Source organism: Sminthopsis crassicaudata, chromosome 2 (assembly GCF_048593235.1).
Source record: "Sminthopsis crassicaudata isolate SCR6 chromosome 2, ASM4859323v1, whole genome shotgun sequence".
Taxonomy (NCBI): domain Eukaryota; kingdom Metazoa; phylum Chordata; class Mammalia; order Dasyuromorphia; family Dasyuridae; genus Sminthopsis; species Sminthopsis crassicaudata.
In genome coordinates this window covers 673,261,025-673,331,099 of record NC_133618.1, presented here as the reverse complement: position 1 = coordinate 673,331,099, position 70,075 = coordinate 673,261,025, and the positions used below count along the sequence as shown (strand labels likewise).

The 70,075-nt window shown below is 38.4% G+C and overlaps 1 protein-coding gene across 1 annotated transcript; it reads right to left on the bottom strand.

Annotated features, from left to right (window-relative positions):
• Nucleotides 1-9,839: 9,839 nt before the first annotated feature.
• On the bottom strand, nt 9,840-42,551 carry LOC141559055 (lipase member N-like). The gene is made up of 9 exons (XM_074297096.1): nt 42,441-42,551; nt 41,809-41,926; nt 28,693-28,891; nt 27,108-27,217; nt 25,746-25,882; nt 18,975-19,121; nt 17,751-17,822; nt 16,913-16,984; nt 9,840-16,500 (listed from the first exon to the last, which is right to left on the bottom strand). Exons 1-9 carry the CDS (start codon nt 42,543-42,545, stop codon nt 16,267-16,269), a joined length of 1,194 nt encoding a protein of 397 aa, XP_074153197.1. The 5' UTR covers nt 42,546-42,551; the 3' UTR covers nt 9,840-16,266.
• Nucleotides 42,552-70,075: the final 27,524 nt, after the last annotated feature.

The window sequence follows — 70,075 nt, the reverse complement described above, 5'->3', positions numbered from 1 at the left end:
TCTTGTGATGCTGGAGAAGTCACTTCCCTCCACCCCAGGCCTCAGTTTCCTATTTTGTAAATGAAAGAGTAGCTTATATGATCTCTCAAATCTCTTCCAGTCCTTGCTCCTATGAACCCAATGATTTCACTTACCTCAGAAAAACTGATCTTCAAGGATAGAATTGAGACCATGAAAGGTTAAGTGTTTGTGTCTATCAGTATCATAAAACATGCCAGGTCGTGATTATTCTAGTATCTCTTTGAAGCTGAAAATACAGGAAGCCTGAAAACACTTGTGACTTGCCCAGGATCACACAGCTAGGAAGTGTTAAGTGTCTGAGTTCAGATTTGAACTCAGGTCTTCCTGACTTCAGGGCTGGTGCTCTATCCACTATGTCACTTAGCTACCCCTTGAAACTACATTGAAGGGATAAATGCAGAGGATGCTAATTCTCAAGATCACCAATAGCCATTTATGTTGGTTAAGCTTTCTTTCACCCCAAAGGCATTACAATATTAATTAGGCTTTATAACACTGGCCAGTGAATGAAGGAAGAGCAGGGTTTCCTGTTGCCAACTATTTTGAATTGAATGGTTCCAGGAGAGATCTAGGATGCAGAACCCCAGTCCCCTTCACTGATACAGATTGCAAGTGATCCACACTTCCTCTTCTTGCAATCCGTATCAGTGAAGGGGACTGAGTGAAAATGTTGTGATCCGCCCTCAGTTCCCACAGTTCTCTCTCTGGATAGATGGTTCTCTCCATCCCAAGACCATTGGAACTGGCCTGAATCATCTCATTGTTGAAGGGAGCCACGTCCGTCAGAATTGATCACTGTATAATTTTGCTGTTGCCGTGTATAATGATCTCCTGATTCTGCTCATTTCATCAAGTTCTTTAATAGCTGAGGAAAGAGAAGCTCAGATAAGGGAACTCATTTGTTCATGGGTCTTGCAGCTAGCTGTCAGAAATGGAAGCTGAGCTCAAGGCTTCTGTAAAAAAAAGTTTCCTCCTAGTTGGGGCTCTCCCAAGCTGGAGGGGCTGCCTCATAAGGTTCACCTGCATTGAAATTCTGCAGACTGGCTGACCACTTCTCTGGGCCATGGGGCAATCTTTCTTGGGATGGAGTTGTAGTAGATGGCTTTGAAATTCTACACTTCATTTCCAAATCGATGACCTCTTCTCATGCTTCATTCTTCTTGCTCTGTATACAAAGTCTGACATTCTTGAACACCCTCTCTCGCTCTCTTTTAATTATAGCTTTTAATTTTCAAAATATTTACATGGATACTCCTACAAAACCCTGTGTTCTAATTTTTCCCCTCCCTTCCCCCCACTCTCCCAGTTGGTAAGTGATCCAACATATGTTAAACATGTGCAATTCTTCTATACATATTTCCACAATTATAGTACTGCACATGAAAAATCAGATCAAAAGGGAAAAAATTAAATAGAAAAAAAAATGCAAGGACACAACAAAAAGTGAAAATTCTATGTTCCCACACTCAGTTCCCACAATTCTCTTTCTATCACTGAACAACTGGAACTGGCCTAAATCAGCTCACTGTTGAAAAGAGCCACGTCCATCAGAACTGATTATCTTATAGTCTTCTTGTTGCCGTGTATACATGATCTCCTGGTTCTGCTCATTTCACTCAGCATCAGTTCCTGTAAGTCTCTCCAGGCCTTTCTGAAATCATCCTGTTGATCATTTCTTACAGAACAATAATATTCCATAGCATTCATATACCATATACTACAAGGCCAGCTCTGCCCATTCAGCCACACTGTCCCCCCTAAGAGCCCCCCTCCTGTCTCTCTGTGGCATCCTTCAGTGATTAATCATCCTCGAATGTGGGTCAGCACAGTATTGGAGCTGGCAGGGACCTCAGAGGCACGCCATCCAACCCCAAAAGCATGTCACCTAACCAGTGACTGAACCAAACCTGTCACCCCACCTCCAACCTTCCTCAAGATTCCAGAGAAGTGGACAGCCAGCTTTAATACTTTTACTGAGGGGGGACTCCTTACCTCTCAAGGCAGAACTATTTGGGGCTGCCTTCTGTCATCAAAAGCTTCTCCATGCAACAAGCCTTCCTCTCCTTTTTTTTTTCCTGAGGCAATTTGGGTTAAGTGACTTGCCCAGGGTCACACAGCTAGGAGGTGTTAAGAGTCTGAGACCAGATTTGAACTCGGGTCCTCCTGACTTCTGCCCCCATATCCTTCTTTATCGTGTCTTCCCATTATTCTCAGAAGGAGAAGAAACAAAACTAATCCCTTTCCAGATCACAGTCTTTGGAATATTTGCAGACAGCTACCATTCTGAATGAGCCATTTGAGGTTCCTTTCCTCAGTTTCTGCATTAAGTCTGTGTGTACAGTAGAAAGAGAATTGAATTTGAACTCAGGACTGGGGTTAAAATCCCAGCTCTGAGACTTAGTAGCTGAGGAACTTTTGGCAAGAGAATTTTTGTCCCCACCCCTCTAGTCCATATGAATATCTGCCTAGAGGCAGGAATCATGAAGATCTGAATTCAAATCCTGCCTCAGACACTTAACTGCTGTAAGTCACTTTGTTGTTGTCTCAGTATCTCAACTGTAAAACGGGTGTGAAAATAGTGCATTCTTTCCAGATTTATTGCAAGGATCCAGTGAGCTCATAATTGTAGTTAGCTTAGCAGAGAGCCTGGCACTCGGGTGCTTACTAAATGCTTCTCTTTCCTTCCCCCTTAGTTACAGCTATTTAAGTCACTTAATGCTTAGTGCTGGCCCCGCCCATCTGAGAAGATGTGCTTATTGACAAGGGCACATGGGAGATTGAGAATTAAGAAACAACAATTATTCCAGCACCTAGAAACAAGGGCCAAGTTTTTGAAGCTACTCTACAGACCCATTGCCCAGGTGCCACAGTGGAGGCCTCCCATAGGAATGAATGACAAGGATGGACGTTGAATTCAGCAGAACTTGGATTTTCTGTACAAAATCACAGATCTTGTGTTTAGTTGAGTGAGTCTTCTCTATAATATTCCCAACAGGTGGCAGGTCAGCCTCTGTTTGAAGATCTCCAGGGATGGAGAACTCACTACCACTAAGGTAGACAGCCCATTCTGCATTTGGGTAGCTCAGATCCTATGATGTCTTCTCTCTACGTAATACATGGCACCCAATCGTTTCCAGGATCAAATATAAGAGCATTCAAAGTCATTCATACCTGGCCTCCCTGCCTCCCATTCTGTCTTCTTACATGCAGTGGCTCCCATTACTACAATCCATCACACTGACTTTCTCGCTCTTCTACATCTCTGGATTTCAGCATTTTCACTAGCTGTCTCCCATGCCCAGGATAGTCTCCATCCTCACCTCTGCAAAGATCAAAATCCCACCTTCCACAGGAAGCCTCTTCTTAATCCCTCTTAATGCTGGCAGTGCAGCTTTTATTTCCAATTTATGCTGTTTTATTTATACACAGTTGCCTGCACATTTTCTCCCCTTTAATACCGTGAGCTGCTCAAGTTTCTTTTGCTTGTTTGTGTTTCCAGAACTCAGCACAGCACCTGGCACATAGTAGGTGCTTGATAAATGCTTGTTGACTGGGGTTCTCATCTTTTCTTATTAGGGTTATTGTGGTTACCTTCTCATGGTTTTACTTGCTCTAGACTCTCTTTGTCTTTCCTTTTTTTTTTTTTTTTTTTTTTTAAATGAGTGGCCACCAGAGACATGGGTAGAGTATATTTTTATCCCTAGAAAAATGCACATAAACCTACAATATTCTTAAATAAAATTAAATTAAACTAGGATCATCTAAGGAACTCTTTAGATTAGTCCAAGTCATTGAGTCAGACATAAAAGAATTAAGAATCTCCTTTTTGACAAGCTTTCTGTAAGTTGTCCCTTTTTTGACATTTAAATCCCTTCAGGATCTGGTCCCAGCCTATTTTTTCCAGACTTATCTCACTAACCTGGATCTGTTTATAACTGGATCTGTTCACAACTCCACCAACAATGTATCAGTGTTCCAGTTTTCCCACATCCCCTCCAGCTTTCGTCCTTGTCTTTTCCTGTTATAGCCAATCTGAGAGACGTGTAGTGATATCTCAGAATTGTCTTAATTTTGCAAGAAAACTTTATCACTGTGTTTGAATTTGTGTGTCTGGGAAGATGAACCACTCTCCCTGCTGCTTGGAGACCCTTACCCAAGGACCTGGTTATGCTGTTTGGTCAGATCCAAAGGCTGATGGAAGGGGCTTTCTCACAATTGTACGTCTCAAGTAACCTATGCATCTTCTCTGAAAACCTGTCCATACTGGTAAGTCAGTTATTGTTTCCATATTCTCTTGATTTTTAGATTTCAGAGAATTGCATTTGTTTACTCTCCTCCTCCCAATTTGAAAAATCCCAAATCTTTCCTCCACTTAGAAATCAGATGATCCAATAATACTCATTATTTTCTTTTAATGCACAAAATTTTGTCTGTCCCTGGATTCAGGGTCCAATGGCAAGCCGAGGAGGCCTGGCCCATATTTGTTATACAAATGGCATGGATTGTGTAATAAATCAATATACTTGGAAGTTCAAATCCTTGTTTTTTTCCCCATCAATTTCTTCTTCCATTCATTACAGTTATTGATGATTCCCTCTCAGAAAAACACTCCAGACCAGCGCTTCTTAAACTTTTGCCACTGTGACCCTTTTCTGTCCAAATTTTTTAATGTAATCCCAGATATATCAGATATATATATATATATAAAACATGTATACACAATCCAAATATTTATTGATAACAAATCACAATATTGTGGCCCTAACATTCTGTTACATGACTCCATATGGGGTTGTGATTTTTGTCCTAGAGTACTCCATTAAGGGACTTTTCCCCCAGAAGACTGCCCTAGAGATGAGACTCCTGCTTTTAATCACAAATTTTTTCTCTTTTTATTCCCACCTTGAAGATTGGGAAAGAATAACTCCCTTTAAGGGAATGATGGATTTTAGTGATAGTAAAATACTGAACAATTCCCCTTGGGATAAAATATTCTTTTTGGCATGAGATCAGGGGAAGAGCATGCTGGTAAAATTGATATCCCACTACCTTAGGGAAATTCTTATTGGCCTGGAATTTCCCATGCGGGAGTGAAAGGAGTGACTAATAGAGCTCTCAAATGGTGATAAAATCTATAAGAATTCAAATGAGTCCCAAAATTGGTCCCAAGAAGAAACTTTTTAACTAAAAAAAAAAAAAATCCAATATTCTGCCTGTCTGAAAGGAGGTGTAGCTAAAAATAACAATAGAATGGGGTATATAAGAACTGAAAGTCTCTGAAGCTGCAGGTGCATTATTGATTCCTAATGTGATGTTTTTCTTATAATTCTATTGTTAATAGGCTCAGAACCATAAGGCTTGACCTGATTTTCACTACCCGAATTCGTTATAGAAAGCAATTTACAAGCTTGTCCAAAATTGCATTGTTTTATCGTTGGCAACTTTGAGCAGAATTATCCAGGAATCTCTACAAGTGATTTGGAAGCAGAGAAGCAGAATTCTTTTCAGAACTGTCCTGAAAATAAAACTTATTCCAAACGGTTCAAACGGACATCTTTTCTGGGACCGGATGAATCTATGAGACAGCCAGGATTCAAAATGTCCTGATTTAATGAACATTAGGAGTGGGTTACTAGGATACAAGGAGATTTGCTGTCGTTTAGCTTTGACCTTTTGTTTCATGGTGTTTATACTGTATTTGCTAAGCTTTCTTGGTTACCTTGGTGACATGTGAACCTCCCCTCTCAAAATGAAGCCATTGTGAGCCCTCTGACTAGTTCATTTGATCTGCAGCCTGACTTGCATAATTTGGATTATGAATATATGAAAAAACTGATAAATTGGTTTATAGATAAGTTATCCATAGAGGGAGTGGGCTGGCCCCTCCCTCAGGAGTCCAAAGGAGGAATTGAGTAAACCATGCTGATGTCATTGAGTGATTCAGTTCTGAATCCAGCTTTATTCCTTTTCTATACAATTAGGGATCTAGGCCAATTTCCCCCTTGTGATAAAATGTTATTCAATAATGGAAATTTGTTACTTTATCTTTACTATTATTTTATTGCATTGTTTGAACCTAGACTTGCATGGCTGGGAAACTGTTATGCTAACCAGAAATTACACATTTCAAGCAACCTATACAATTTATTTTTTTTTACTAGCTTTTTTTTTTTTAACAAAATATATGCATGAGTAATTTTTCAACATTGACCCTTGCCAAACCTTCTGTTCCAACTTTCCCCCTCCTTCCCTCCACCCTCTCCATGTTAAAGTATATCTGTTAAATACAATATCTATACAACTTATTTGAAAACTGGCTCCATACTGATCATGCGCTTTTGAAGGAAAGAGGAAAGCCTCTTCTTTCTGATTTCAGGGAATTATACCTATTGACTTTCTCCCTTCCAAATCAAAAAGTCTCTGATTTTTCCCTCAATTAGAAATCAGATTATCTCATTTGTACCATGTTAATCATTTTCTTTTAATTAATTGATCTTGGAGAAGATTCTAGAAAGCTGGTAGAGGGGCTCAGAAAACTTTCCACTCTCCAAATTTCCTCCACAGAAAGACAGAACATTGCTCCAGAGGGAATATAGTGCATTGGAAAAAACAAAAGTCAGGCTAAGCGGTTGTTTTTGTAAGATAACCTAAGAAGACCCTAGGAAAGATTTCCAGGAGCAGGGGGTTAGACTGAGTGAAGTGCAGACACCTTCAGTTCAACTCTGCAGACTCAGCAAACAACAAGCCCTGAGGGAAGGGGAGTTGGGAGGTAACCTCAGTCTCAGAAACTTTCATCTCAGGGACAGTATCAGGGTCTGATAATAGAGCAGAAGATTGAAGGAGCTCCCACTGTCAAGGGACACCAAGCACAGCTGTGCTACCAAACAGGTCCTGGGTTGGGCTGCCAATGTGGGGGAGAAGGAGCTCCTGCTGTACTGTGTCCTATTCAGTACCATTGTGTGTGATTACAGGAGCAGGGGTAGTCTGTGGGCACTTGCAGGTAAGCAGAGTCCCTGGTTTCAATCTAGGGAAGAGAGGACAATTGTAGTTCGCAGCCACATGAGGACCACAGAGAGTAAGATCATCATCTGGACAGTGTGGCTGGGGGTTCTAGCCACAGTTTAGGAATGGAGAGGATTAGCCAAGGTTGAGCCCTGGGACAGAACTCAGAAAATAAAAATAAGAAGGACCTGAGGTTTGAGACATCATTTCCCATCCCTCAGGACTAGAACTTTTTTTCCCCCTATCATTTATTTATTCATTTTTAAAATTTTATAATTATAAAATTTTTTTGACAGTACATATGCATGAGTAATTTTTTTTATAATATTATCCCTTGTATTCATTTTTCCAGATTTTCCCCTCCCTCCCTCTACTCCCTCCCCTAGATGACAGGCAATCCCATACAGTTTACATGTGTAAACCTATAACCTAGTTACAACCTAGTATAATACAATATATGTGTGTAAATCCAATTTTCTTGTTGCACGTTAAGTATTAGATTTCAGGACTAGAACTTGATCACACTAATAGCTGCTACAAATAAAACAAAAAAAATTAAAATGATCTATCAAAGGAAAAAGTAACCATATGTAACTAATATGGAGATAGAGAAGATCAGGGTTCATATTCAGAGGAAGATAATGGAGCTAAAAAGACTGTTCCTTTTTTTCAATGAGAAACATCACATAGTCCCAAATATAAAGAGATTTCTTAGAAGAAATTTAAAAAAACACCTTTAAATATCAAATAAAAGAGATTGAGGAAAAATCAGAAAAAAACCCCAAAAACAATCTAAGTAGATTAAGAAAATTATAAAAAAGAAAGTCAACTTGAATAGAGAACAAAAAACTTAAAGAAGAAAATAATTTCTTGGAAACTAGAATTGGCCAAAGGGAAGTTAATGACATTCTAAGTTACCAAGAAATAAAATAAAATCAAAAGAATGAAAAAATAGGAGAATTGAAACAACTCATCAGAAAAAGCACAATCCAAAGGACAGATCAAGAAGTAACATGGACAATTTAACTGCCTGGAAATTATGATTAAAAAAAGGAATTTTGATACAGTATTAATTAGAATTTAACTTGTTCTAGAACAAGCAGGCAAAGCAGAAATAGAGAAAAAAATCCATCTATCACCACCTGAATGAAATCCCAGGAAGAGCACTTACAGGAATATCATAGCCAGATTTCAGGTTAAGGAGAAAATATTGGAAACATCAAGGAAAAAAAAATTTTAATATTGTGGAGCTACAAGACCTAGCACTTATTATGTTCAAGGACTGTAGGTCTTGGAGTACTATATTCCACAGAACAAAAGAGGTGTTATTATTACCAAGGGTAACTTACCCTGCAAAGTTAAATATAATCCTAAATGGGATAAAAAGGATATTTGACAAACTGAAAAACTGTCAGACATTTCTGACAAAAACAGCAGAACTTAAGGGAAAATTCAATGTATAACATTGAGGAGAAATATAAAATAAACATTAAGAACCAATTATAAGGGATTTCATATCATCAAATCACTTACTTCTTATATATTAATTCATTAACAATTCAGTCAAATAATTACTTCTTGTATATCAATTCTTTTAAGACTATCACTTTTATTTGGGTAGTTTGAAAGAAAGATGAAAGAAAGACTTGGGCTAAATTGAGTACAATGGGGTGATTCTATACCTCTCTGTCTATATCTACATTGATAACTGGGTAGAGAAAGAAATAAAAAAGAACAATCATCTCATACAAATGAGGCAAAAAAGGAAAAGTAGATCAGGTAGTGCTGAAAATTTACTGTCATAGGAAATGGGTCAAAGAGGGAACATATGAATCTAGAAGAACATAAAAGTCTTCTAAAGAAGAACTAAGAGATTAAGGGAATAAGGTGGGAGAGAGGAGAAGGCAGGGATTCTTGGAGGGGTGGGTAGGTTAAGAAATAGGAGGGAATGGTAGCAGGTAAAAATAAAATAAAGGAATGAGAAGAGATAGGAATAGGGTAAGAAAAATAGAGAGAAAAATAGAAAGGAGAAAAATATGTAACAGTTAATTAGAATGTAAATGGGATGAATTTACCCATAAAATACAAACTGATAGATTAAAAATTTAAATGTAAAGATATGCTGCTTTCAGGAAATGCTATAAAAATGAGAGATTCATATGAACATAAATTAAAAGTCAAGAGTAGAATTTATTGTATACAAGCAGGGGTAGTAATCATAATTTCAGACAAAGTTAAAGATAAAACAGATTTAATCAAAAGAGAAAAATAGGAAAACTATACTATATGTCAGGCATATTATTCAATATTGTTTTAGACCATTGAGAATAACTAGATAGTATTAATAAAAATCTGAGTGCATTATTGCCAAAATAGACATAGAAACTATATGAATATAAGCACGTAACACTTTTTATACAAATAAAGTAAGATCTAAATAATTGCAATAATATTTATTGTTTGTGGGTAAATAAAAGCCAATATAATAAAAATGACAATTTTACCAAACTAATATATCTATATAATATTATGTCAATCAATTTACTAAGTTATCTTACTGAATTAGGAAAAATAATAACAAAGTTTATTTAGAAGAATAAAAGGTCAAGAATGTCAAAAAAAAAAAAAAGGAAAAAAGATGTAAATGAAGCAGATTCAGTAGTATCAGATCTTAAACCATATTATAAGGTGAAAACATTGTTGAAGTATAGCATAGATAATTTTGATTATTTTAAATTAAAATTTTTTCTTGTATAAATAAAACCTATGCAGCCAAAAATAGAAGGGATGCAGAAAAATGGAAAAAAGAACTTTCATGGACCATCTCTCAGATAAAATGTGATTGAGTTGGAATATTGCTATTGTCTAAATAATATTGAGCTGGTTGATTTAGAAAGACTTGGACTTATGAAAGAAGGTGCTATCTACCTCCAGAGAAACAGATGACAAGTGGGAATTATCACAGTATGATCTTCCACACATGTATATGTAAATGTATATATGTATGTTTATAGATATATGTGTATATAAGTGTATATATGAACATAAGTATATATACAGATACATACATATGTCTGTGCCTAATTGCAATCTTCTTTGGGGGGTGGAAAAGGAAGGGGAAAATAAAGTTAAAAGAGAATAAAAGAAAACCTATATGAAGCAAAGAAAACTGGACATTTTTGAAAACAATATATAATATTTATTATGTAGGTTTTCTTGAAATGGAAATTTATGACTTTATAGCAAATCCTCTCTTGTATTCTGCTATATTCAGGGCATTTTCCCCCTTTCCTTGTTTTGTACTTAAGTTTAAAATAAATTTAAGAACTTAAACAAAAAAAGAACAGTACAATACTCAAAAACATTAAAAAAGAAACATTCAACGCTTTAGGGAGTGTGGATATCGACCTTTTATAATGATGATTAAATACCATAATAGGTCATCAGAATAATTCCTTGTCCATTCACATTAACCCCAAGGCTCAGAAAGAAACTGAATTCTCCTAGGAAGAACAGACTGCAATAGCCACCAATTTTCTTCATAATATTTTTCTCCCTAGATTCTCTCAAGAGATTAGTATCTTGCTTTTCTGAGTCTCCAGAGGAAATAGCATTTCTATGATATTATTTTGATGGTCTTCAGTAGCAGACAAGCAATGCACTAGAGAACACTTAATTTAACTATATGACAATATCAAACAATCCCAATTTCCCTTCTTTTCACACCTTTCACTTGGCTTTAGATAAGTAATTAATTTCCCCAAACCAAACACTATTGCCACCAATTTTAATGGAATACAGAGATTATTCAAATCTGTCTTAGACTTGAAAAGCTATATCTTCCTGGTATATTTGAAGGTTGGACCAGAATTAAATATACTTTACTCATTAGAGGCAAAAATCTATTTTTGCTTCTTTTTTCTCTTCTATAATTTAACCACAAAGGGAAAAAACAGATAGATTTTTGGGAAATGGATGGAAACAATTGCAGCACTTTTGCTTTCAAAGTCTTTTTTTTTTTTTTTTTTTTTTTTTTTTTTTTTGGTTTTATTGAGTCTTAACTAATGTAATGATGAAAAACTTTGTTTTTATATGAAATTTGGTGCCCAACAATCACTCTTGGATTTATCTAATGTTTGATATAAAAAATAATTTCACTGTACAAAAACTTCTTACTGTAATCACCACTTGGGGGAGAAGGAGGCACAAGAAAACTGCATGTTGTAAATTTTGCTGCTTTATGTTATATTAAAAAAAAACAAACCCAAAATATTTGTCCAAAATCATTGATCTTATTTGATTAATTGTTTTAAGGCATCAAAATCTGTCCCTTCCGTATCCAGAATCCAGTGTCGAGTTAAGGAGGCCTGGTGCCTTGGTTTGGTCTGGCAGTTGGGCATACAATACATTGTTTAATAAATCCCTTTGTTTCCTCAGTCATTTCCGATTCCACGGGCTACATCTGCCGCATGTGGCCTTTCTGGATACCATGAGTGTTTACTGCAATGCTTCAGCAACTTTCAGCTTGGTTTGGATTATTTTGTTTCTATTTTGAATTCTTTTTACGTGTTGGTGTGTTCTCCACAGCACACGGCTCCTGGCACACAGTAATATTGAATTGATTGACTTGATTTATTCCCGTTCCCAGATGAATCATGTGAGGCTCAGAGAAATAATATGAATGCATTGTGTCAGAATTGGGAATCAAAAGGGTCTGACTCCCAGCCCTGGTTTCTTTCAAAAGAGCATGTCATGCACTGATTGCATATAAAATTAAGGAGAAGGGATTTATAACCTTATTGATGAGAATTTTGGAAGTTCACTCTTACCACAAGAGGGCATTGTCTTTCATATTTTGCAATTTTACTGTTCTTTTCTTTTGGCTTGGTTCTAATTATGCATACCAGTGTCCGTATCTTTTGTCTATTCCTTGTTGTATGTACATCCTTAGTCAGTGGGCTCTGAGTGTAGAGCGGGCCAAGAAGCCTGTAGAAATCTTTTTTTTTTTTTTTTTTTTTTTTTTTTTTTTTTGCTTTTTTGCTGAGGTAAGTGACTTACTCAGGGTCACACAGACAGAAAGTGTTAATTGTCTGAGGTTGGATTTGAACTCAGATCCTCCTGACTTCAGGCAGGGCTGGTGCTCTATCCACTGTGTCACCTAACTGCCCCTGTAGAAAAATTAAAGTTAAACCTGAGGGAATAAAGGTTAATATGGCCTAATGAAGAGAATGCTGTTTAATCATTTCAGTCATGTCCCACTTTTTGTGATCCCATTTGGGAGTTTCCTGGGAGAGAGGACTTGCTTGCCAGAACTGGAATAGCAGACCAGAACCAGGCTAATGCAGAGATATCTTCCCAACTTTGGAACTGTCTCTGCTCTCAGCTTGGGGCCCCTCTTGCTCCCCCACTATCTGTCAAGCTTCCTTGACAAGCCCAACAGCATCAGGCTGCAAATCCAAACCTGGACTGCTCTCCCTGGATTCCTCTTCTGCCCTTCAGCTAAATCTCCTTCACCTAAAACAGAAAAGGGCAAATGCAGAGGCCAAGGACTGAAGATTGGTTTTGGGGGACCCGAAGGAAGATTTCTCCTTCCTCAGTATGGCGTCTCACTGGACATAGAGAGCCCAGTTACGAGGAACAAGGAGGCAAAAGAGATAGCCAAGGCCCGTCAAAGCCTTCTGGATAGTCACATAGGCAGCCCTAAAATGTCTCATTTGGCAGATAGGACTGAGCCCCAACTTTTCCAGAAAAATCCCCAGCAAAGGGATGTGGGTTGCAGACCCCCATTACCAAGGACAAAAAGCAAACAGTCCTTGCCTTCCTGGGGATACAATCTATAAAATCATGTGGATGCTCTGGGAGACACAGAGTTGAGATATGAAGAGATCCGGCCTTCATCAAGGTCACCGTCCAATAGGGATCCAAGACATTAGACAGATATTGTGATACATTACCTTGTAAGGAAAATGCATTCTAGAAAAGGCTGACTTGTGAGAGACAAGAGAGAGTTGAGTAGGGACCACAATCCACAAAGGCTTCTGGGAGAAAAAGGACCTTCTTGCTTTCTCTAGGGATTAGTAGAGAAGGGAACCATGCTTTCTTTTCTTGACATTTTTTAGTCCCCTCAAAGGATTGCAATTGCTGGTTACAGCTGAATATATAGGTGGCTGTGGGAAGGTAGGAGGTGAGTCTGTATGGCCCTACCAGTTATTCACAATTTGGATTTTTCTTCATTCCCTCACACAACTATTGTGGAAACTTGTAAAATCTACACAGAGAACATGGGTAAAAAAGCACCAGAGTATCATAGATCTAGAGCTTGAAGGGACCTTGGAAACCACTGAATTCAATCTCTCATTCAACACTTGAGGAAACTGAGACTTCTCCATGTCACACAATAAATAACAAATCGGGGATTTGAACCCAAGTCTTTGGCGCAGTGGATGGAATACTGACCTCAGAGTTAGGAGGATCTGAGTTCAAATCTGGCCTTGGACATTTGTTAGCTGTGTGATCCTGGACAAGTCACGTCACCCTACTTGCCTCCATTTCTTCATCTGTAAAATGAGCTAGAGAAGGGAATGGCAATCCCCTCCAGTGTCTTTGCCAAGAAAATCTCAAATGGAACCACCAAGCATTGGACATGACTGAAATGATTCAATAACAGCCTTTGATTACAAATCTAGCTCTCCTCCCAGGGCCCCATGATAAACAGGGAAGTGAGGTATGGAGCCTATGAATCATCACCCTTCACTGAAAATAGAAATACTGGTTTATTACTGAAGACAAATTATAGGACTTGGAAAGGAAGAGCCATTCCTACCCATGGATGCAGGAGGTAGCTGCCTTGAAAAGAGCCACTTTTATCATGGCATCAGAAAGTGAGAAATGGTTTTACAGATGAGGAAATTGAGGACCGAAGAGAAGTTGCTTGTCACAATTTACACAGACAGTGAATGAATGAGGAAGCAATCTGTCCTGGATTTCCTGGCTCCAGATCTAGTGTTTTCCAGTATTATGATGGAAAGGCCTCCAGTGTCTGGAACATGGATCCTATTGGCTCAGACATTTTTTATTTGTGTGACCTCTTATGTGGTATGAAATGTTCCAAAGAGTCAGCAGAAGTTGGGGTTCGTTTTCTGATCACTATGAAAGAGGAGCAAAAGGGGACGTCTCCTCTGTCTGCTAGAAATTTAGGACAAAATGATCACGTCAGCTAATTATATTGTCTAACAGTTGAAAGTGAAGATTTAAGAAGTCTCTTGATGAAGGTAAAAGAAGAGAATGTGAAAGCTGTCTTGAGGCTTAACATAAAAAAGCTAAGAACTTGTCAAAGCAATCTAAGATCACTTCCTGGAAAATAAATTAAGAAGAAATGGCTACAGAGTTAGATTTCATGTTCTTGGACTCAAAGATCACTGCAAACAGTAATTGCAGCCATGAAATTAAAAGACTCTGTTCCTGGAGAGAAAGCAATGGCAAATCTGGACAGCAGACTAAAAAGCAGAGACATCACCTTGCTGACAAAGGTCCACATAATCAAGGTTATCATTTTTCTTGTATAGGTATAAGAGTCTTATTTTTTGATGAGGCAATTGGGGTTAAGTGACTTGCCCAGGATCACACAGCTAGTGTCAAATGTCCGAGGTCAGATTTCCAATAAAATTCTCATGACTCCAAGGCCAATGCTCTCTCCACTGTGCCATCTAGCTGCCCCAAGAATCTTATTATAAAGAGAGCTGCCACAGAATCGATGCTTCTGAGTTGTGGTGCTGGACAAGACTTTTGAGCATTCCTTGGACAGCAAGGAGATCAAATCAGTTGATAATTAAAGAAATTAATTCAAGTTATTCACTAAAAGGTAAAATACTGAAGCTGAAGCTTAAATACTTTGGTCACATAATGAGAAGACTCATTGGTAAAGACCCTCATATTGGGAAAGATTGAAGGCAAACAGAGAAGGGGATGGCAGAGGATGAAATGGGCAGAGAGTGTCATGCAAAAAAATGAACATAAATGGAAAGGGACTTTGAGAAATAGAGGAGGATAGAAGGGCCTGCTGTGCTATGGTCCACAGAGTTACAGAGAGTTGGACATAACTGAATGATTGGATGACAACAAGAATTAGCACTGGAGAAAAGAGTTTGATAAATTATATGAGGAGGAGAAGGAGGAGGAGGAGGATTCAGTAAAAGACCTGAGTTCAAATCCAGCCTCAGACATTATTTGTGTGACTTCTACTTGCCTCAGTTTCCTCATCTATAAAATGAAGATAATGTTGTTCAGTTGTTTTCAGTCACTCTTGATGCTTTGTAACCCCATTTGGGATTTTCTTCACAAAGATATTGGAGTTGTTTGCCATTATGTTCTCCAGATGTTTTTTCATATGGGAAAACCGACACAAACAAGGTTAAGTGACTCGTTCAGGATCATACAATTAGTACGTGTCTGAGGCCAGATTTGAACTCGGGAAGATGAGTTTTCCTGACTCCAGGCTCAGTGGTCTATCCACTGGGACACTGTGCTATCCAAATATAATAATAGCTCCTACCTTTCAGGGTTGTTGTGAAAATCAGGTGAGATAACACTGGTAAACTTCTTTACAGTTCTCAGCGCATAGTAGGTACTATGTAAATGCTTATTCTCTTCCCTTAGTAATAACTAGTCCTTCCTTCCCATCTTCCTTCTCTTTCCCCACCCCCATGTGTCTCTGTCTTTGTCTCTGTTCTCTGTCTCTGTCTTGTCTGTCTCTGTCTCACTCTCCCCTGTGCTTTCATCAGAGATCTTTTTACCAACGTTAATCTTGCAACTCTATTTAAAATCTTAGAGAGAGGGCCACAGAGAGGTTAGGTTACTTGCCCAGAATCACACAGCCAGGTGTAGAGAGGAGAGGTTGAAACCAGATCTTTCTGTCTCTTGATTCAACCCTGCCACCCAGATACTGTGGAAGTGTTTGTTCCCTTCCTCCCCCCTGCCTTCTTTCCTCCTTCACTGGGGAGACTACACGGTTTCTCTCTGATCACCAATTCCACTATCTCATGGAGCATCTTACATGAGATTCAAGCCAGCAAAAGTTCAGAGGAAGGGGAAGGAGGCTCCGGGGCCTCGAGGAGGTTTGGGCAGCATGGTACCAATGGGTACTGTGCAAGAGGTGAGGGGGCTGAAAGGAAAGTCTGCCTCTGCTGATAGACTGTGCCCCGATGGGCTCATCAGTTCTGAACCTCCGGGATGACTGACCCTTTTTCATAGGTTCTGTCTCATCAGAGAGAGGATTTTACTGTAAACCCGCTGGGGTGCATCAAGGGCCCAGATGAAGTCTATATGGTTCCAGTCTGGCAGCATCTCGTAGAATTGGAGAGTCTTGATTTGGGGGAGCAGCTTGGCCACGTCAACAGGGTCGACAAGCAGGTCTTTCCCACCAGCCCAGATGGCGGTGGGCACCTTCATGGTAGTCAGGTCATAGAGTGGGGGGAGGCTCTGTGCAGGAGGAAACAAGGGTTTTTTTTTTTTTTCAGAAGAAATTGGTATCAGCTATCCAAAGGACTGAAAGGGACTTGATGGGGAGCCCCTAACTTTACAGAGGAAAGAATTGAGGTTGTCTTTTTTAAGATCTTTCCACGACTCATAACATCACTTGTTCTTGCACTCAAGGCTCTTTTTTAACCATTAAGTATCCATTCTGCTCTGAGTATTCATTATGTTTTACCTTACTCTCATCTTTCATCAAGCCACATTGGCCTGGCACTGGGGGCTAATTAATTGCTCATCAGAATCTATTCTCCTGACCCACGAGAAGATCCGCTTGGAGGAGCCCAACCCTCGCCTCCCTGAGACAAGAACTCTGGACTCCTTGGGTTATGACTGTCTGATCTGCAGGGGAGAAGCTAACCTGGTTGTAATGACGCCTGTTCTCGGCCTCACTTCCCCAGTCGTAAGCTCGGAACTCGTCTGATTGGAAAAGCTGAAATGGACAAACATGATAAATTACACCATGGAGGAGCTTCAGAGGCAAGCATTCTATAGGAGAGAGCACCGTGCCGCTCATGATGTCACTTTAAGAAGAACCCAGTCTTCCTATGGTGTGGGTGTGTATTGGGGATGGGGTCTTAGAAGGCAGGCAGAAGCACAGGCTCTCACACACACAGATACACGGAGAACCGGGCCAGAGAAAAAGAGGGACAAAGAGAGGGATGACCAGACAACAGACGCAGAGGCGCACAAAGGCACGAAGAGGAAAGGGAGAAGAAAAAGGCAAAGGCAAAGGAAGAGGAGTTAGAGAAAGAGGAGAAGAAAAAGAATGTGAAGAAAAAGGAGGAAAAGGAGGAAGAGGAAGAGAAAAAAGAGGAGAAGGAGGAGGAGGAGGAGGAACAGGAGGAGGAAAGGGAGAAGGAGAAGGAAGAAGAGAAGAAAAAGAAGATGAAGAATAAGGAAGAAGAGGAAGAGAAGAAGGAGGAGGAGGAGCAGGAGGAGAAGGAGAAGAAGAAGGAAGAAGAAGAGGAGAAGGAGAAATAGGAGGAGGAGGAGAAAGAGGGAGAGAAATCAAGCAAAAATAAAGACAACAAAAAAAGGGAGAAAATGAGACAAATGGAGACAAAGCAAAACCCAGAAGCGCAAAGAGACAGAGGAGAGAGGATAAAAGAAAGAAAGAAAATAAGAAAGAGAAAGGAGATAGGAAACAGGGAAGAGAGAAAAGAGAGAGGAAGAACTTTAGTGGTCATCTCTCTTACCTGCTTCAAATGCAGAATGTTCTGTATGGATGTCCCAGTGGGAGAATGGGAAAAGTAAATGGAAGTTCGGCTCTGAAAGAAACAAGTCACTCAGCAAATGCCATTTATAGAGATAAGGATCTCTTCTCCTAATTATTGTTCAGCAGAGAACAATTATCTTAAGATTTGGAGCTAAGATTGTAAAGTAGGGAAGCTACCTTTGACTTCTAGTCCTAGCCCTTTATTTTATGGAAATTGAGCATCACAGGGAAATTATGAAAGAGAGCTGAATTCAAGCAAAACAAGAATGAAGCATTTTTTGCTCCACTTCAGAGGACAGAACCAGGAGCAGTGGGAAAATCTGCCTGTACTGATCTCAGGAAAGCCTGCCCAAGAATGAGATTTTCCTAAGTTAGAAGAGAAAGGAATTCTGTAGAGGAAGACACTGAAGTCCAGAGGGGCTCAGCAATCCCAAAGACACACTACTACTAGCTGATGGAACTGGGATTGAACCCATTTCTTCGGATTATAAATCTAGGGCTCTGGACTACTACTGTGTCATGTAAGGAGGTCAGGGCCTACAAACCAGGACCCTCCAGGCTTCATTTCGAGAATTCTGGAATACAGGAAAAAGCTGAAGAGCTCTTGCAGGTTCGTCCATTGGGAAAAAGTTTTCCAACTTTCTTCCTATTCTGTTCTGAGGGTGTTCAACAGGTGTGGTATTATTTTGGGTCCTATCTGACTTTTGGATGGGGGACTCTAAGGAACAGGGGTCCAAGGAAATTACATCTGGAATAAAGCAGTAGAGATGGGAGTGGAGGAGGCTCAGTTGAGATGTATCACCTGGGGGAAGAAACCGTATTCAAGGGATAGACTCAGGTTTTTGTATTCTGGAAAGACATATGTTGGGGAGGGGGAGTTTGGGGGTGTGACCTCTAGAAAGGGAGACACTCAAAATAGGGAATGGGGCAAGATGGTGCAGTGGCACCCTCTTCATTTCCTGACCCCACCCTGGGTCCTCTTTCTATGCTAGGTACCTGCTCTTCTCCATTTTGATCAGGAACCTTAGGGAGAAGTCATATATTGGGATATCAGATGTGGATGCACAGAGTAATCTGAGTTTATTGCCAGCGCTGGATTAGGTCACATGGAGCTTATAAAACCCTAAAAACTAGGTATGAGCAGAAGCAGTACCAGGGAAACCAAAGAAATAGAAATCCCTTAAGGCCCTTGGGTTTTACTTACCACATTCAGATTTTTAGTATCATATCCAGCCCATAAGAAGAGAAACTCAGAACATATCCAGGACAAGATTTTCCGGCTGCATAATTCAAGAGAGGATACTTTCTTTACCGAATCTTCTAATAGGAAACCTTTGTTTCCCCATAGTTTCTGTGAACACAGCAAACAATTTGCTTTGAAAAAGAAGGTACATAACTTTTAGGGTCACATTTCACTTGCAACAATTCAAATTTCACCCGAGACAAACGAGAATAACTATAGACATATTGGCAAAGCCCTGGACACATAAAATGGTAAGAAGGAGAAAAAGGAAGAGGAGCAGGAGGAAAAGGAAAAAGAAAAGGAGAAGGAAAAGAAGGAAGAAGGGGAGGAAAAGGAAAAGGAGGAGTAGCAGGAGGAAAAGAAATCAAGTAAAAATAAAGACAACAAAAAAAGGGAGAAAACTACTAAAAAATCCTAGGAGGAAGACAAGTAGGGATTATTGCCCCCATTTTGTTGTGGTTGTTGAAGCTTTTAGAGACAGAGGAGAAGCACAGATTTAGAATTATAGGAGTCCTTAGGGGCTTTGTGGTCTAATTTTACAGTTTTCAGCAGAAACAGGTTCAAATGGATGGTTGTGCGATACACTGAATAGTGTCCCAAAGGTCTTAGTGCAGGTTGAAGTTTAATAGGATTAGAACTAGAAATCAGTTAATAGCTTTACATTACACTAAGATTTTTGAGATGTAGACTTACATGTATGTGAATAGAGGGAGATCGATTGTCTCTCCTCTGTTTCTCTTTGTCCCTGTCTCTTTCTATCATCTGTCTCAAGATCTTGCCACCATACCTCAGTTGCCATCTCAATGCCTGGAGTCTTTTTGCCATGGGATGGCCCTTGTGTCACTAGCCTCCTCCTCCTCCCCTTCATTTTTTAGCTTCCTCTGGCATATGATCTCCTCCAATTAGAATAGAACCTCTTTGAAGGCAAGGCTAAACTATCATTCTTTTTACTCATATTTGTATTTTCAAGACTTAGAGCCTGGCATATAGTTAAAACTTAATAAAGGCTTATTGTCAGTTGATTACCTATTTAATAGCAAATTCTAAAAGGCAATAATATAAAGGGAAATTCCACTCCAGATAGCAATGAGATGCATAAGATATTTTGATATTTATCTATCAAAGCACACAAAATACTTGTATAAATTCAATTACAGAATGATCCTTGAAGAAATAAAGAAAACTTGAATAGCTGAGAAAAATACTTAGTGTTCATGACTGGGACATGCCAATATAATAAAAACAATTCTACTGAAATTAATTTATAGTTGTAATGATTGAACCATCAAACTATCCATGGGGTATTTCATATGCCTTGCTAAAATGTTCATTTGGAGAAAAAAACCATTCTAGAATATCAAAGGGAAAATAACAACAACAGTAATAACCAGCATTTATATAGCACTTACTATATTCCAAATACTGCACTAAGTGCTTTATAATTATTTTGTTAGTTGATTTTCACCACAACTTTGAAGGGGAGGAAAGTGTTACTATCATCCCCACTTTACAGATGAGGGAACTCAAGATAAACAGAGGCTAAGTGATTTGTCAAAGAACACACAGCTATTGAGTGTCTAAGGCTGATTTTGAATTCAAGTCTTCCTGATTCAGGCCCAGTGTACTATATAACCCTATAGGGGTGAAGGGGGTAAAAAGATGAAAGTACTTCCAGACCTCAAAGTATATTAAAACCAGAAGTCATTAAAACATGTGATGTTGATTAAAATAGAGGAAATCAATGGAATAGACAAGACAAAGAAAAATCGGAAAAATTTGAAAATTAACATCCCAGAGTTCATGCATAAATTGCTTAGGAAAGAACTCTGTTTCTAGAAACTGCTGGAAAAAAAAGACCAGACTTGAATCCACATCTTATATCATATCACATAATAAATTCCAGAAGGATATGTGACCTTTATATTAAGTATCATATCATCAGAAAATTGGAAAAGCAACAGTTCATATAACCATCCATAGCTATTGGGAGGATATGTGTTCTTAAACCCCCCCCCCCCAAATCATAGAAACAATTATAAAAAATAAAATAAATGCCTTTGATCACAAGAAAAATGAAAAGCCTTTGGAAAAACAAAATATATGCATCTTACATAAGGAAGGAGCTGAATGGGGAAAATTGTATTTCTTTGAAAAGGGCATGCAAAATACAGACAACTAACAAAATACGCACACATATGTAACCAAATGTCATTCCCCAATTGATTGAATATATTTTTAGGCCTTTTGGGTATATTGGTTGGTATTCCTCATTTTTCCTCTTTTTTTCTCTTTTGTGCTTTAAAAAATATCATTTTTTGGGGGGGGGGATGGCTCTCTAGGTGAGAGAGGAGTAGGGTTACTGGGAGCAATTCTGGTATCATGAACAAAGATATTGGTAAAAACTTAATAAGAGAATAATACGTAATTGATTTTGAAAGGGTATGAAAACCATTCTTTATTAATGTGGGGAAAGATTGGAGTTGGGGCTAGAAAAGATCTTAAAGACCATCTTCTACAACCCCCTCATTTTATAAATGAGGAAACAGGTTGAGAGAAGGGAAAGATTTTGGCTTTTAAGATCACAGGCTTGGAGCTGAAAGGGACTCTAAAGGTCATTCCATTTTACAGCTAAGGAAACAGATTCAGAGAAAGGGGACATGATTGCTCAAAATCACCCTGGAGGCAAAAAACAGGGCCTAGATCATCTGTGCCTTGCAAAACAGAGAGGTATATGTGGGATTATAGGTTTGGAACTGGAATAGATAGTAGATGGCCAGAAACTAATGACCTCTCCAGTCACGTGGAAATTAAGAAACCAAGTAAGGATTCTAAATCAGGTTCTCTGACTCCAAAGGCTGCATTCTTTCCATTATACTCTTCCTTACCCAAGGGTAAGGAATCAATCATCAAGCATTTATTGAGAGTTAGGATACATGGATAAAGGTTGGAATAGAGGAACTGTGGGATGGGAAGCGCTGCCTACAGAAGGAATGGCTAGGTAGGACCCTGAAGTGAATGGTCCCCCACAGTTGGGGCACTTGTCACCCTAATTAAGAGTGTTGAAAAGGGGATTGAGGAGGGTTTTGGAGGAGCCAAGCACATTTTTTGCCCATAAGAAGAGAAACTCAGAACATAGCCAGGACAAGATTTTCCGGCTGCATAATTCAAGAGAGGGTACTTTCTTTACCGAATCTTCTAATAGGAAACCTTTGTTTCCCCATAGTTTCTGTGAACACAGCAAACAATTTGCTACAATCTGTATGGGAAAACTGGTTCATTTCCAGAAAGACATGTTTAAGTTTTATTACTGATGTTAATCTCCAGTCTTGAACTGGAAGAACAGGGCATTGAAACTAAATGACATCTGGCACTATGCCCTGGAGGGAGCCTTGCCTATAATATCTGGAATTTCTTCCTATTATTGAAGCCTTCCCTCTTTCAGAGCCTCATTGTAACATCCTGGGATTGTTTCAGTAGATCTTCATCATATTTGCCTACAGTGATCCTGGTGTTATTTTTAGATTTAGGAAATATGGATGTCTGAAGATCCTGTGTCTGACATTTGCTATATAGTCATGGCAAGTCATTCATGGCAAGTCATTCCCTCTAGACCTCAGTTTCTTCATCTGTAAAAGGATCATAGAACTTAGAGCTGGAAAGAAACTTGAGAGGTGACCTAATTCTCACAGTAACAGCAGGACTAGAAGGAACCTTGGAGAATCTAGCCCAATTTTGTTGCTGAGGGGCTCAGTCTGAGAGGTTGAATGCTTCCTCTGTGATCACACAAGTCAAATAAATTAGCATTTGTTAAGTGCTTTTGTTTGTATTCAAATAGTTCCTATGCCTGTTTTGGCAATTATATATTTTTTATACTATCTAGTTATTCTACATGATCTACAACAGTGTTGAATGAGATGGCTGACACACAGTGTAGTTATTTTCTCTCTTTTTTTCCCCCTGAGGCTGTGGTTAAGTGACTTGCCCAGGGTCATACAGCTAGGAAGTGTTAAGTGTCTGAGACCAGATTTGAACTCAGGTCCTCCTGAATTCAGGGCTGGTGCTCTATCCACTGCGCCACCTAGCTGCCCCCTATTTTCTTTTTTGATTAAATCTATGTTAGCTTTAACTGAAATCATAATCCTACTTTCTTACATGATAGATGCTACTCCTAATCTTTATGTTTGTGTGTATCTCTCATTTATATAGCACTTTTAAAAGCTACAAATTGTTAACTTCAAATTTTTAATCTATCATTTAATGAGTAGATTCATCCCATTCACATTCTAAGCTACAATTGCTTGTTTATTTTCTTCCTTCCTTTTCCCCTCATAGTCCTTTTCAGCCCAGCCAGAAGCTGTCCCATCCTTTCATTTTACATACTAAGAAACCAGGGCCCAAAGAAATAAGGGTCAGATGGGGTAGTTTGCACGAAAGCCAAGATTCAAACCCAGCTGTCTGACTCCAAGCTGGTTCAGGCCTATTGTATTTTCCTCAAGGCCACATGATGCTGCCAGACAGATGCTCAAGAAACTCAGGGCTCCTTACTTGCATTTTGCCTCCAACCTTCCATTCTTTGTGTGTGTGTATGTGTCTCCTAGTCCATCAAAAGGCAACTCCCTCTGGTCCACAAGTGAGGTGCCGCGGACAGTCCCCATTGGAGCTGCCGGCTGCATCTACTCTCCTGGAGTTATCTGGAGGACAAAGCTCGTCAACCTAATGATGCTCCAGAACACGAGTATCGACAGCCATATCTTTCTTCACCCCATGGCCCAATCTGTATTTCTCAGACCCTGCTTCTCAGTTAGCCTTCATTCCCTTCCCAAGTAACAAACCGGGGCCTCCATCCAGCCCTGGCCAGCTTTAGTCTCCCTCCCGGCTCTGCCTCTACACCCCTCATCAGCTCCTTCACAGATTGTCTTCCCCATTAGAATGTAAGTTCATGGAAGACAAGTTTTATCTGTCTCTCAGCCTGCATTTGTATCCCAGGCTTTTAGCACAAATCCTGGCACTGAATAGGTGCTTAATAAATGCTCGTTGCCTCCCCTTGTAAAAAGAGACTGCGGAACTATCCAAGGTCTAAATTGAGAATCCTTGAAGAAGGATGCTGAAAAATAGAAGAAGGCTTGGAGACTTAGGCCATGGGCCTGGGATCAGACACGTCATGTTCATCTGGCCGAAGTCCTTCATTATACTGAAAAGGAAACTGAGGTCTGAGGAGGGGAAGGGACTTAGGAGCGTTACCTTCCAGGGACTTACTACATTCCCATTACCTTTCCTAGTAGAAAGGTGATCAGGGGCTTCAAGGCAGGTACAGCTTGATTTTGGTTTTTGTACATACACCAGACCATTAACAAATGCTTGTGATCCACTGTAAGTCACAAAAGTACTGCTCCTCAGAGGTGGGATTTGAACCCAGAGCCTTTGGCTTTGGAACCTCCCTTCTGTCCATCACACTACAGCCACCTCCAGGAAGACCTTGCTTACAGGAAATCACTTAAATTCTTGGAGATTCAATTTCCTTAACTTTAAAACTAAGACATTGATACCTGGTCACCTTTGTTTACAAAGTTGGTGAAAGCAGCAAAAAAGTATATACAAAGTGCTTTGCAAAAAAAGTATACACAAAGTGCTTCACAAAAAAGTATACACAAAATGTTTCACAAAAAAGTATACACAAAGTGCTCCACAAAAAAGTATACACAAAGTGCTCTACAAAAAGTATACACAAAGTGCTCTGCAAAAAGTATACACAAAGTGCTCTGCAAAAAGTATACACAAAGTGCTCCACAAAAAAAGTATACACAAAGTGCTCTGCAAAAAGTATACACAAAGTGGTCTGCAAAAGAGCATACACAAAGTGCTTCTCAAAAAAAGCATACACAAAGTGCTTTGCAAACAAGTATACAAGCTCTATTAGGAAGGAATGGTGATGCATGACTCTTTCTAGGATTCTAGAGAATCCTTCTCTACAGTAGGGAAAATCCAAAATTGGAATACATATCACACACATGCACAGCAAGACATGCACAGAGACATAGTACACGTCATGCACACATGCCCATCATACAACATACACATGTGCAATACACATACACATGCACACAACCCATCATACAAAGATGCACATGCATGTGTATACACACATACACAGTTATGCCTATGCACACATGCCCACCACACACATGTACACACACAGGGCAACACATATACACATGCACACAGCAAGACATGCACAGAGACATGGTGTACATCATGCACACATGCCCATCACACAATGTACATACAAATGCATGTGTAATACATACACACATACACACAACCCATCATGCAGAGATGCACATGAATGCACACATGCACAGCTACAGCCATACACACATGTCCATCACACACACAACATACATACATGCACACAACCCATCATATAAAGATGCACATACATATGTACACATACACAGACGTGTTCCCATCTATACATCGTGCACATGTGTCAATCACACATGTATACATATATATGAGTGCAATGCATACACACATGCATGCAACCATCATACAAAGATGCACACGCGTGTATAGGTACATGTACATATACAATGAATGACTGATTAAATATGTTTGCACACATACCAGCAATCATGTTGCCTTATTTTCATCTTTTTCTTATGGTTCTTAACAGAATTTAAACTTTCCAAGACTTAGGGTCCTTGGTGTGGTGGGAATGGGGAAGCTGCCTACCTTGATGACTGACTGTGGAAGGAAAAAGAAATTGGAAAAGATGCTCTTGGGGTGTTTGAAGGATGCCACTGGACCCAGGGCAAAATTCATCTTGATTCTTCGAGCTACTTCTGGTCTAGTCGTGAAAGCAATAAACCCTGGAAAAAAAGGGGAAGATAGCCTGCTGAAGGGAGGAGCCCTGAGGTCTCATCAGTGGGGAGATACCTGGGTGTCTAGGCCCTAAGGGAAAGGTACACACTGCTGAGCCATAATTCAGCAAGTGTGGAGCTGCCAGGACCCTGGTCATTTGGCTTAACCCCCATTTTTAAAGGGGGGCTCTTTTCTTGTGGGTCCTTTAGAAGATCTAAGTCCATCTTCAAGATATATTTTGATTCTGTCTTCCTAAAGGAAGTCTTCTTTCCCCACCTTTTCCTGTCTCACCTCACCTCCTAGAAATCAGCTCAAGTCTTCATTTCATAGAAGAGGAAAATGAGGGGATGAGAGAAGAACTCATTACTTCCAGATCACAGGGCTGGTCTGTGGGAGAGCTTTCCTAAACACAGGGCCTTAGACACAGCCCTTGCCATGGGTTCTTCATATTCATTCCTTATTCTTTCCCCTCATAAATTCATTTTATATTTATATTTGATAAATGTATACATTTCTATTTCTATTGGTATCGATCGATATTTGACAAACACATATTCACATAAGACTCTCTTGGGGGGAATGGTCCAAAAGATGAATGAAAAATAATCTCATCCACAATCAGGAGGTTGGAGCTGGTGCTTCTGAGGATTCTTCCAGGGTGGCTCCCTTATCCTTGGAATGCTCTCCTTCCTCATCCTTGTCTCCTGATCTCCCTAGTTTCCTTTAAGTCCAACCCAAGACCTTTTCTCAGGAAGCCTTTCCCAGTCTCATTATTCTACTATCTTCTCTTATGCACTTTCTGTTTACCTAACTTGTTTTCATATCTTCTCTCCTATTCCATTGGGAGCTCCTGAGGGTGGGACTGTTACCTGCTTCTTTTTGTGTTTCAGTGATTAGCACAGGGGCTGGCACATATGGGCACTTAATAAATGCTTTTTGACTGCCTAAATGCCAGAGGGCACAGTCAAAAGAATCATGGACCGGTGTTAGAAGACCTTGGTTAGAATTCTGATGCTGCTATTACTGTGTGACCTTGGACAGAGCACTTTTCTGCATCTGTAAACCAAGGCGTTTGAGCTAGAGAACCCTTATGGTCACCGGCAGCTCTGTGTCCATGATCCCAAGACTTCCTCTTCTGTGTTCCATGATACCTGCCACTCAGCAGCCTCTGACTAGTGGGAAGAACTCTCCAAAGCATCCATCAGACCTTCACTCAGTCTTTTCTAAGCATACCTATTGTGGTGCCCAATGAATGGCCAACAAAATACAGCTTCTCTTGTCCAGTCTTTTGTACGATGAAATTGATCACGCTTGGGAGGTCATACTTGGCCATTTCATCAAAACTAGAAAAAAGAAAGGAGATCAAAGTTGTAGTTTGAATCCAGAGGGCTTGATTGCTGAACATTTGTTGGAACCAAACTAAAATAGGTCTTCCTACTCAGATTTTCTTTAATCAATTCTTCAACTATCTCAGCATAATAGATCCAGGAAGAGTTTATGAGTGTCTATTTTCTGGGTCCCAGCCTAGGTGAGTCAGAACTCATTATAAGAACGATAGCCCGAGGAGGTGAATTGTTGGCCAAAGCCATTCACAAGGACCAGTTACTGCAGAAAGGAAGGCAAAGCTGTCAACCCCCGTTTCCCCATATTTCCCAACTCCAAAAATAAACAAACAATAAATAGATGAATAATTAGATAGATGAGTGAATGAATAGACAAACAAATGAACAAATAGCCAGATAAATAAATACAAAGATGGATAAATAAATAAATAAATGGATGAGCACATTCTGAAGTTGTGTGATGCAAGTCAAAAGATCTGAATTCAAATTCTGCTTCAGTCACTTATTAGCTTTCTATGTGATTTTGTCCAAGGCTTCCATTTGCGTTTCTTACATCTCTCAAATGAGGAGATTGAATGTACTGTTTAACCATCCCAGTGTTATCAAAAGGCTGTGTAGTACAATGGGGAAAGAACCGCATTGGAATCATGAAAACTCAGTGAACTCATTATAATCAGATCAGCAGAATACCCTGAGTTGGAAGTTACAGCTGTAATAAATGGTCAAATGAATGAAAAAGCATTTACTGGCCATTACTATGTTCCAGGCACTACTGAAACCACACTAATACTTGACATTTATATTGTGCTTTGAGATTTGCAAAGGACTTTACATAAATCATCTCATTTGAAATCTATAGAGCTCTGTGAGAGAGGTACATCATCCTTAATTATTATGATTATTGTCCTCATTTTTGAAGAAATTGACTCAGCAATATTAAGTAGCTTTCTCAGGGTCACACATCTAGGAAATGTCAGAGACAAAAAGCTCCTGACTCTATGGATCATAATTTAGAAGGAAAAAAGAAAATAGTGACTTTCTAGTTCAACCACCCTCACTTTACAGATAAGGAAACTGAGGCATAGAGAAGTGAGAGGGATTTGGCCTCCTAAAATTTAGAGCTGAAAGGAACTTTCAAGAGACATATGGTACATTAGAAGTGCTGAGTCCAAATTCTTTTCCTATGTGAGCCTGGACAATCTGTTAAGTCTTGTACCTCAGTTTCCTCATCTGTAAAATAAGATTGGATTGGATGGCCTCTGAGATCCCTTTAGATGTAGAGCTATTACCCTGAGTGCCTTCAGATCATAGATGAAGAAACTGAGTCCTAAAGAGGACAAATGCCTTGCCCAGGGTTAGGGGCAGAAGAGCTGATATTTGAACTCATGCAGTCTGATTTCCAAAACTCTTCCCCTTTGTTTTCTCACTTCTCTCACACCATTTAATTCCTGATCTTTTCTTGAAGCCTTGTTTACCTGAAAGCCCAGAATTCTTCTTGCTCTGCTGAAAGGGTCTTGTGTCTTCTGGACCAAGTGTTGCCCCGGCTGTTGCCCATCCACACATCATACCCAGCATCTGCTAGAAGAAAACCTAAGCTCATGTTCGGCTTGTTCAGGAGCCAGGAGGCATTATCTGCAAACAGGGCATGTTGCAAATACACCACAGGCCTTGGACCTGAAATGTTGGAAGAGAGAGAGAGAAAGTAAGTGCCAAAGTAAGGCAAATAATAGTTTGGAAAAAACATAGGATGCAAGGCTGGAAGGAACTTTGGAGCTCTTCTAATTTAAATATCTCACCCCCCCCCACCCCCATCCATCCCCCGGGCCAGGAGTAAGCTAACCTTTAAAGTGGAAAAGAGACTCATTCAAGGCCACAGGTGTTAAGTGGATCCTTCAAGCCAGAAAAATCAAGCACATTTATTTCAAGTTACAAGGACAAAAGAAGTTTTAAAGTATAGCAGAGTGAAGGCTCTATCTGGTCTGTCCCTAGTGTAACTTCACTGTCATGGAATGAAATCCCAAACCAATGGAAAAATTGGTCTTGATTACTTAGTCTATAACAGAAGAGTACATGTCAGGAGAGCAGTGACCACACCTCTCCTTAGATCACATGACCTTAAAAGAACTGACAACTTACAGACTCGTAGAATTAGCTCTGTAAACAACAGCATAAAAATTCTGAAGGTTGGAACAGTGTTCTCTCTCCATACATGGAACAAAGTCTAACTTTAGCATAAAGTTAAAAATCAAGAAATAGACTGGAAAAATAAGCAAATTACAAAATAAGAACCTGACATAGAAAGTTATAATGGAGACAGCAAAGATCAAAACACAAAGACATGAAATCAAAGTAGATACATGTAAAGCCTCAAAGAAAAATGTGAATTAGTCTAAGACCCTGGGGAAGCTTAAAAAAAAAAAGATTTTAAGAATCAAATAAAGGAGAGATGGCAAAAAATTTGGGAAAAGAAATGACTGATAAAAAAGAATCAACAGGTTGGTAAAGGAGGTGCCAAAAATACTGAAGAAAATAACACCTTAATAAACAAAATAGGTAAATGGTAAAAGAGACACAAAAATACACTGAAGAGGCAAACACCTTAAAAAACAATATTGCCCAAATGGAAAAGGTGGTATAAAAATTCTTTGAAGAAAAGACTTCAATAAAAAGCATAAGTGGGCAAATGGAAAAGAGGTGCAAAAATTCATGGGAAAAATATCTTAAACAGTTGAATTAGACAAATTATAAAGAAAATAAAAAGATCACTAAGAAAAAAATCCTTAAAAATTAGAATTAGCCAAATGAAAACTAATGATTCCATGAGATATCAAGAAACAATAAAATAAAAAGAATGAAAAAATAGAAGAAAATGCAAAATATCTCATTGGAGAAATAATTGACTTTCAAAGTTGTTCAAGGAGAGATGATTTAAAAATTACTAGGCTATATGTAAGCTGTGACTTTGTAAAGAGAGAGAGAGAGAGAGAGAGAGAGAGAGAGAGAGAGAGAGAGAGTGCCTAGACATTGTCTTTTAAGAAATTGTCAAGGAAAACTGCTTGGTATCCTAGAGTCAGAGTGAGAGAATCCATTAATCACCTCTAAATAAAGATCCTAAAATTAAAATTCCCCAAAATATAATAGCCAAATTCCAGAACTTCCAGGTCAAGGGAAAAATAATGGAAGTCCATGACCATGTATGGGGGCATTAAAAAACCTCATCAAATGCCTCCAAAAGCAGAAATATTAAATGCATTATTTTCAGAAAATGTAATAAAAATTGCATTTAATAAAAAGTTGTGGGTACATAGATACAAAATTAATTGAAAACTAAATAATCTAATCTTGAAAAAGAATGGGTCAAAGAATAAATCATGGAAACAATAATTTCATTCTCGTTGTTCAATTGTTTAGTTATATATGATTCTTTGTGATCCCATGGACCATAACACTTAGTATCTTCTATTCTCCCCTATGGTTATATGGTTGGTTGATGTCTTTCATTCTCAAAGAGGACCAAAATGACATCACTATAACAGAATCAAGTTAAAGTGGCTGATCAGATCAGTATAAGCTTGGAATGCTCTACCACATGTTAGACATAAATAGTCCTTATGAATATTTGGAATGGCTTTTCTAATTTGTGCATCTGACATTTCCTCTGAATCAATTCACTTCTGCTTTGCACCTTCTTTGATGAGGGCATGACACCCTGGGTGTTCCTGTGCCAGGGTCTCTCTTGTCAGACAATCAATATTAAAGTTCTTAAAGAGAGACCTTGCTTTTTCTGACCACTTTGTGAGTGCTTGCTCTATGAGAGTTTTCCATAATAAAATGTGGCAAGCACATACTTGAACAATATGGCCAGCCCAATGGAGTTGTCCTTTCTTTTTTTTAATTAATTTTATAATTATACATTTTTTGATAGTATATATGAATGAGTAATTTTTATAACATTATCCCTTGTATTCATTTTTCCAGATTTTCCCCTCCCTCCCTCTACTCCCTCCTCTAGATGATAGGCAATCTCATACATTTTACATGTATTACAGTATAACCTAGATATAATATATGTGTGTAAATCCAATTTTCTTGTTGCACGTTAAGTATTGGATTCCGAAGGTATAAGTAACCTGGGTAGATAGACAGTAGTGCTAGCAGTTTACATTCACTTCCCAGTGTTCCTTCTCTGGGTGTAGTTGTTTCTGTCCATCATTGATCAGCTGGAAGTAAGTTGGATCTTCTTTATGTTGAAGATATCCACTTCCATCAGAATACATCTTCATACAGTATTGTTGTTGAAGTGTATAGTGATCTTCTGGTTCTGCTCATTTCACTCAGCATCAGTTCATGCAAGTCTCTCCAAGCCTTTCTGAATTCGTCCTGCTGGTCATTTCTTATTGAACAATAATATTCCATAACAGTCATATACCATAATTTCCCAACCATTCTCCAATTGATGAACATCCATTCATCTTCCAGTTTCTAGCCACTATGAAAAGAGCTGCTACAAACATTTTGGCACATACAGGTCCCTTTCCCCTCTTTAGTATTTCTTTGGGATATAAGCCCAGTAGTAGCACTGCTAGATCAAAGGGTATGCACAGTTTGATAACTTTTTGGGCATAGTTCCAGATTGCTCTCCAGAATGGCCGGATTCTTTCACAACTCCACCAACAATGCATCAGTGTCCCAGTTTTCGCACATCCCCTCCAACATTCATCATTATTTGTTCCTGTCATCTTAGCTAATCTGACAGGTGTGTCAGTAGTGATTTGGAACACTCTTTCAAAAGAGTGGATATAGTTTCAATTTCTTTATCTGAGAATTGTCTGTTCATATCCTTTGACCATTTATCAATTGGAGAATGGTTTGATTTCTTATAAATTAGGATCAATTCTCTATATATTTTGGAAATGAGACCTTTATCAGAACCTTTAACTGTAAAAATATTTTTCCAATTTGTTACTTCCCTTCTAATCTTGTTTGCATTAGTATTGTTTGTACAGAAACTTTTTAGTTTGATGAAATCAACATCTTCTATTTTGTGATCAATAATGATCTCTAGTTCTTCTCTAGTCATAAATTCCTTCCTCCTCCACAGGTCTGAGAGGTAGACTATCCTCTATTCCTCTAATCTATTTATGATCTCATTCTTTATGCCTAAATCATAGACCCATTTTGATCTTATCTTGGTATATGGTGTTAAGTGTGGATCCATATCTAATTTCTGGCATACTAATTTCCAGTTTTCCCAACAGTTTTTTTTTCAAATAATGAATTTTTATCCCTAATGTTGGTATCTTTGGGTTTATCAAACACTAGATTGCTATAGTTGTACCTTTTTTTGTCCTTTGTACCTAATCTGTTCCACTGATCAACCGGTCTATTTCTTAGCCAATACCAAATGGTTTTGGTGACTGCTGCTATATAATATAGCTTTAGATCAGGTATACCTAGACCACCTTCATCTGACTTTTTTTTCATTAATTCCCTTGAAATTCTCGACCTTTTATTCTTCCATATGAACTTTGTTGTTATTTTTTCTAGGTCACTAAAATAGTTTCTTGGGAGTCTGATTGGTATAGCACTAAATAAATAGATTAGTTTGGGGAGTATTGTCGTCTTTATTATATTCGCTCGGCTTATCCAGGAGTACTGGATGTCGGAGTTGTCCTTTCTGCAATAGAGATGGAATGCTTGGCAATTTAGTTTTAAAAATAACCCTGGTCTTTGATATCTTATCCTGCCAGGTGATCTTCAGAATCTTCCACAAATCAAATTTGACATAACAGTAAATAGCTTGAATTAATTTCTTTAAGTATTGAGTGATTTGATTTCCTTGCTATCTAAGAGACTTTCATAAGTCTTCTCCAGCAGCAAAAATTAAGTTGATTCTGTGGCACTTAGCTTTCCCATTATAGTTTGACTGCCATGGCCATATATTCCTAGTGGAAAAACCGTAACTTTGACAGCAAGGTGATGCCTCTGCATTTAATAAACTGTCCAAATTTGCTTTGTTTTTCTTTCTAAGGAACAAACCCCTTTTAATTTCATGGCTGTTGTCATTCTGAAATGATCTTTGAATGAGATTTGAGATATAATTTGATACTGTTTCCTTGTCTTCTCCTGTTTTCCAGGGAGTGATGGAAACAGTTGCAAAGAGGTTTTCTTTTTAACGTTAAGTTTTAAGCCAGCTTTTGCATTCTATTCTTTTATCCTCATCAAGAGGCATTTTAATTCATTTTAATTTCTCTTTAATTTCTGCCACCATAGTGATATCATTTGTATATCAGAGATTTTTGATAATTCTCCTGATAACCTGAATTCCAGTTTTTGATTCACCCAACATGGCACTTCATATGATATTCTCTGCATATAAGTCAAATAAATAAGGTGATAATATACAGCCCTATTGTACTTCTTTTTCAATTTTAAGCCAAATGTTCCACATTCAGTTCTAACTGCTGTTTCTTGGCCCACATACAGGCTCCTCAGGAAACAAATAAGAGGACTTGGTACTCCTATCTCTTTGAGAATTTAGCACCTTATGTTGTGATAACACAAAGTCTTTACTGTAGCCATAGAAACAGATTTTTTTTCTGGAACTCTCTTGATTTTTCCAGAATCCAGAAGATATTGGCAATGACTATTCTTTCACAGCATGACTAGTATGCAAATATGTTTTGCATGATTGTACATGTATAACAAAATAAAATTGCTTATTTTCTCAATGAGAGGGGGATGGAGGAAGAGAGGAAGAGAATTTGAAACTCAAAATTTAAAAAAAAGTCAAGTTTTTATATCTAATTAAAAAATAAAATATTAAAATAAAATCTCAAATTCTGAAGTGGTAGAGCCAACAAAAAAAATCAAGGTGAGGTATTTCTCTAGCCTAAGGCAACTTGGAAAATTTTCAAAAAAAGGTCTGTGACACAGAGGTGGGAGTTGGCCTAGAGAATGATTCATACTGCTGCAATACCAGCAGGAGGCCTTGGAAGTAGGTTCCATAGCTTCAGCAGCAACTTTGGGAACTTCCAGTCCAAAGATAATAAAGGAGTTGAACAACTGGGCAGAAAGACTATAGGAGACCTTTTATTGGTGCCAATCTTGTTGCATTGCCTATATACAATTTCAAATTGTAGTTCAGGGGAAAGAAAAACATTAGCACTTGCTCTCCCAAGAGATAAAAGACCCTAAACACAGTTCCATGGCCAAAATAAAGATAGACTTGCAGCCATGGGAGAGCAGGGGAAATGGTCATACTTCTAGAACCAAGAAAAATGCTAGCACTTTTGGTTGCAGGGAAAAGAAGTCTGTTCCTGAGTAAAGACCAGAATGCAGGATGAGAAAGCAGTTACTACACCTGTCCTAATCATACCACCTTAAAGGAACCCAAGACTTATAGATTTCCCAGAATTAGCTCTGAAAACAGCAACAGAAAAAAAAAAAAAAACACCTGAATCTTGGAACAGTAACTCTCCTACCCTGGGAGCAGAACCCAACTTTAATATAATGTTGAAAACCTAGAGATCAGCTGGGTAAATGAGCAAACAACAACAAAAGAATCTAAGCATAAAAATCTACTATGGTGACAGAGAAGATCAAGAACAAAAAATAAAGACCAGAAAAAGACCAAAAAAAAAAAAAAAAAAAAAAAAAAAAGGCCTAATCTTAAAAGAAGCCACAAAATTCACTTTAGATAAGAACTCCTTAAAAAGCAGACTTGGCTAAATAGGGAAAAGGGGCAACAAAGCTCATTGTAGAAAAAATTCTTTAAAATTAGAATTGGGCAATTGGAAGCTAATAATCCCATGAGATGTCAAGAAATAATAAAACAAAGTAAGAAAAATAAACAATTGAAGAAAATATGAAATATCTTAACAGAAAAAAGTGACCTTGAAAGCAGATCAAGAAGTTATTTAAGAATTATTGAACTACCGAAAACATATTTTTTAAAGAGTCTAGTCATCATATTTCATGAAATCATTAAGGAAAACTGTCCTGATATTCTAAGACCAGAAGGTAAAATAGAAATTGAAAAAAAAAATCCATCAATCACCTCCTGAAAGAGACTCCAAAATGAAAGCAACCAGGAATATTATAGATAAATTCCAGCACTCCCAGGTCAAGTAGAAACTATTGCAACCAGTCTTAAAAAAGAAACAATTCAAATATGTGGAGAATTACATTTACAAATTAATTTATACAAAGTCAGAATTATACAAGATTTAGTAGCTTCCACATTAAAGGAGTAGAGGGGTTTGAAAATGATATTCTGAAAGATAAATTAGCTAGGAGTACAAGCAATAATCATCTACTAAGCAAATCTTAGTATAATACTATTGGGGGAAAATAAATAATTAATAAACTTAGGGGCTTTCAAACATTTCTGATGAAAATACTAGAGCTGAATAAAAAATTAATATTCAAAAATACAAAAGCGCAAACGGTAACTATATAAGAGAAATAATAAATGATTTAATCTATTTGAACCATTTACATTCCTACATGAAAAGAAGATAATTGGGTATATGTAGATCTAGAGTATGAATATGAATTGATTTATATCCATAAAAATACAAATTGCCCATATTAAAAAAGAAAAAAATAATGACTATTTTGTGAAGAAAAAATATTTTCACAAAACATAATACCCATTCCTATTAAACAGATTAGAGAACATAGGAATAAATAGATCTTTCCTTAAAATACCAAGTAGTATATATCTAAAATGATCAGCATGCTTATCTGTAAGGGGACTAAACTAGAAGACTCCCAGTAACATCAAGGGGGAAGCAAGGATTTCCATTATCACAACTATTATTCAATATACTAGAACTGAAAAGAGCTAATATTAGAAGTGTTAGCTAGAGCAATAAGAAAAAGAAACCAAAGGGATTAAAAAAGGCAATGAGGAAACAAAACTATCACTATTTACAGATGATATCAAGATAAGCTTAGATTATCCTAAAGAATCAACTAAAAATAATTGAAATAATTAACTTTATCAAAGTAGCAGTATATAAAAAACTCACAAGCATTTATATTACCAACAAAGTCCAGCAGCATGAGATAAAAAGAAAAATTCCATTTCTATTGACAATATAAAATACTTGGGAGACTATCTGCCAAGACAAACCTAGGAACTAAATAAACACACTTCCAAAACATTTTGTACACAAAGGTAGATCTAAACATTTGGGAAAATATCAGTTGCTCATAGGTAAGCTGAGTCAATATGATAAAAATGATAATTCTATCTAAATTTATTTACTTTTTCAGTACCATAACAATTAAATTACCAAAAATTAGTTTATGAAGCTGGAAAAAATATAACAAAATTCATCTGGAAGAACGAAAGATCAAGACTATCAAGAGAATTGATAGAAAAAATAAAAGAAAGTGGCTTAGTCATATCATATCTCAAAATGTATTATAAAATATTAATTAGAAGATAATATAATACTGTTTAAGAAATAAAGTGATGGATCCATGGAATAAATTAAGTACACAATACTTTGTAGAAAATAATCATGATAATCTATTGTTTAACAAACCCCCAAACCCAAGCTTTTGTGATAACAACTCATATTTGATAAAAATGTTTGGGAAAGTGAAAACTTAAGAACAGTATGGCAGAACTAAGCATATATAAACATCTTACAACATAATAATTCCAAGATTAGAACATAACAAGTACATGCTTTTGACATCAAGGAATGATACAATCAGCAAGTTTGGGGAGCATGGAACAATTTACCTGTCAGATCTATGGAAAAAGGAATAATTTATGACCAAACAGAAGACATAGAGTATTGCAGATTGTTAAACATATAATTTTAATTATATTACATTAAAAAGATTCTACACAAAATATTAATGCAACCAAGACCAGAAGAAATGCAGAAAACTGGAGAAATTTTTTTTTTTTTGTTTTTTGGTTTTTTTTTTTTTTTTTTTTTTTTTTTTTTTTTGCTGAGGCAATTGGGATTAAGTGCCCAGGGTCACACAGCTAGAAAGTGTTAAGTGTCTGAGATCAGATTTGAATTCTGACTTCAAAGCTGGTGTTATTCACTGCACCATCTAGCTCCTCCTGGGGAAATGTTTTTAAAGCAAATTTCTTTGATTAAGGCCATATTTCTCAAATGTATAGAGAATCAAGTCAATTGATAAATGGTCAAAGGATATGAACAGGAAATTTTCAGAAGAAATCAAAGCTAATGAAAAATGCTCTAAATCACTATTGATTAGAAAACTGCAAATTAAAATACTCTGAGGTACCATTTCACACCTTTCAGATTGGCTACCATGACAAAAAAGGAAAATGATAAATGTTAGAGGGCATGTGGGAAATTTGGAAAACTAATGTATTGTTGATGGAATTATAAACTGATTCAACCATTCTATAGAAAAAAATTGCAACTATGCCCACCAAATCTCTAATATTGTGCTTACCCTTTGATCAGTAATGGTACTGTGTCCCAAAGAGATTAAATAATAAGGACCTATTTTAAAATTTATTTTAAAAGCTTTTTTTTTTTTTGTGGTATCAAAGAATGTGAAATTGAGGGGATTTGCACCAGTTGGTGAATGGCTGCAAAAGTTGTGGTGTGTGATTCTAATGAAATACTAGGCTATAAGATATAACAAGCAGCATACTTTCAGAAAAACCTGGAAAATCTGACAGGAATTCATACAAAATGAAGTGAGCAGACTCAGGAGAGCCTTGTACATAATAACAACATTGTTGTATGATTACTAACTCTGTATGGGTTATCTATCCTCCACAAAACTGTGAAGAGTTCATCTAAAATCAGCAATATGAAAATCCAAGATAAAAATGCTATCCACTCTCAGAAGAAGAACTGATGTAGTCTGAATGTAGATGGAAACATACTACTTTTCACTTTCATTATTTTCTTAATTTTTTGTCTATATTTTCTTTCACAACATGAATAAAATGGAAATACACTTTGCATATGTTTAAACATGTATAACCTATGTAAAATTGCTTACCATCTCAAGTACAGGGAAGGGAGAAAAATAATTTCTACTCAAAATTGTTTTTAAAATTACAAATTGTTTTTTACATGTAAATGGGGAAAAAACCAAAATATCCTTTATCTTAGAGAAAGAAAATGAACAAATCATCAATGAGCTCCCTAAAGAAAACAAATAAACCTAGGAACAGATGGATTCACAAGTGAATTCTACCACACGTTTAAAGAGCAATCAATTCTAGTGCAACATGAACTAGCTGAAAAAAAATAGGTAATAAATTTGTATCTTATGACATAAATATGGTGCTGATATCTGAAACAGAAAGAGCAAAAACAGATAAAGAAAACTAGACTGATACTGAATTTTGATACAATTTTTTAAAGTAAGATGTGTAATATCCAAATAGACAAAACACAGCAATATGATATCTCCTCTCCCTCCACCAAGAAAAAAAAAAAGCATAAAAAAAGGATGCACTAGGAGAAGGGGGAAAGGAGAAATAGAAAGGGAAGTCTATCTTGCATAAAGAAACATGCAACAAAGAGCTTTTGCAGGGAGGAGAAAAGGGGTATATGTAGTGGGCAATGCTTGAATCTCACTTTCATGGGAATTGGTTCAAAGATGGAAAAGTACTAGAGAAATTTCTCTGACTCAGTGAGGAAATAGAAGAGGATAATCATTTTCCGAAGGGGAGAGGATAAAATATAGGACAGATTAACGAAGGCAATGTTCAAAAGCAAAATGAACTTTTGAGGAGGGATAGAATAAAAAAGAGAAATAGAGGGGTGAAATAGAATATATGATGAAAGGAAACACATTATTAGTAATCATAATTGTAAATTTGAATAATATCAGTTCACCCATCAATAGAAGCAGATAGTAAAAAGGATTAGGAATCAGAACTCAATAATATATTGTTTTCAAGATATACATTTGACACAGAAAGACACACAAAGAATTAAAAATAAAAGGCTGGAACAAATCTTAAAATGGCAGGGGTAGCAATCATAATCTCAGACACCAAAAAAGCTAAAAGAAACATAATTAAAAGAGATAAGCAGGTAAACTGAATTGCCAAAAGTAGCATAGAATATGAAATGACATAAAAAATGTTACAGTAGGTTTCTCTAATAAAGTCCTCACTTCTCAAATATAGAGGGAACTCAGTCAAATTTATAAAAATAAGAGCCATTCCTCAACTGGTAAATGGGTAAAAGATATGAACAGCTAGCTTTCAGAAGAAGAAATCAAAGCTATTTATAGTCATATGAAAAAAGTGCTCTTTAAAATCACATTGATTAGAGAGATGTAAATTAAAGCAAGTCTGGAGTACTATCTCATAACCATCAAAAATGACAAATAACAAATGGAAGGGTTAAAGAAAAATCAGTGCACAAATAAATAAATGAAAGAATGAATCTGGAAGGGGAAGACTCTCAGGGTTTCTGACCAAAGTAGAAATGACTTCTATTTACATTCAAGAATTTTTTTGAATACATGAAGATTCTTTGCTTCAATTGCAACCTAGCTTTAAGTATTGAATAGATGTGGCCTCAGTCAAACTGTTGAAAATCTTAGCTTAAAAAGGCCAAAGTCTCTCATTTCATTCAGGGGCATCTCCAGCTGTCTTTGATCTATATCTTGCCAACAGTGGCAAATTTTTGCCCATCCAGTCCAGATGGCTTTGGAGGGGAAAATGAATCCCATAATTTTGCCCATCCCTCCCTCCCTCCAATTCATCTGCAACTCATGCTTTTACCTGCCTGATGTCATGGGCTTCTTCCAGAAACAAAAGGCAAACAACAACAATAAATAATTTTTTAAAAAAAAGAACTAGTAGCTGAATCTAAAAAAATTAAAAATGAAGGTGTATAATAGGGAATAATGTGCAATGATATTAGTGAAGTAGGCTGGGGTGAAATTGTGAAGGATGGAAACCCAAAAGGAAGTGTTCCAAATTCAAGTTAATAAATTGTCTCGGAAGGCCTGGAGAGACTTGCATGAACTGATGCTGAGTGAAATGAGCAGGACCAGGAGATCATCATACACTTCAACAACAATACTATATGATGATCAATTCTGATGGACCTGGCCCTCTTCAATAATGAGATGAACCAAATCAGTTTCAATAGAGCAGTAAGGAACTGAACCAGCTACACCCAGTGAAAGAACTCAGGGAAATGAGTGTGAACCACTACATAGAATCCCCAATCCCTCTATTTTTGTCCGCCTGCATTTTTTATTTCCTTCACAGGCTAATTGCATACTATTTTGAAGTCCGATTCTTTTTGTACAGCAAAATAACTATATGGCTATGTATACATATATTGTATTTAACTTATACTTTAACATATTTTACATGTATTGGTCAACTTGCCATCTGGGAGAGGGGATGGGGGGAAGGAGGGGAAAATTGGAACAAAAGGTTTTGCAATTATCAATGCTGAAAAATTACCCACACATATATCTTGTAAATAAAAAGCTATAATAAAAAAAGAAAAAAAATAAATTGAAAAATCAAAAAAAATTGTCTTGGGAGGTGGTGATCTTCAAGTCTTTTATTGAGATCTTCATAGAGAAACACTTTTTGGAGATATTTATCAGAGTTTATTCTTCATCAGTTTGGAGCTGAACTAGATTGCCAGTAGGGTTTCTCCTAATTCAGAGGCTTTTACTATTTTGGTTTTTCTCAGTCCTCAAGGCCCAGGCAAATACTTCAAGAAGGCTTCTTACTACCCTGCCAGGATGCTATGACTTGATCAGCTCTGAGGCAGGGAAAGGCCTAATCCTTGAGGTGAGGAAATCCTTGGCAATCTATACTGATCCTGAATGCCATGAAAATCCTAATCCTTAATTTAGCTAATCTCTCTCTAGCAGAGGTAAAGAAATAAATCTTCCAGAAACACAAGGCTTTGAATTTTTTCCTATAAAGAGAAATAAACAGGAATGCCTTATCTTTGAAGGCCTCTTTTTTGTCCTGACACCCTACAGATGTCAAAAGGCAGTTTGGGTGAGCAAACATCCTTTCCATTATCAATTATCTATTATCAATCAATCCTCTCATTATTATCAATTATCTATTATCAATCTCTATTATCAATTATCAATATTCTTGTCCTTTGATACCTCATGGAGAGAAAGAGAACAAATCACCCTCTTCATCCCTTAAGAGATTATTTCCAATCTTTCCCAGAAGTTGAGATATCAAAGTTATAGAGTTTGAAGGTGTCTTGGAGGCTACTGAATCCAATCCCCTCATTTTTCAGAAAAGAAAAATTCCCTAAACATCAAGAGCTGTTCACATGGGAGCAGAAAGGGCAGCATTAATTCAATTTAGCCTTTCCCCATCTACCCTGTCACCTCCTAATGCTCCCCTGTTAAGTTGTTAGTACGTACCTTTTTCTACCAAATTATTTATGTAGACCTCTATAGACTCATGTCTGCTTTGGCTAGGTTGTAAAGTCCCTGAAAGAAAAGACTGCTTTACATTTGTCTTTGGACACTTGCAGATTGATCGAGTTATCCCTGATTTAACTTGCCCTGCACACCTGGATCACCAATATTGCTTCCCATCTTGAAATAAGATATACCTTTTTTCTCAGGAGGTCTTTGGCCATGGGGAATTCGATTGACGCTGAGTATGTAACCATCTTCAGTGGTGACGTCATATTCCTCACTGGGATAACCACAGTGCTTGATGAGCTCACTCTGTGCAAAAATACAAAATATATTAGTGACAGGAGTTGGGTCCTGCCTTCTTGGGTGCAGTCAGAAAGGAGGTACAAGTCCCCGGGCTGAGTTTTTTTTCTGGTTAAAGTCATACTAGGATTCACTGAGGAATACAAAGGATGTTGGAGGGACTACATTAGTTTCCAAGCTGATGTAGCTCCTAATCACCATTTTGAACCATCTAGGGTGTCAGTTTAGAGTCCTTCTTCATGCTCATCAATCTCTGCTCCCCACTCATCTGGTACATAAGCTTGAGCCTATTGTGATGATCAATCAGATCCATCATCAAATCCATCACCTTGAAATCAATCAAAGATAGGAGCTGAGAGCTAAGGAGACCTAAGAAGCTATCCAGGCCCAGCCATCTTTGTACAAGTAGTCCCTTCTGGAAATACATTGAACCAATGGCCATCCAGCCTTTGGTAAAAGTCTGCTGAGGGAGAATGCACTAGAAGTCCAATCCTGACATTTCCTTCCCCTTTCCATAACTTACAATATTCATCCACACTTCGGGTTCCACAGGATATTTTGAGTCCAATGATCCTTGGGCATTTAGAATTCCATAGGTGACATATATCACTACTGAAAAGAGCCACATCTCACAGTCACCTAGAAAAAGATACTGACTGTTAATATTGGTTGGTATGGTTACTCTTCAGAATTGGTTGGTACCCTTCAAAAATTAACCCAAGTTTTTGGTGGCAGACACTGTGAAAGGAGCTATTGCTCAAGATGGAGGTGGGAGCTAGAAAAGGTTGGGCCACTGAGATATTTGTCTGAACAAGAACTAGTGTGACTTCTTTCAATTAGAAAAAAAAGAAAATTAGATGCTGAATTCAGTGGTTTAACCAGGTTCATGTCATACCTTACATCAGTGGGACCCAACCTCTTTCAGTTGATGACACATCAGGAAACATCCCAGAAGTTGTGGGTCACATCGGCACACCAAGAAGCCGGCTTCAATGCCAGCTGGGATTGGCACTTGCGCCCAGAACCCAACCAAGCCACTTTGGGGGATGAAATGCTCTCTGCCACAGAAAGCAAAAGATTTCTCTTGTGCCATCTAAATATGTCTCTTTTGCCTTTATCTAGTTGTAAGAAGTAGCACCTCCACTATAGGGGCCAAAGAAAATGATTTTAGCACTTTTGTTATAAAGAGCAAATATGATCATTGGTTTGCATCAGCAGCAAAAGTTATTTTCCATCTATTGTTTGTGGGTTTGGTTATGATTTTGAGGACTTGTGTACAACATTGTTTACTCAGCCAGTGCCTTCCAAATATGATAAATTTGTTTATTCTAAATGATCAAAGGATTACCAAATCACTGCTGCTGCAATCTGCATTGTTTCCTATAGATTAGGAAGGTGGATATAGGGATAGTTGGACAACTAGATAGAGCAGTGCCTAGGGTTATGGACCTAAAATCAGGAAAACTCATCTTTATGAGTGCAAATCCAGTCTCTGATACTACCTGTGTGTTGTTGGGCAAGTCTCCTAACCCTGTTAACCTCAGTTTTCTCATCTTGAAAATGAACTGGAAAAGGAAATGTTAAAACATTTGCTAAGAAAACCCCAAATGGGATCACAGAAAATAAGTGACAATTGAATAGCAACAATATACAAGTACCAAAGTAGGGACATTTGCAAGCCAATGATGTTGCTGATATTGGGAATGAAAATGTTGAGGGTGGATGATCTTAGAGATGATCTAATTTAACCTTTCATATTATTTTTAAAAAGAAAAAGAAAACTGAGGGCCTCAGAGATCTTGCCAAAGATCACAAATATAGCAAAAGGGAAGTTAGAATGTCAATATAAATTCTTTAGATTTCAGATGGGGTGTGATTTTTTAGTTCACCTTTGCTGCTTGCCTAGACAGAACACAGCCAGAGCCCACTCTGGATGTCCCAAGAATAACGATGCACAATATTTAAAAAATGGTGGTCACCATAGTGGAAATAAGCAGTTTGGATATTTTTTCCTAGACATTTGATATTGTGTAGCCAAAGGAACAATGATATTTTGCAAGTGCTGTGCCAGATGCCAAAACTTGCCAAGTTTACAAAGATGCTCAGCTTGCAGTTCCACCTCCCTGCTGTCTCTATCTCTCCATCATGTTCTTTTTTCTTAGGGGTTGGTACGTAATTTCTTTCCTTTTTTGGGGGGGAAGGTCAGTGAAATTAAAAGACTTGGCCAGAGCCACACTACTAGTAAGCATCCTGACTGCAGTGCTCTACCCACTGCGCCACTCCCTGCCTCAGTTAGTATCTAATTTCAAAGGGAGAATGAACAAGGAGACAATCAGATTGGCAGCACTTAGTTTTGTGACTAGAAGTTCTTAGAAACAATGTAGAAGAGAGGGAAGAGGAGCAGAGAGGGAACTATCACCCATTTTTAGCTAGTGTGCTCTTCCTCCACCCCAAATTAGCTTAGCACTGCAAGGTAGAAATCCAATCTTAAGCAAACATGATTGAGGGCAAAGTTTGGGTGATTAGTCTCAAATACCTCTAGGTATCTTTCAGCTGAAAGGGATTTTGGTTACCTGTATGTGACTTTGGAGAAGCCCTTTCTTTTCACTGAGATTTAGTTCCCCCATCCCTAAAATAAGAGGATTAGACTTGATGCTCTCCAAGTCCCTTTGATTTCCAGAGGATGTGAAAGTGAGAGCTGACATTAATAAGGTGCCCTAATGTTTCCAAAGTACTTGTCATCTACAATCTTACATCAACCCTGTGATGAAGGAATAATGTGCATCCTGCAGGTGAAGAAATTAAGATTCATAGATTCACAAAGGGGATTGGTCCAAGACATCCCCACAATAATTATAGAAACTTGAAGCATATGTGAATAAATTTTTGATTCCTTTTGTGTGTAGTTATTACATTTATTAAATAGTTATTAAGTTTACCTCATAAAGTCTCTCATTGCCTAATTTTGAGGAGGGAAGGGAGAAATCAGGGCTCCCTGACACACTTGATTCACTTGGAAAGTTTGATGCTCTTACTTTTTATCTCCTCATTCTAAGAGAAAAGAAAGGGGAAATGCCTGTTAAGACTATCTCTGCCCTCATCACAAAGTTTTCTCCATCTTGTCTTGAAAACAAACATTCAGAACTTGAAACATACAGAACTCTTCTTACTTCTCCCTGGGTCTCAGTTTGATCATCTGGAAAATGGGAGGTTGAAATAGATGATGTCTGAAGCCTTTTAGCTTCACATGACATCAGTTAGCTAGCACTTTTGTGAAAAGTGCTTCATGCCCAGCCCCAAGCAATCCCAGGAATCCTTGAAAAGTACATCTAGGAGAGGAGATGCGGCCAGGGTCACCCGAGTAGGAATTGACAGTGACAGCCAATCAGCTGACCAATAAATCTTCATTCAGTCACCTCTGTGGGCCAGTGTCTGTGCTGAATTCTGGGAATTAAGCTATGAAACTGAAACAGGTCCTGCCTTCAGGGAGCCTACACTGGAATGGGGAGAGGAAATGCAGAATGGAGGAAGTGATGTAATGGCAGTAGAACAGATGGAAGATCAGCAAGGCCTCCTGAAGAATCTGATCTGAGACTCCCAGACAACCAGAGAATTCAAAAACTAGAGGCAAGAATGGAACTCGTTCCAGGGATGGGGGAGGAGAGGGAGCATTTCCAAGGATTGAAACATTTGGGTGCACCTCAGTTTCTTTAACTGTAGGATGAAAGGGTTGGACTAGAAGGCTATCAGGGTCCATTAAAGCTCCAGCTCCATGATTCTCTGAGCCAAAGCTTTCCTGACATGGAGACTTGAATTGATACAGCATATAGGGGAGAATAATGTCTCACACATACACAGGCTCAATAGAAGTTTTTAATAAAAACAACAATATTTTTTCATAAGGTTTGCAAAACTCTTTACCTGACTTATACCTTTGAGGCCCATAATAGCCCAGTGAAGGATCTGGAGCTATTATTGTTCCCATTTTACAGATGAGAGCATAAAGAGACAACCAAACTTTCAAAGCAAGACGCCAGATTCATTTTCCTTCTCTAGATATGTTGTTAAGAAAGGAGCAGTTCTGTCAGCTCTCACTTCATTTCAATTCAACTCACTTCAATGCACTCCAATGCAATTCAATTTAACAAGCACTTATCAAGCCCCTAATCTGAGCAAGACCCCTGCTACTATCAAATACTGAAAATCATCCAAGAAAGTAGATCAACGTCTTGCCATAACTGCCCTATTTTCTCTCGTCTGAGGTTCTTTTGTCCAGAAATCCCCTCCCATCCCACTCATGTAGTGCAGCCCTGACCCACACTCCCTCAGTACCCAGCAGGGCCCTTCTCACTCAATCAGATCATCCCTTTCTAATCCTGGACTCAACTCCTTGGAAAGGGCTCAGTTGAACACAGTATGGCATTGAATTAGAAGTAAAAGACTCAGCTTTGAAACCAAGCTTTGCCACTTATTCCTTTGGAATTTGAGGTATCATTTAGCCTCTTTGGCCCCAACTGTTAATGTGTCAAATAAAGGAGGTGAATGAAATGACTGATAAAAACCACATCTCTGATCCTCTCATTCTCATATTCTGAAGATTAAAAGACAAGCTTTTGGTTTCTCCCCCTCATTGGAAGCAGAGACCATAAGGAACTACTCGGAGGAAGACGTGAGGAAATCAACTTTTCCGTTGCCTTTTATACTTTCTTCCCCTGGGTTGTCTCTTGGGGTGCTTGGGTTCTTACCATATATACTTGGTTCCTCGGGATGCTGTATCTAATGGGGCAAAGACAGCTAAACTAAAAGTATTGGGAGTCTTTACCATGAAAGCTTTGGACAAAGACTTGAAGCCTATATTCCCTCAGGGCTGGTCACTTCTTGTCAATTCTTCCTCTAAAACATGACATTTCACATCCATGTCCTTCCCTTCACCTAGGTGGCCCCTACCCTCCATCAGACATTTATAACTCCTCTTGAACTATTGAAACAGTCTCTCATTTGGATGTCTCATTTCCACTTTCAAGTCTCCTCTCCCTATCCTCTCTTCCTCTGTCTATCCATCCATCCATTGATAGCTATCTATCTAGTCATATATCTGCCAATTTTTTTTCTTTTTTGCTGAAGCAATTGGGGTTAAGTGACTTGGCCAGGGTCACACAAGAAGGGTTAAGTGTCTGAGGTCAGATTTGAACTCAGGTCTTCTTTACTTCAGAGCTGGTGCTGTATCCACTGCACCACCCAGCTGCCCCTCTGCCAATATTCTTGACTGCAGGGGCGGTGCTCTATCCACTGCACCACCCAGCTGCCCCTCTGCCAATATTCTTAAAGCACAAGCCTGACCATTTTACTTTCTGACTCATGAACTATCTCTGGCTTTCTAATGTCTTTAGGATAAAATACAAATTATCCAGCTTTAAATTTAAAGCCCTTAATCTGACTTCAATTCAATTTTTGTACATGATTATGCATTATTCCTCACCTCCATGAATTCTGTGATTCAATCCAACCACTTACTCACTGGGTTTCAAAAGATCATGGTTAGATTTAGAGACTAAAGGGATCTTCAAGGTCATCAACTCTAGTCATTCTCTTTACAGAAGAAGGAACTGAGGCCCCAGGAAAGTGAGATGACTTGTCCAGTAGCTCACTGCTTGCAAGTGTGTCACATGGGAATTAGACCCAACACTCGCTGACTTCAGGTCCAGTACTCTCTTCACCAGACCATGCTTCCTCTGTCCCTCAAGCTTGGAATATCCTTCTTTCTCACTTCCATCTCTTCATTCAAGTGTCAAACCATGTGCCACCTGCTACAGGCTACCTTCCCTGAAGCCCTTAATCATTAGTATTCTCTCTCCCTTCTCAGATCATCACACGTGTACTTACCTATTTGTATGAGCTCCAGCCTCCATATTCACCAGCATAAAATAAGCTTCTCGAGTGCTGGGACTGTTGTTGGTGGTAGTGATGCTCATATCCCCATCACTTAGCACAGCACTATGCATATAAATATACTTAATAAACACTTCTTATGTGGAAGTCAAATTCCATATAATTTTGTGGATGAAAAAGTATGAAGCTATCATCTACTGCCACATCTTTTCAAATAAAACTTAAAATGTCATAGTATACAGGTACAAAGAAACATTTGCAAGAAAGCTTTCATGTTCCATGTTCAACAACAGAAGTTTAACATAATTATTTTTTAAAATTTCTTCCCCCCCACATACTCCAGATAAATACAAGTCGTGCTTTCAATTCTTTGGAAAGTAAGGAAGATAATTTCATAATCTCAGTAAGACTCAACATATATCAGATCATGAGGGGAAATAGTTGTTTATAATATTTATGCCCAGAAGAGAAAAATTTTCATTAATGTTTAAAAACTAATTTCTTTTGTCCATTACACAATTCAACAAAAGCATTGACTCTCTGAAACATCACGTCATTATTACAAACCATTATCATTCATGGGGTCACCCACCCACCCACCCATGGGGGTCACTCACTGTAATGGAGAATATTACCCTGAGCTCTAGTCCCTGTTTCTTTCTCTTTGATTCCTGCTAAGCCACTCATCGAGATGGGGAAGTTTAATAAAGAAGGGGGAGCCGGTGAACTTTATCTTGCATTCTGAATTCTAAGAGGGCCCCCTCCACCCAGCAAAGATTCTGGCAACGAAGCTATCAAAGCTCTTTAGAAGGGCTCCCCTTTTTGACGAACTCAGAGGCAAGTCTCCTAGAAGCCAACAAATCATAATTACCAGTTTCCCAAAGCTGGAGGTCCCGACAGCTTCACACGATGAGATCTAGTCTGAGCGATGGCAGGACCAGGGATGGTGACGAAGCTTAATGCTTTCTGAATAAAAGGAAGGGAAGCAGGAAAATGACCTCTTTCTTTCATCCAATGATCATCAGTGATATACATACCTGTCTCACCGCTTGCTCAATGGGCCCACTTTAAGTGTGGTTAGTCCACTTCCGAAACCTTCCTGTCTTTGAATGCTTGCAAGGGGCAGATTCATAGGGTGACTTTTTTTTCTCTCCCAGGCATGTGAAACTAGTAGCCAGAAATTCAAGTTGGAGCTAGTTCTCCATTACCGCCTCACCCACTGGCCCTGGCCAACTGAGTGTGCCCTTTGCTCATGGGATGATGTCACCTCTTTCTATATATGTTTTACAATGTAATTCTTCAATTCATTTCAATAAAATAGCTATCCAACCCTATAGGAGTTGCTCCAACATCCCATAATGTTTCCTTTGGTTCCTTTTGTGTGGCTTTCTCCCATTTGAATAAATTAACTATCCAACCCTATAGGAGTTGTTCCAACATCCCATAATGTTTCCTTTGGTTCCTTCTGGGTGGATTTCTCCCATTTTAATAAAGTAACTATCCAACCCTATAAGAGTTGCTCTATCATCTTATAATGTTGCCTTTGGTTCCTGTGGCTTTCTCTCATTTTAATAAAAATAACTATCCAACCCTATAAGAGTTGCTCCAACATCCCATAATGTTTCATTTAGAATTTGAATTATGATAGGGTTTGCTGAGAGGCAGAGATAGGATAGGGGAAAAGCATTTGGCCAGCAATTCATACTTTGTAACTATATGACCATCAATGATTCCTTATTCTTCTGAGGCTCAAAATGGAGAATACGATTAGCATTTGGGAAGAAGGCTCTTTAGATATCTTGAACCACTCTAGAATAGACAAAAGACTTTTTGTAAATCTACTCTTTGTGAATCTATATACTCTATATAAAGAGTATAATCATTCTTGATATGGAAATTTATCTTATGTGAAACCAGGGAGGGACAATTCTATCTATAATCACCAGTTAAGGGCAGCTAGGTGGTAGAGTGAATGGGATCTGAAGTCAGAAAGACCTGAGTTCAAATTCAGCTTCAGATATTTAGTAGCTGAGTGACCTTGGGCAAGTCTCTTAACCCTATTGCCTCAGTTTTCTTATCTGTAAAATGATCTGGAAAAGGAAAGGACAAACTCCTCCAATATCTTTGTCAAGAAAATCCCAAATGAGGTCACAGAGAGTTAGATATAATTAAAACAACCGAGGAACAACATGATTGCAATGCAGACTGTCCTAAATTGTAGCTTCTTGATGTTTATTTGCAAAGGTCATGATTGGCATTCTTGGATGTGTCAAGCCTATGGAGATCACATGATCCATCAGCTCTTAGTTCCCCGACAGTTTTTTAAACCATCAATATTAAAGTACATTTCAGTGAAAAATAGAAAAACTGAGGGGAATGTCTGGGCACAAGGGCAAAGGGAGTGATCATTTTTAAATGGTCATTTGTCTGTGTGGGAGTTATTATATTATATTATAACTCAGGTGGAGCTGGAATTCCAAAACCGATGGCACATCAACTATGCATTTGGGACATAGAAATGCTGCAAAGGAAAAGGTAGTTTACTTCACAAGGCTTAGCTCTAGAAGTTGATTCATTTACTTTAACCCCCTCATTTCATTTAATTAATTTTCTTTATAATTTTAAAAATTTCCCCCAATTACATGTTAAAATAAATTCTCAATATTTTTTAAAGTTTTCAATTCCAAATTCTGTCCCTACCTTTTGTTCCCCCCTCGAGATGGCAAGAAACCTTACATTTATGTTTTCTTAATTGTAATTTTTATATGACAGTTATTCCCATAATAAGAACAACAATATGTAGTACAGTAAGATTTGCAAAGTGATTTATGTGCATTATCTCGGTTTATCTCCATCACAGCTCCTTGAGGTAAGGACTATTATTATCCCCATTTTATAGATGAGGCAATGGGCTCAGAAATGTTAAGTAACCCAGTGAGTAACTGACTGGCAGGTCCTCCTGCCTCCAGGTCAGCAACATTGATTGAGATCTCTGTCTCCTTGCTTCTCATTTAACCCTAAAATAGAACACAGTATTTAAGGAAACTAAAAAGAGTTATTTCAGTAAATATGTCTGACAGTAGAAAGCAGCAGAGTCAGACTCCAATAGAAATGCAGTCACTGAAGCATACATGTGGATCATTGCAGTTGTGTATTGACTTAGAAAACCACATGTTAACATTATATATGCCCTGTTGTACTGTTGTTAATTTTCTTAAGTTATCCCCAAATTACATTTAAATGTGGCTTCAGATGTACACATGAACTGGCCACCTTTGATGTCAGCCATATTTTATAGCTGTAGGCCCCCACTTCCTTACTGAGAAAGGGAGATGATTTATCATCGGTTTGCTAGGCTAGAGATCGCTCATTATAATCAATCTGAATTCAACTGCCTTTAAGTGTTATTTATATTAGTCAAGTGTGTTATTTTCTTGATTTAATTTCATTTCATTCAACATCCTTTTATACAAATCTTACTTTTTCTTGCAATTATCCTTTCTTATTACAAAATAATAATTTATTAAGTTCCTATCTCACTATTTGTTCATCAATTTCCCAAAGATGGACACCATCTTTTTAGCCAGGCTTTTTTTTTTTTTTGCCATCACAATAATTGCTGCAGTGAGCATAATGGCATTTTGGCTTATAGAAGGCCTTAATTTCTGTATTTTATGTCCTTGAGGTACATGATTTATGGTGGAATCTAAAGGAACAAGAAAAAAATTAGACCTATGATTATTTCAATGATACGAGAAATTTCCAGATGAGGAGATTCCTTATGCCAAAGTAGGCAACTTACTATCTTATGGGTGACTTACCAACCTTTACTTTAGCTCTGTTGGCTTCTTTTGAGCTGAGCTCAAATCCCATCTTCTCCAAGAGACTTTCATGGACCCCTATTTGAGAGTACTTTCCATTTACTCTGTATCTAAGTTGAAGATATATAATTATTGACATGTTGACATCTCCCCCATTAGCAGATGACTCCCTGGGTGAGGTCCAGTATTGTTGTGTTTCTTTGTATTTCCAGAACTTCAATATGTGGAGGGTTATTAATAATAAAAAGCAGTCAAGGAATGTTTATTGATTGACTGCAGTCCTTGATTGCTTCTGCCTCTTGCTTATCTAATATTTCACTAATTCACTTTTCCATTTTCGCAAAATCCACACCAAAAAAGTTTAATTATTAGTGCTCTATAATACAGTTTAAATTTGCTACAATATACCATCTTTATCTCATTCCTACTTTTTCTTATTGTTTTCCTTGAGATTAAAGACCTTTATTAACTTTGATGGTTGAATTATTTGGGGATTGGAGTATAAAGTAACTCTATGGAAGTTTAATTAATATATATTAATATCTAAATTAATTAATATGTTCATTTTTGCTATGTTTGAATATCACAATAATAAATAATGAATCTTTCTCCAATTATTTGTCATCATTTATTTCTGCCAAGAGTGTATTATGGTTGTATTTATGCAAGAGCTAAATATCAGAAAGTAGGCAAAGTCCTTGATGCTCTACACATTTTGTAACTATTTCTGATACACTTTCTCTTTCTTTTTAAAATCGTTGGTATTATCTAGAAATGCTATTTTAAAATTAATTTTTCATTCTCTTACTTTACTGATGCTATTAATCATTTCAGTATCTTTGTTGATATGAGAGGCTTTCTAAGTAAATTGATATGTCTTCTATGATATGGACAGTTTTGTAATCTCTCTGAAAAAATTATGCTTTTAATTTTCTCATGTTTATGCTATAGGTAGAATTGATGACTCTAATAATGAATCAGAAGGGGGGATTCTCTTGCTTTTTCTTGCACTGTATAAGAAAGCCTCTTGGGTTTTTACCATTATAAATAATACTTGCTCTTGGTTTTAGATATGCCCTTTTGTCTCTCCTGTGTCTTTTTTAGGATTTCTAAAAATACAAATGGATATATGTAAATCCTTTACAAAGCTGCGCTCCTTCCTTTCCTCTTGGAATCCTTTTTTTCCTGTCAAGATTTAACTCGTGTCACCTTCTGAAAAAGACCTTTCCCTCTACCACAGATAAAGAACTCAAAATATTCCAAAGGACTCACTCAATAAATCACACTGGAGCCAAACACAGTCATAGACCCAGGTGAACATGATACTGAGCCCTAAAAACTTAAGAACAACAAGATGATCACAGGACAGATTGTCCTAAATGGGAGCATCTAGAAATTAAATTAAACCAGGAGGATAACATACAACAATGGGAGGAGGGAGGGGAACTTAAGACAACACTTTTCTCATAGATGTTGCCAAACGAAATACGCAAAAATGTGAAATAAGGGTTTTTTGGATGCAGAGCCGAAATAGAGGGGTCAAAAGGTGTGTGTGTGTGTGTGTGTGTGTGTGTGTGTGTGTGTGTGTGTGTTTCTTTAGAATTAGATAAAATATATGTTACCCCTATCATCCTATGGGCTACTGGAAATTTACTGGAAAAGAGGATACTTTCAGTAAACCTAAATAGGAGTGAATTATACTTCAAGGCTTTTGTTCAGTAACTACTTCCCTCCTTTCCAGTGATTCTATCTATTTGTACAAAAGTCTACAGAAAATTAAATATAAAAGTACAATAGTAGGATAATAACTTATCCTGGGACTATTTCTATCTGAATTCTGTTAAAAAAAGAATAGAGGACCTTGGTAATTGGTATTAATGGTAAACGGATTTGATGATAGTCTAATATTCTTGTGAAATCCTTTTCTCTCACTAAATCCAACCCAATCTGTCCTATCACTCTATAATCTCCCATAATATGTCTGTCTTTGCCCCTCACTGTGGTCTGGCCTCTCCAAGAGAAGGCAAGCACAGTTTGGCAGCCTAGATGGGCAATCTCCTTCCATCTTTCCCACAGTTCCACACAATCACCTAAATACTTGTAGTGACACGATGTGGTTTGGACCATGATCAGATGATAAGCACAATTTGCAGCTGTTGAGCTGGCAAGCCCTCTCTCACAGGAGCGACACTAACTGAATAGCTCACAGTAATGGAGGAGGGTTATCTAGGCCTTGATCTCTTGGTTTTCTTTACCATGGCTTTAATCCCCATTTTGCTGTCCCTCAAGCTCTAAGAGACTGTTTCCAAGAGACACAGTGCTTAGGAACATCCCTGCCCCCTTTTAGAATTCAATTTTTTTTCCAATTAAAAATGTAATATTTGTTTTTCCCACTTATTAGTATTTTATTTTTTCTAATCATATGTGAAGATAGTTTTCAATATTAATTTTTACAAAATTTAAAATTCCAAATTTTGTCTCCCTCTCCCCTTCCCTCCCTAAGACATTAAGCAATCTGATGTAGATTATCCATGTACAATCATGTTAAACATGATTTAAACATGATGTTTAACATGATTGTGCAAACATGTTTCCACGTTAGTCATGTCGTTCTGCTTGGTCTCACTTGTTCCACTAGAATGGCACTTTTGCCAGAGCAGGGACTGGCTCCTCTTTTTTGCTGTATCCTTAGCACTTAGCAGATTATTGAACATCCAAGGACACTTAATAAATCTTGTTGAATGGATGAGGCAATGAGTGAATTAATGGATTTATGAATGAATGAGCTATTTTCAGCCACACCAATGAACCAAGGCAATGCCCATGAATTTCTACCCTTCTTGACTGCTTCCTAAATAAGACCCTCTCTCTTTTCGCTCTGGGCACTTTTTTTAAAATTTTATTTATAATTTTTTTGACATTATATATGCATGAGTAAATTTTTTAAAATAACATTATCCCTTGTATTCATTTTTCCAAATTATCCCCTCCCTTCCTCTACTCCCTCCCCTTGATGACAGGCAATCCCATACATTTTATATGTGTTACAGTATAACCTAGATACAATATATGTGTGTAAATACCATTTTCTTGTTGCACATTAAATATTAGATTCCAAAGGTATAAGTAACCTGGTAGATAGACAGTAGTGCTAACAGTTTACATTCACATCCCAGTGTTCCTTCTCTGAGTGTAGCTGATTCTGTCCATCATTGATCAGCTGGAAGTGAGTTGGATCTTCTTATGTTGAAGATTTCCACTTCCATCAGAATACCTCTTCATACAGCATTGAAGTGTACAGCGATCTTCTGGTTCTGCTCGTTTCACTCAGCATCAGTTGATGTAAGTCTCTCCAAGCCTCTCTGTATTCCTCCTGCTGGTCATTTCTTACAGAGCAATAATATTCCATAACCTTCATATACCATAATTTACCCAACCATTCTCCAACTGATGGACATCCATTCATCTTCCAGTTTCTAGCCACTACGAAAAGAGCTGTCTGGGCACTTTTTCTTTCTGGATATCCCCCAGACCTGGGTTATTCTTCTTCCTTTCTTCCAAATTCTGACCTCTCTGATTTACTTTAAATCTCAAGTAAAATCTCAATTTCTATAGTTAATCCTCACTTAACCCCTCAGAATTTCTGTGCCTTTCCTCTGTTATTTATTTCCTCTTTATCCTTTATATAATTTGTTTGCTTGTAGCATCCTCCAATAAACTGTGAGCTCTTGAAGGCAGGGACTATATTTTGCTTCTTTTTGGTTCTCTCATGCTTAGCACAGTGGCTGGCATATAATAGGTGCTTAATAAATATTTATTGACTGACAGGCTGCTTCTAGAGTGATGGTGGGTGAGAGGAAGACTGCCAGAACTCACAGATTTCCCATTTTTAGCCCCATTTCTGCCCTGAGTCCTGTTGGTTTCTGTATCTTTGATAAGGGAGAAGATGAACTACTAGAGATGTGATTTTCCCAGAATGTAGATTACAGAGTATTATAAGAAGGAGAGTGATGTGATAAAAGGCTAGCGCTAGCCCACAGAGAGCCTTAAAAGTCAGGAAAGGATTCTATGTTCTCTCCTAGAGGTAACAGGGATGTCCTGCAGTTACCCCTGGCCACAAGCTGAAGCTGCCACTTCCTTTCTTAGAGGTCCTAAATAATCAGAGGAATTATAATCACCTTTTCTAGACTCTACACTAGAATGAAAGGTGGAGTAGGATTGTCCCTTCCCAGCCCTCCAGGATTTCTGCCAGCTGACTTAGAAAAGGGAAAGGAAAAAGTCTTGACATTTACATATTTCACTCTATCCTGTTAATGATGTCATAGTGAATTTGCTGAGATGCATGGATTGTAGGAAAAATCCATGACCATACTATGACTCACTCTTGTGCAAAATGAGCTTTTGGAGGGCAAAATATCCACATCTTTGGGGTTAGCCATGTGCTCAAGTCCTTTGTTCTACACAGTGGCTACCATGATGGCTTCCACATGGTAAAAGGGAGAGATGAGTTGGACACAATTAAGGGAGGAAATGTTTCCAACAAGAAGCATGTTATGGAAGAAGTATTTCTATAGAAGCAAACCAAGTCTCCAAAAGGCTGCTTTCCTTAGGAGAACTAATTCATAAGAATAGATGGTTTATAGCAGATATTAATGACTTATAAAAGAGGTCTGCGATACCTAACTTGGACATGAGTTGAGGGGATGACATTGGCCACTGGGCTTCACTCAAGGGATACCAAGAAACTGATTTATTTTATGTTAACACTGAAAATTCTGGTTTTAAAATGACATCATTCTGAGGACCAACTGAATCATTTGGAGATCAAGCTCCTACCTAGGATGCTGAGAAGTAACAGGCCCCTCTCCTGGTTCCACATGGTACAGCAGCCTAAGTACAAAGGATTGCATCAGAATCTCCAATAGGGATTCCTTAAGTGATGGAGGACCGAACATTTTCAGTGTCTTGAGGATTTGTGCCAGCATTCTAACTGGACAGGGAGATAATCTTTTTTTCTTAGCTGGGCTAGCCCCAGATTTGCTTTCCTAGGTGGAAGTCACCGAATCACAGATCTGGAAAGGAACGGAGAGGCCATCCAGTCCAACCTGCACCTGGACAAGAATGTCATCCAGCCTCTACTTGAAGACCCCCAGGAAGAGAGTCAAATACTACCTGAGGGAGCCTATCTGACTTGTAGATTCCTCTCAAGGTAAGAAAAGTCTCCTTTGAATCAGGATAAAAACTTTTTTTTTTTTTTACTATAACCTCTAGCTTAATTTTTGTTTCTACCTTTGAGGTCAAGCAGAACAAGTCTGATCTTTCTTCCATGAAATACTATTTCAAATACTTTTGAAGCAACTGTCATGTTCCTCCCTGAATCTTCTCGGTCTTCAATAAAGGCAACTGATCCGCCTATGCCATAAACTGGGGGCTCTCTACCATTCTTGTTGCCAATTTTGGGGATGCGCCAGCTTGTCAATAGTCAGCCTAAAATGAGATGTGTGTGAGTGAAGGTGATTCTCCAGAGGAGTAATAATGCAACTGACATTTACATAGTTATTTTTTAAATTTTGCAAAATCTTTTCTTCCTAATGAAAAAAAAATTAAGTGAAGGTGGTCTAGCTGTACCTGATCTAGAACTATATTATAAAGCAACAGTCACCAAAACCATTTGGTATTGGCTAAGAAATAGACTAGTTGATCAGTGGCATAGGTTAGGTTCACAGGGCAACATAGTGAATAAAAATAGCAATCTAGTGTTTGACAAACCCAAAGATCCCAACTTTTGGGATAAGAATTCATTATTTGACAAAAACTGCTGGGAAAACTGGAAATTAGTATGGCAGAAACTAGGCATGGACCCACATTTAATACCACATACTAAGATAAGACCAAAATAGGTCCAAGATTTAGGCATAAAGAATGAAATCATAAATAAATTGGAGGAACATGGGATGGTTTACCTCTCGGACTTGTGGAGGAGGAAGGAATTTGTGTCCAAAGGAGAACTAGAGACCATTATTGATCACAAAATAGAAAATTTAAATTAAAAATTAAATTAATTAAAATTAAATTAAAAAGTTTCTGCACCAACAAAACTAATGCAAACAAGATTAGAAGGGAAGTAACAAATTGGGAGAACATTTTTACAGTTAAAGGTTCTGATAAAGGCCTCATCTCCAAAATATATAGAGAATTGACTTTGATTTATAAGAAATCAAGCCATTCTCCAATTGATAAATGGTCAAAGGATATGAACAGACAATTTTCAGATGATGAAATTGAAACTATTTCCACTCATATGAAAGAGTGTTCCAAATCACTACTGATCAGAGAAATGCAAATTAAGACAACTCTGAGATATCATTACACACCTGTCAGATTGGCTAAGATGACAGGAACAAATAACGATGAATGTTGGAGGGGCTGTGGGAAAACTGGGACACTGATGCATTGTTGGTGGAGTTGTGAAAGAATCCAACCATTCTGGAGAGCAATCTGGAATTATGCCCCAAAAGTTATCAAAATGTACATACCCTTTGACCAGCCGTACTACTACTACTGGGCTTATATCCCAAGGAAATACTAAAGAAGGGAAAGGGACCTGTATGTGCCAAAATGTTTGTGGCAGCCCTTTTCATAGTGGCTAGAAACTGGAAAATGAATGGATGTCCATCCATTGGAGAATGGTTGGGTAAATTATGGTATATGAATGTTATGGAATATTATTGTTCTGTAAGAAATGACCAACAGGGGGAATACAGAGAGGCTTGGAGAGACTTACATCAACTGATGCTGAGTGAAACCAACAGAACTAGGGGATCATTATACACTTCAACAATGATACTGTATGAGGATGTATGCTGATGGAAGTGGATATCTTCAACATGGAGAAGAGCTAATCCAATTCCAATTGATCAATGATGGACAGAATCAGCTACATCCAGAAAAGGAACACTGGGAAATGAGTGTAAACTGTGAGCACTGTTTTTGTTTTATTTTGTTTTGTTTTGTTTCTCTTCCCAGATTATTTTTACCTTCTGAATACAATCCTTCCTTTGCAACAACAATAACAAAATTTGGTTCTGCACATATATATTGTACCTAGGATATACTATAAGATATTTAATATGTATGGGAATGCCTGTCATCTAGGGGAGGGGGTGGAGGGAAGGAGGGGAAAAACTCGGAACAGAAGGGAGTACAAGGGATAATGTAAAAAAAAAAATTACCTATGCATATGTACTGTCAAAGAAAATGTTATAATTATAAAAATTAATAAAAAAGAGAGAAAGAATGAAAAAAAATCTTTTCTTCCCCAAAACTCTGAGTACTTAGCATAATACACTTTAAAATATTTATTAATTGTTACCTTATGAAGTTGGTAGCATAAGTAGGATTATCCTCATTTCCCAGATGAAGAAACAGAGCGGGGAGGGTGAAGCAACAGCCCCAGGAGAAGTAAATCTTAATATTTACTTAAATTCTGTGACTTAAATTCAGATCTTGCATTTCCATTTTGTGCAGATGTATTTACCCATATTTTGACCATAACATCTATGGATTTGTCTTTGAAAATAGCTGAAGATTAAAGGAAGTTTGATGGGGTAAAGAAGACAGGATTAAGTCTATCCAGATGATGTGAACTGATTGCTGGCTTGAATATGTCAAAAATGATGAAGTAAAAAAATAGAACCTGGGATTGAACATCCACTCAAGTACTTAATGCCTATGAGATCATGGGGAAATCATTTTCCTTTTCTGGGTCTCATCTGTAGAACAAAGGTTCCTGTCATCCTTAAATGAATGATTCTTCTTTCTACCCAAATGATTGAACTTGCAAGTCACTCTCCCTCTCAGGGTCTGTTTCCCCATCTATAAAATGAAATCAAAAGACTAGATGATCATTAAGGTCCCATTCCAGCTGTTCACAGATGAAGAGTCCTAAAAAAAATTTTCCCCTCTATTTGGTCTTTAGTCATTTAGATGCATCTAACTTCAGTGAGAATTAAGGGACTAGACATTAGGGAAACAGAAAATTTGGTCACTTCATTGGGCATTCCACAAACTTTCATCATATTGGAATCACTATGCCTATTTAAAATGCTCTAAATTCTGAGCTGGGATTTCCCAATCATAAGCTTGGAACTTCTCAGAAAAAAAGGATGGAGAATGAAAAAGAAAAAACAAATTTATTTGAACATAGGGATTTTTTTTCCTAAATAAAGAGTGCAGGGGACATTTATTAGTGTCAACCTAAAGGAGCAGAACTTTGGGGCAGCAGAGTGCCCCAGACTTCCACCTGCCTTCTTTTCTGCCTCCTCTCTTGCACTTCTTGACTTCATCAAGTTTTCTGATTTTAGTAAGGATGTCGATGGTGACCACTCATAGATCTACACATGTAGCCCCAGGTTCTATCCTGAACTTCAATCTCACATCATCATTTTTCTACAGGCTGCTTCAAACTGGATGCGTCCAACTTAGCATGTCTAAAGCAGAACCCAGGTTTTTTGCCCAAATTCCCTTCTCTGCCTCCTCCATTAACTCCTCTTACTCCTTCAGCTCCCTAAATGAGATAAAAGATCCCCCAAATGTCAGAGACTGAGGGTTTTTTGGGGGTAGAAATTATCCAGGGATCCTCCACTACCAAAATGGTCCCACACATCTCACATAAAATGTAAGAGATGGTAGAGAAGAATCTGGATGGAAAATAAAGAGAAAGACAAATTTCCTTCCAGGGACTATTTCTCATCTCCCTTTATAGTTTCTCCTTTGATGATCACTTCCACTAAAAAGACTGTACCTCTCATTATTCTTGTGGCTAATTCTTCCATCTCTTTCTCCAGCCCCAGTCCCTTTATTCAGAGTCTCAGAATCATGGGGGAGATATTTCATAGGATTTCAAATTTAGGACTGGAAAGTTTCTTAGAAGCTACCACATCCAATTCTCTCATCTTACAATGGAATAAATGGGCCCAGAGGTAAAGTGACTGGACTACGGGGTCATCTGGCTACTAGTAAGTATCTGAGGCAGGATTTGAACTCAGTCCAAGTCCAGCATTGTCCATTGTGCCACCAAACTGCCTAAAATTTTGATTTCTTTTAATCTATCATCGCATTATTTTACTTATATCATTCTTTTCAATTGTAGAATTATCTTGACCTCCTCCAGGGGATCCTGAGTTCATCCTAGTCAGCTACTCTTTCAGAATCTTTGACTTTCTCTTTATTTTCCATCCAGATTCTTCTCTACCATCTCTTACATTTTAGTGTATAATGTGTGGGACTATTTTGGTAATGGAGGATCCCTGAATAATCTCTACCTGCCCCCCCAAAAAAACCCTCAGTCTCTGACATTTTAAAACCGATTCCCTTTCCTACTGGATTCCTCCCATGCATTAGCCTTCTGGAACAATAGCAGACATTCAAAGCTTGCCCCACAAAATGAAGTTCTCATAGAGCTGATCCTGGTTCTATGTTTTCTCTGTGACAAGAGAAGCATGTTCTGAATAGATGTTCCTGCAGAGCTTTGAGATGCATAAATGCCCAGGTGATTCTGGAGGTAGAAATAAATATAATATAATATAATATACAAAATATGAAATCAATATAATCCCAGATAACAGGAAGAGGGGATTTGGGAAAGACGTAAACTTTGAGAGAAAAATACATTTGGCAGAAAAAAATCCCCATCAGGATAAAATCAGCCTCAATCAGAGAGCTGAATGAGAAACTATTTTCAAGCTACTCTAACCTGCTAAGTTGAGTCCCAAGATTTAGGCCGGGATGTGGGCCAGTTTTTCCTGACTGAATCCAGACCTCTGCCATGCTGCCTTTCTCTGGGCAATAAAGCATGTTTTACACAGAACCCTCTAGAAGATGGGTTGTGGGCAGTTTTTACAACACTGGGCAGAAAAGAAGAACGTGTCCCTATCCATGATCCAATTTTTCCTTTCATTTCTTGTCCCAGCACTTGTCAATGGCATTGCTACCTAGTAAGCTCTTTTTAAAGTGATGGGCAAACTTAAAAAAGCAGAGAAAAAAGAGAGGTGATGACAGCAGGAAGTCAGCAGAGGGTGCAAGTGACTCAACCTCAAAGGAGAGAGAAAGGGAGGGAAAAATCCACGAGAGGGCATGATACTCATGGAGCCCACAGCTCTGAGGCAACAGATCCCTTCTCTCCTTTTCCAGGACTATTCTCCATCTCTACTTTCACCCTTGGATTTTCTTCTTTTCCTTCCAGGAACTCTCAGCCAGACTTTGGAGTCCAGGAAAAGGACCGATCAGCTAATTCACTCTGAGGTCTGGTGATGGTGGACTGATGGCAGCTTTCCCAGCTGATGTCCTTCATCCAAAGGACTCTGATGGAACCGCTTTCTGAGATACAACCTCCACTTACACCGTAGTTCAGGACCTCATTATGGCATCAGAGAAAGCCTGGTCTCTTCCTCAATAAACATTCATTGAGTGCTTATTGTGTGCCAGGCACTGTGCTAAGTGATGGGGAGAAAAAGAAAGGCAAAATACAGACCCTGCCCCCACGGAGGCCATAATCTAATGGGAGGTACAGCAAGCAAACAAATAAAAAAAGCTCAGATGTATATAGAATAAAAAGGAAATTACAGAGGGAAGGCACTGGAATTAAGGGGGGGGAAGAGAGTTTTTCTGTAGAAGGTGGGATTTTACTTGAGTTTTAAAGAAAACCAGGAGGAGAAGATAAGATGGAAGAGTATTTCAGACATAGAGACAAACAGAGAAAATGCCCAGAGCTGAGATGGAATGTCTTGGTCAAGAATCCGCCAGGAGTCCACGTGACTGGATTGAAAAGTATATGTGAGATGGGGATGTTAAGATATAACAAGACTAGACAGGTAGGACATCGATTATGAATAGCCTTGAATGCCAAACAAAAGATTTTGCATTTGCAAGATGATTCAAAACAGTTCCGATTGTTCAGTGATGAAGAGAGCCATCTACACCCAGGGAGAGGACTGTGGGGACTGACTGTGGTTCACAGCAGAGCATTCTCACTCTTTCTGTTGTTGTTTGCTTGCATTTTATTTTGCTGCTCTTTTTTTCTTGTGTGGCACGGGAATTGTGTGATGTCTGCATATATTGGATTTAACGTAGATTTCTACCATGTTTAACATGTATTGGACTACTTGTCATTTAGGGGAGGGCCTGGGGGAAGGGAGGGAAAATTGGAACACAAGGTTTTAAAGGGCTAATGTTGAAAGAATTGTCTATACATATGTTTTGAAAAATAAAAAGCTTTAATTTAAAAAAAAAAAAGATTTTGCATTTGTTTGTGGAGGTAATAGGGAGCTGCTGCAGTTTTGAAGAGAGGTGACGTAATTAAAGCTGCACTTTAGGAGAATCCCTTTGGTAGCTAAGTGTGGATGGAATGAACAGGGGAGATACTTATTGCCTCTGCATGCAACCGGCAGGTGGTTGTAACAGCTAAAGCGTGAGGAGATTAAAGCCAGCCTGAGGATGGCAGCAGGTGTTGGAGAGACAAGGAATAAGTAATATTTACTGCTACAAAGATGAAGTGAACAGATTGGATCTGGGAGGTGAGAAATAAAGGAGCGTGAGGATGATCACACTAATGTATTAGGGAAGGTAGAGAGAGGGGAAGGGCTGGAAGGAAAGAGCGAGTTTGGTTTCTAGAAATTGAGTTTAAGATGTCTATGAGACATCAAATTCAAGATATCTACTAGGGCAGTTGGAGAATCAAGATAATAGATCAGTAGAGAGTTTAGAGACAAATGGGTAGGAATCATCAACATAAAGATGATCATTGAATCCAAGGGAGTTGATGAGATTAAATAGGATAGAGGCAAAGGAGAAGGGGACTCAGGATAGAATCCTGTGATAAGACACCCAGGTGATCCAATAAAGGAGACAGAGAAAATTGGTCAGAGAGGGACCAAAGAGAAGAACTAGGAGAGAATAGTGTCCCAAAAACTTGGGAAGAAGAGGATATCCAGGAGGAAGGTGTGAACCACAGTGCCGGTAAAGAAATCAAGAAGACTGAATATTTAGGAAGGATTTATCACTGGTAATTTTGGAGAGAGCAATCTATCGAATTGAAGATGGATTGTAGAGAGTTACAAAGAAATGAGAGGAGAGGAACTGGAGGCATTTATTGCATATGACTTCCTTAGGGAGTTTAGCTGCAAAAAAACAGGCGAGCCAAGAATCAGAATGGACATAGAAAGATCAAGTGAGAATTTTTTGAAGTTGGAAAGACATGAACTTGTTAGTAGCCAATGGATGGGGCGGTTTTATAGATAAGCTTGAGAGTACGTGACAGAGGGGACAATCTGCAGGAAGAATCAGGATAGAAGGTGGTCACTTGTGCATGTAAAAGTGTTGGTAAGAAGCAAGGCCACTTTATGTAAGACTAGGATAAAAGAGGATAGTGGTAGGAGGTACTTGAGTGATAGGAGATGAGGAAGAGGGAAGTTGAGAGAACTCACACTGAATGGCCTCAATTTTTTCTCTAAAATTATAAGACAACATTCTCAGCAGAAGAAGTGAGGAGAGGTGGGCCATGGGATGTTTGATTAGGCAAGAGAAGATTTGGAAGATCCACTGTAGAGAAAAGTGATCTGAAAAGGAGGCACAAGAGGATTGCTGTGCAGCAATGAGAGCTCGGTTAAGGTTGTGTAACACGAATTTGTAATGGACCCAGTCAGAATAGTTGGGTAATTTTCTCCATTTTCTTTTCACAGCATATGTGAAAGTAATGCTGGGGGTGATCCAAGAATGGCAAAGCAAGATTGGAGAAAGGAAAGAGGGGCTAGAGATCTAAGAGAAGGTGGCAGTATAGAGTTGAATTGGCTCACCATGGAGTCAAGATGGGGAGAAGATTGGCCAGTGCAGGGAAGATGTATTTGGAAAGAGCTAAGGAGTGAAGGGATCAGAGGTCACAATATGGGTGGATCCACAAGATGGATAGATGGAAAATTATATAAAGAGAAACAGAAGGAGAGTGGTCAGATAAGGGGACTTCACAATTCTTCAAGATGGAGCTGCTATGTTTGTGGGCAATGGCAAGTGTGACCATCTTTGTGAGTGGCTAAGGAGAAGTGGAAGAATGAAAAGTGTCATGGAAAGTGTGTCAGTTGAGGAACTGAAAGGGACTGTTTGAGAAAGTAGCAATGTATATGTTGTTGTCCCCTGCCCTAGTAGAAAAGCAGCTCCAGCAGGCTTGGTTAGACTCTGCAGATAGAAAGATATAAGGAGGAAGTTCCTAGAGAGTAGAGGTATGGAAAAATGGTCTGGGTCACCTAAGGAATGATGAAATCTCATCTCTGAAGTCATTAGCCAGGGCTGGATGGTCATCTCTCAGGGAAGCTGCAGAAAAGACTTCTGCTTAGCAGAAATGACATCAGAAAAACTTGAAATGTCCTGCCATCTCTAATAATCTGTTATTGATTGATATCAGGCTGGGAAGGTTCAGAATTTGGGGCTGGTAACAGATTACTGACTAGCCTAACATTGACCCTGCTTTGGGACAGATTCAATTAAACTTCCAAAAAGTGTTTCCTGGGCTGTTCTAAGCTGTACCTCCCAGATTGGTGTTAATTTTCTATTTTACAGATCAAGGAATAATTCCCAGCCAAGATTCTATGCAATTGTTCTTTTTAATTTTTTTTTAAAATTTTTATTAAAGCTTTTTATTTACAAAACATATGCATGGGTAATTTTTCAACACTGACTCTTGCCAAACTTTCTGTTCCAAGTTTTTCCCTCCTTCCCTCCACTCCTTCCCCTAAATGGCAGGTAGTCCAATACATGTTAAATATGTTAAAGGATATGTTAAATCCAATATATGTATACATATTTATACAGTTATCTTGCTGCATAAGAAAAATAGGATCTAGAAAGGAAAAAACCCTGAGAAGGAAAACAAAATGCAAGCAGACATCAACAGAAAGCACCACACAATTATTATTAAGGAGGGAGTTTAGGCCTAAGGATCCCTTGTTCTCAACCCAAAACCACACCTGGAGACTGACCAAAGGGAAAAGAGACTGGTTGCTGGACAATTCTCTTAATCTTCACATACCAATGGAAGTACTCTAGGAGTGGCCCTCAGAAAACCCTTGCAGCTGTTTGGTTTTCTTGGCAATGAAGTCATATGATGAAATCAATTATGGCAGCAAGATTTTATTGGCCATTTCATCAATATGGCCAAAGAAAAAGAAAAATGAAGATGGATCACACAGCAACTGTAATGCCTGTTTTAAAATAAATGGCTTGTTGCTGAGAGTCACACTTCAATTCAGTATTTCAAGGAAACTTGATGTCAGTGGTGTTTACATTCTCTCCATTGATAGAAATCCCAGGTCCCCTCACCCCTCATTCTTCCCATTATTATGATAGGCCAACAAGGCCATTTGTAAGGTGCCCTCCTGGCAGTTACAGTTACCAGTCTGCCCTAGGCCCAACAGAGTACCTTTGACCACTGACCTTTGCAGTGTCAACTCTACCCGGCTCGCCTTCTCTGAGGCCTTCAAAGGTCTCTGGCCACGATCTCTTGAATCTATAGTTTAATAACTGGTAGCATGCTCAAGAACAGGCACGTGTAATCTTAAAAGCCTTTATTATACCTACTCACATAATGCCCTGACTTGATGCCCTGACTTGTTGGTTCCCGAGTGAACACCTGGTCAGAAGACCCATGTGTTCACTACCAAACTCCTTATCTCTCTGGGCTATCCATCTGCTTGGCTCAGGGAGCTTATCATTCACTACAAAGTGAAAGCAAGGGGCTATCTTATTAGGATTATCATTGGTAATTTTCAGAGAGCATTTACCTTGACCAGTGGCTACCAGGTGAATATTAGTGTTCTCAGGGGGCTTGCATGAGAGAGCACCCCAATATATTCATGCCTTAGGGATGATTTTGACAGCCAAAGGATTCATTGTGACCAACATATAGTGGCCAAATGCCAAGTGACCAAACTTGAGCTTGGGTGAATTGACCCTCCAACAATAGACAGACAATCTTTTTCTGACCATGGCTTGGAAGCCTTTCCTAGTCTGATGGACTGAAAGCTCTACTGATATAATAACCTTTAAATCTTTCCATACTGAGACACCACATTAAAGATCTGTACCAGGGAGGAAATATGATTTAGCATTGTTTAATACAACTCTTTGTTTTCTGATCAGACACCCAAGTTCAAACAATATTTACAGGGTGATATTATCCATGTTGGTTTCTCCTGTTGGATTGTAACAATGAGGGCAGGAGGCTCGCTTCTGTCTCACTTCTTTCTCTCTTTCCAGAGCTTAACATGGAGTTCTGCTCAGGGGGCGTTCTGTGTTGGAGGAATGGAGCTAGATTAGTTTGAGGAATGACTGCTTCTGAGAAGTAGGAATTCAGACCACATTTTTAAAAAAATTTATTAATTTTATAATTATACATTTTTGACAGTATATATGCATGAGTAATTTTTTATAACATCCCTTGTATTCATTTTTCCAGATTTTCCCCTCCCTCCCTCTACTCCCTCCCCTAGATGACAGGCAATCTCATACATTTTACATGTGTTACAGTATAACTTAGATATAATATATGTGTGTAAATCCAATTTTTTTGTTGCACGTTAAGTATTGGATTCCGAAGGTATAAGTAACCTGGGTAGATAGACAGTAGTGCTAACAATTTACACTCATTTCCCAGTGTTCCTTCTCTGGGTGTAGTTATTTCTGTCCATCATTGATCAACTGGAAGTGAGTTGGATCTTCTTTATGTTGAAGATTTCCACTTCCATCAGAATACATCCTCATACAGCGTTGAAGTGTACAGCGATCTTCTGGTTCTATTCATTTCACTCAGCATCAGTTGATGTAAGTCTCTCCAAACTTTTTTGAATACATCCTGCCGGTCATTTCTTACAGAGCAATAATATCCCATAACCTTCATATACCATAATTTACCCTACCATTCTCCAATTGATGGACATCCATTCATCTTCCAGTTTCTAGCTACTACGAAAAGCGCTGCCACAAACATTTTGGCACATACAGGTCCCTTTCCCCTCCTCAGTATTTCTTTGGGATATAAGCCCAATAGCAGTGATGCTAGATCAAAGGGTATGCACAGTTTGATAACTTTTTGGGCAGAGTTCCAGATTGCTCTCCAAAATGGCCGGATTCAGACCACATTTTTTGCCAAATCATGTCATTTTCAGAGTTGGGATTTCTCCATATTTATCCCTGAAACTTGCTGACAAAATGGGTCTGACGGCTGGATGCTCTCAAGCTGTGAGCAACTGAGTTCTTTGCTTTCTAAAATCACATCTAGGGATCCCCCAATAACCTGGGAGGAGATCCCTGAACAGGTCTGTGGACTTGCTCCATGGGGAGGGGAGAGTCTATCAGGTACAATTCTTTGCCCATTTCTGGACCACACATACTGACTCCCCTGTGTATACTATAGGCATTTACCCCACAGGAACTGCCCAGTGTTGTTAGTATTGTTTCTACCATCATTGCCCTTCCCTTTTTCCTGTTGAATTCTTCTCCATCTTTAAGACCCTCTACTCCATGAATGCTTGATACTTTTCCCCCAATTCATGTGAAAAATCCCTCCCCTTGAGGTCAGAGATCATCCACACATCAGTGAAATCCATTGTAAATGGATTGTTAATCCAATGTAAAGTATTTCTTTTGGTCCTGAAAGCCCAATGTTCTACTGGATCTGTAGACAAGAATGAATGAGTTTAAGGCAATGTGTTCCCTAGACTTGCCCATCCACATCAGAACGTGTACCCTCTGCTGGGTACATTTAAAATCCACTTAGAGGCAGATAGGAATATTCCATGTTGCAAGTGTTACCACAGGCTGCCGAGCTACAAAAGATACTCCATGCTAGCGAGTCTCGTCCTCTGAGTACTAGTGTGCAAATCCCATTCACCATCCCTTGCTCCTCATTTCCTTGCCACCGTCTCCTTCAACCATCTTCCCCCACCTATGTCCCACTTCTGGCCTACTCATCCCTTTCACTGTGTTCTCAGGAATGTTGTTGCATTGTGCTTCCCTCTCTCATCCACCTCTCCATTTCTATGATCCTTTTCTTTCACCGTTGAGTTCCTTCCAGGGCTTCTATTTGGGGGATGGACCCAGACTGGTCAACCTCTACTTAATGCTGGCTCTGTTTTCAGCTTGCCAGACTTTGACCTAAGACCCCCCTTCATGGTCGTTTCATCCTAGCTCCTGACATTTCAACTCCTTCTGCAGAACACCTCTAGTGTGCTGCCTTATGTTTGTATCCACACCACTTAGTAAATTGTCTAGCACAAAATAAGTGGCTAATAACTGCCTGTTGACTTGACTTTCCTGCTCCACAATTAAGGAACACACATTCAGCATAAACCTTCTTGTTCCCATCATCCTCTGCCTCTTTCTGAGATCTGGCTGTCTTCTGTTGACGAGCCATCGCTAGCCATCCTTCCAGATGAATTCTCACTCAGGAGTCCGCTTCCCTCCCCTCGCTGGCCACGAGGAAAAAGTTAGAGCACTCTTGCTCCCCCTTGTCATTTTTAGATTCTCCCTCCAGCCCATTACTAAATGACCTTTCCTCCTTTGTGTTTGATACATCCAATTAAAATTCTGGCAACTTTTATCTGCCAACCTAGAACATTAACTTCCTTCCCTAGCGGTTTCAATGCCCGCGTCACCGTCTTTCTCTCTGTCTCAAATCTTGTTCCCTAGTAAGGGGAAGTATATGATACATATAGATATAGAAATTTCCTTACATATCGTAACCTTAGTTCTTCTATCCCTTTGATTCTCATGACCTACACCTCCATTCTACTTCAGTTTCATGTGGAGATGACCTATCCTTCCTCTTGCTACCACCCACAAATCACGTCACCCTCACTCAATATCACCCACCACATTTCCACGAATTTAGAAATTCTTCTATCTGATTCCAGTCTCTTATCATTCCATCTTTTTCTCTACCTTATTACCCCACTCCAGTTCTTCAACTTTGCTGTGACTCCAAACCCATCCACCCCTTATTTCTTTCCTACACTATCACCCTGGCAAGCTTCTCTTGACCTTTGGGCAAGGTTGATTGAACTCTAAATTATTATCTTAACCTGAATTCCTCACCCCCTTGCTCTGTGACCCATCAGTCTTTGCCAAAAGCCTGACTTTTGAGTTACTTGCACCACCTATCACCTTTGCTCCAATTTTACCCCAAAACAAAGCTGTGGAAAATAACGAAACAGGGTGACTCCAAATAAAGTTACTTGATATATGAGACTTCCTCACTACCCTAAAGTTCTGATTTCAAAGGAAGCATGAGGATGTCAATATCAAAATACTTTTCTTATGTCATAGATTAAGAATTCAAAGGGATGGCAGCCAAAACATTCTTTTTATAAAGAAGGAAATTTAGTTAATTTGTCTCAGGGCCACA

What these genes read in the sequence shown, in the direction of transcription:
- LOC141559055 (XM_074297096.1), bottom strand. Translation starts at nt 42,545, where the DNA reads ATGTGGCTCTTTTCAGTAGTGATATATGTCACCTATGGAATTCTAAAT. An exon ending in ATACTAAAAATCTGAATGTG is followed by an intron (nt 17,823 to 18,974) that starts GTAAGTAAAACC and finishes TGTTTCTTTCAG; the next exon opens with AGCCGAACTTCCATTTACTT. An exon ending in ACAGGCGTCATTACAACCAG is followed by an intron (nt 16,501 to 16,912) that starts GTTAGCTTCTCC and finishes CCTCCTGCACAG; the next exon opens with AGCCTCCCCCCACTCTATGA.